Source organism: Pinus tabuliformis, chromosome 2_1 (assembly GCF_031772625.1).
Source record: "Pinus tabuliformis cultivar Carrire ecotype Pingquan chromosome 2_1, CPIR1, whole genome shotgun sequence".
Taxonomy (NCBI): Eukaryota; Viridiplantae; Streptophyta; class Pinopsida; order Pinales; family Pinaceae; genus Pinus; species Pinus tabuliformis.
The window spans coordinates 820,444,525-820,516,613 of record NC_142299.1 but is presented as its reverse complement, the minus strand read 5'-3'; the positions used below and the strand labels follow the sequence as shown (position 1 = coordinate 820,516,613).

Below are 72,089 nucleotides of genomic sequence, written 5' to 3'. Positions count from 1 at the left end.
ATCTTCAAGTGTCATCACGTATCATGCCTGATCATCTATGTCATGTAGTCATCATGCCATGACCACCTCAAGTATCTCATCATCACAAATCATCAATGTACATCTTTATCTATCCCTTGCTTATTCTTTCTTATCTCTTGATTGTTCCTGCTCGTATGCTGAACATTCTCGAATCTAGAAGAAGAAGAATTTGTTAACAAAGGGGAGCTTAAGCTACCACCCTCTATCCATCAAGCTGCGACCTAGAATCTTTGCCAGCGGGATAGTACCCGAAAAATCATCATCAATCGTCATTAAAGAGCATATCATCAAGGAGCACATCTCAACCTGGAACCATATTAGGGAACACATATCGACCTAGAATCTCATGGGGGGGCTATGCATCTACAACCAAATATTGAGAAATAGGATATCCAAACACATAGGGGAGCACATCTCAACCCTGGGATCTCATCAGGGAGCTCAATATCAACCTGGAATCACATAGGGTTATCTCAACCCATCCTATTGCCTACTAATCTTCCCATTGATGATCCTGAATAGTCATGTGGTAGAACACCTGCATCATAATCGACTTGGCTTGTACACCCCAAGTACACTCTCAAATCGTTGGCCAAAGGAGGAGTGGTATTCCCGAAATGCCCTGCTTATGGGTATGATGCCAACTGGGGTATACTCTATAAAGACCAAACAGGGGCACAACATTCTCCGACCCTATGAAGATAGGGGAGCAACATCTTCAACAATATGTAACTGATAGGGGTCATACCCTATTGTCCAGAGTTACCTCAACCCCAGTAGCCCTCCATCTCAATTCCTCACCCTGGGATCTCAGATAAGGAGGAAGAGTTGGCTTAGTGTGCTCGATCAATGCTGCTCTCATCATACTCAAATTTGGCGTCAACTTGTTTCAATAACAGTCATTTCTTGTTCATACATGACATCAAATAAAATATCATGTCAAAACATAAATAATCATATAAATCACAAAAGGATACCATAATCATCCTCCCTCTTAAGGAGGTGAAAACCACAAGCTTGAGCTTCTTTCAAAAATCTGCACTGTCTCAATATATGAGAGCATCCATTATAGAATAACACCTTTTAACGAAAAATATGAGCGAGAAGCTTCGAAAAAACTAGTGTTTCCTGAACTTTATAAAGCTAGTGAGAAAATTGCTAATCCATGGGTATTCGACCCAGATCATCCTGGAAAACATAGATTAATTGATGGAAGAACATGAGATGTTTTTGAACAACCTGTTACAATAGGAAAATAATATATGTTGAAATTGAGTCATCAAGTTGATGAGAAAATACATGCACGTTGAAGTGGACCTTATGCACGGGTTACACAACAACCTCTTAGAGGAAAATCCAAATGAGGGGGGAAACAAATAGGAGAAATGGAAGTTTGGGCTCTAGAAGGTTTTGGTGTTGCTTATATCTGATTGCTCATTCGAGAATTATGATATTTATCTCTAGAATTGAATCAGCTATTAAATCTGAGAAATACTTTTAGATAGATAGAGAGGAAGTTTGATCACTATAAATTCAGTCTCAAATGTCATATCTAGATCATTCTCAAATAGGTCTCTAAGGAGCTTCTTCATCCTGCCTCAAAGCTAGCCATGCTAGCAACATCATACTCCTCCTCAATCGTACTATGGACCACTCATCCAAGATATCATGGAAATTCTCATACTAAAGCAACATCCAAATGGGATCAACAACAATGCATCCATGTAGTCACATATCATAGGAGAAATATCTCAACCTCAAAAATAGAATATTTCATGCGGATATTTCAAAGGATGCTTGGTGGAAACTCTATGTGAATGAAGCATCTCACTCATGTTATATGCACATCATATATATACAGATGGATGTTAAAAACAGAACATCAATGCTTTAATCAACAGTCAGATTCCATGTCAAGTTCAACATCTTTGAACTTCAACTCAGAGTGTCCAAGGATTTTCATTTCCATTATTAAAAAATACATTTTCCAATAGTTTTGTAATATAGAATTTCTTTTCCAAATTCCAGAAATCAATTCATCATGCCATGATACGTCATTTCGAGCTTATGAAGATATCTCCCTCTAATTTAGATCATTAGAGGCTCATCACTTGTCAAGAGAAGACCATTAGCATATAAAACTAAAACCATAGTCAAAATCAAAGCTATACCTTGGAACTAGTCATCCTGACTTCATCAGATAACAACCAAATATAGACATATTTGGATCAGGGAGCTTGCTTCATGTAATTCTCTAAGCATATTGCCTAACAAATTTAGCATGATCAGTGTTACATAAATCAATGGTGTATCATCATATCAACAAAGTCACCTCACCAAAGTTTAGAATCCATATCACAACTATTATCAAAGTCATAAATATCACAGTATCAGTTCTTTCAACTAGGTGACAGGTAGAACACATATCAAGTCTTGACTTCATCTATTATCATGAAAAGAAGTTTTCATCAACCATGCAATATCAATCTGAACTTTATCAAGTCATTCTCATAATCATAATACAAGTCATTCTGTCACTATGTGCAAATGCATACACCAAGGATGAGTCATGCAAGTTTCAGTTTCATGCTGAATCATGACTATCAGTACCTCAACCTTGTGTTAGGAACGAGGAGGCCAATACAAAATCATTTTTTCAAATACCCACATAAATCTTTATGCCCACATAACATTGACATTACGACAGATCAACAATCTCCAGATCAAATCATTAGACATCATGTCAAGTCCAAATTTTCTATCGTAGAGAGATCTATACTCAAAGCATATCTCAAACATTAATTCAAAGTTATATGTCAAGCATCATGACATAAAATTGTTTATATATATCAGTAAGTCAAATCATGCCAACCTCTTCTAGCAAAAACATAGTGAGATATCTATATGTATGTCTCGGTCATCTGCAAACACAAGTTCAGTCTTCATGCTCATGTTATGGAAAACATTCAAGTTTTTCCTACTTCCAGATCTTGTTATTTACAACACATCCGAAGAATTGACATCTTCCAGCTGACCATCCAATTTCATGCACAATAATTCATTTTTATGTGATCAACAATTTAACCCAACAACTTTAGAAATAAAATTATAGTGGCAGAATATGTCAGAGACACCTTGATTCAGTGTTCAGACAACTTCAAAAAAGCTTTAGATGATGGTCAACTATAGTCAAACCCATGGATGATCCCTTCAGGTTAGCATGGGAGCATATTTAGTTCCCTGGATGCTCTCTGGGTCTTATCATGCGTGCGTCCAGGGACGAGATCTCCCAGTTCTTTGACTGTGTCTAGAGAAAAAACCCTAATTTTTGTAATCACTTCAGATCTGAGACTTTGCTGCAGATTAATACTGTTAGATGCACATAAATCATACTTCAGTAAACAAAATGCAAAGAGTAATATGAGTATGAGTCTTGAGAAGAGATTCTCCCTCTGACTGGGGTTCTACTTCAGTCATCTTCATTCATGTCATCAACTTGTCCCTACTATATTTAAGCAATAACATATATGTTAGAACATATATCTATCATGGCTATCAACACCATGACATCATTCTTTCATCAAAGGTTGGATTCAAAGTAGCAGATAGATGCAACAATAACACTTTCTATCAAGTCACTTCATCAATTTAGGGCATCCACTTTTACCATATGCCATCAAGACATGACCATAATGAGTAAGAGATCTAGAATATCAATCTCATAGTTATACCTTTAACATCAAGGTTACCATGCTTATCATGCTTAATAAGATCAAGTAAGGTCATTCAATAAAACTTTACCAAAACAATGAGAGTGTCAATCTCTCTTTCCATATGACTTCATCATGCTTATCATAAGCATTATCAACATACTCAAGTATAGGAGTCAATGAGATATCCTTCTATATGAAATCATCATGACAACTATCAAGAGTATCATTTACTAGAGTCAAGGATCTAGCCTTCTTTATAGGATCAAGATATCCATCATATAGATGTTAGCCAAACATCAAGTATATCAATGTCTCAACATTAGATAGCCTCATAAAATTAGAGGAGATCAAAATTTTCAACACTAGGTGAATCATTTTATCATAAGAAACATAGATCCAAGTCACTTTCATATGCACGTATGATCCATCAAAGAAAGAGACATTCTCATCATACCTTAGGGATTCCGGGCCAATAGATGAAACATACCATGCATACCTTATGGTATTACTTGTGCACTTTTTTCATTAGACATCCGCTTGAAGCACTTTGACATCTTTTCATATAGTGCCTTTTAACCTTTTCTAGCCCTAGCCATCCTTCCTACATTTCAAATGATCCTCAAGAAGGATTCACTCATCACATCTCATCAAGGAGGTTAGAAACATCCATATACTCAAATACATATGCAGGAAATATAAACAATAAACATAATCATCAGATCCATAGGTCTAAACAAAAGTAAGAGGCATCATAATTCAAGAAATACTTATCTTCAATGAGAGGTGATCCTCTCCCTCTTGAACCAATCTTCAAGAGCCATCAATGTCTATGGTCCATATACCAATGTTGCATTTTGTCGTCCTACCAGGTCTGCTAGGGATTATCCCAACTAGGGCTTCATCAATCTCCCATAGGTGCTTGAGCATCTTCACATTAACCACACTAGGTTTCATATCTCATATCATTTCCATAAACTAGGGTTTATTTCAAACCTTAACCTCATAGAATCCATCAAACCCTAATAATAAAGTTTCCTCAGGTTTTCTTCAAACCCTAGAATTCTTTTAGGTCTCTACCATCCTCTTCTTGCTTCCATCAAAGGTGTCATCATCAGGGTGATCTCCATGGATTTTCTTCAACCTAGCTTCGATACCATGTTATTTTTCATAGGGCTACATTGTTCTTTTCTTTGATAATTTCATTTCTTCATAAATACATTAATTTCACCCCATATCATCGCTACATTGTTCAGATCCACAACATTATTCATCAACATATGTGATTATATAGAATTAATAATATCATCATCATCAATGCAATGGAATATAAAGGAACAATAGAAGAAAAGCATGCACACACATAGAGACACCAGGATTAGTCTGAGACCAGGGAAAAACCCACTATGGGTAAAACCCTTGCAAATCTTCTTCTTCTTCTTAGATCGTCATAAAATGATTCAACAAAAGAGAGTACAATGATCCATAACTTTATCTATGCAACATAACAACTATGATATCCATGAAACAAATCTAATCATGCTTGAAAGCAAAACCTTGATTCTGATGACTATAATATGTTGCCACTGAATATAGACAACTGCTCGGTACTACTGTCATTGTGCTGAACACTACCGAAAACTGTTGAACACTGTGCATAATCTTCAAAATACTAAAATATCATCTTTGAGTCCTGGACGCAGGTAGGAGGAGTAGTGCGAGCGTCTATAACAAATCTGAACGCTCTCTGTGAACTGTATGACAACGTCTATGGAAGCCTTGACACTTCTAGACCGTTTTGTGCATGCGCTCGAGGTCAAACTCATTAGATCCGCTGCAAAACCCTCATACGCTCTCTTCCATTTTCTATGCATGCATTCGGGACGACTTGGACCCTCTCAGGATCACTCTGTGTGAGCGTCTGGGGACCGATACCTTCAGATTTGCCTTTGAAATCCTGGACGTTCTCATAAGATTTTGTGCCAGTATCTATGGGTCTCTGGATGCTGTCTTGACCACTGTGTGCTATTGTCCAGGGACTAAAATGCCCAGTTCTGTGCCCGTGTCTAGGAACTAGAAATCCATAGATCAGTGCGAGCTTCGACCCTAAGATTTTATACCCTTGCGTTAACTATCCTTCGAGAGAACTGTACGAAACAAGACAATAATAGAAGAGAAGATGGCTTGATCAATGTGTCCAAATGAGCTTGAGGTCTCTTCTATCTATAGGATTTCATGAGGGTCCACTTGGGGTTGAGGCCAACCTAAGCAGTTACACATGTGGTTAGGGCCAACCCATTCCATAATACATGTATGAATAAAATAATTCAAAACACAACTTCCCCTTGTCCAAATAAGGTGATCTTTAGGTCGATTTTGGTCCTCTCAAAAAGAAGAATATAATGCAATCATTATCTCTATCATATGAGTTGTCCAAGGTGGAATTTGATTGTAGTTTCAAAACTTAACAGAAGTTATGCTTGGAAAAGGTAACACAAGTGAATGGGTTGACATAGAGCATTACAATGCAGGTAAGAGCCTTTGTAGGGTGCGTTACAATGCACTTCTTGAATGTAGAAGGTGTGTTAAACCCTGTAGGTGGAGTTTCCCAAATTATGTGTGCACTCCAATAAATTCCAGGGGTAATTTACTATTGTTTTTGCACATGGCATTTGGTGGTTAGAGTCAACTTAAGTTGGTCTTCATTCTAAAAGGTGATTAAGTCAAGGATAAGTCTCTAATTGAATGAAGATGATGCCATGGATCAAGTCAAGGAGAAAATTCCTAGAGTATGAATAGGAGTGTTTGTCTCTCCATATCTGTAAGTCATTATTGTTTGATCATTTTAGAGATTTTATTTATAGGAGATAGCTTCATGTTTAGGAGGTTGGTTCCTTTGTGAGAGAAAGTCATTGGATAGCATTGAGAACATTGAAATCCAATGGTGAGAGGAGAGACATAACTGTAACAGATTGATGAAGGAGATCAATTCTATTAAAGAGTTTTGTGTTCATGCTTTAACAAATGCTTTATGAAAGTTTATGAAGGCATTTGATGGAGGATATTTTTGCTACCTTGGAGATTGGATGTTAGCCTGTTTTATATGGCACAATTATATTGCTAACATTATGTATGCAAGGGATCATAGCTGAGAAAATCATGTTTTATTATTGCATAAATTTATATGGCTATAACATTATAGTTCATGTCTTATATGATTACTATTGTTGAGATATGGTTGAGTATATGTGATCAGATTTGTTATGTTGTTGTTGTGTTGAGAGTGTGCATGTTGGATATTTGATATGTGGTACTTTTTATATCATATTTTTTGTGGTATTACATATTTTATATGTATGCTGTTGGTTGTGCTAATGAGTAGATTAGTTGTTGCAAAGAGAGTGTTATATGTGAAATTGTTGTAGGTTTTAACCCCGTACAAAAATTATCTACATACGAATTCTAAAAATAGAAAATAAACAACGTCGAGAGCATAAAACATAAAACAAATATACACATAGATTTTCCCCTCGATCCCAAAACCGAGACTACCATATTGATTTTTCATTATGTTCCTTTCAATGTTACAATACATACATATACATGTCGAAGCATCCATAAACCCCAATCCATAAACCTTGGATTAGAACATAACTGTAGTTCCCTTGACTGAATCTACAAAATACCATGGACCGAAAACCATCGCACCCAAAACTATGTGCGAAATCCATGCACAAAACCATAGGTAGGTCTGCATACCTAATATAGGGTCCAATTTTTTTTTTCCCGAGGCACTGCTCCAAACCCCATGCAGGGGGGCTACCTCCCCCTGCTTACCCCTCTATAGGGGGGATAACTACCCCCCCTGTGACTCCTTGGTAGCGCCTTGTGCAACGTACAGGGGGGCGCCTCGCACATGGGCTAGTCGTGGAAAGAATATAACATAACCCAACAATTGTTTTATTGTGAGTCCAATATGAAAATAGGATGAAATGAGGCTGATGTTTGTTTTATGTAGAGTTCATGGGCTACAATTTGAAAATAGATGAAAAATAAGCCAATGTGTATTTGAAGGTTGGGGCCTTCAATGTTGTAGGTAGAGACTTGCAAGCAAGTGGTAGCTTTCCAAGGGAGTTGTGGCTTCCTTCAGGTAGAGGTCGGAGAACTTGCTCAGGGAGTAGAGGCTTCCTTCTAGTGGTGGATAGAAAAGTTGTGAAGGTGGCACCCTGTGTAGTTTTGGGAGTGGTGGCTCACATTGTTTGCGAGTAGAGGCTTGCACATTGGTGGTGGCCAGTGCATGTATATGTAAAGAATAATACCATTAATAATAAAGAAGGAGAATAAAACAACATCAATGGTGGTTTTTCCCAGTTGGGTTTTCCACCTAACATCCAGTGTCCCTATCTGATGATTATTTGTGTGGTTGTGCTTTTATGCTTATATGTTGCTTATTAGTTGTGCATGTTGTTCATATGGTTTATATGATTATGTTATGATATGTAAATGTAAATTGTGTTTCTAGTTAAATGATGCATATTCAGTAATGGTTAAAAAGGGAAAAACATTTTAATAATTGATTTATTCAACACACTACTAATTCACACCCCCCCCCGAGTAGTGATTTACATTTCCCACAAGTGGAATTAGAGTGGGGCTCTTAGTAGTAGCTTAATCAATGGAGAGTAGATCTGGGTAGATCAGGTAAAAAAATGATTTTTTTTAAGAATGAATGCTCAAGGAGTGTCTCTGCTCACAACGACAAAGTTCAAGGTGATGAGCCCCAATATTGCAGCAAGGATGCTACAACTCCTAGGGTGACCAACTTTACTTTATCAACCTGGGGTTCATACAAACTTGGAGGTGATAGTGCTATATGCACAACAAATGCAACAATCTACTCTTGTCACTTCTAAACTAGGGCGATAGACCACTAATATTTTTCAAACCAGTCTTCTATTGACTAGAAGGACGCTGACTACTGACAGTGAATGTAAAGCTATTTTTAGTGCAGAAAGTAAATGCTTACCTATATTAAGGAAATGAAAGCGCTGAATAGAAATTGCTATGAAATGACATGAAATTACCTAGCTAAGAATTAACACACATGTAGAAGAGACCTAATTTAACCTTTCATTCTATCATTTAGCTATATGGACTAAGTAGGCATGGAAATGATCCTAACATTTCAATGAGTGATGTATGCATGCACTAGCTAAATATTGTAGAAAAGATTCTTTTGGTTTTCAATTTAGAAATGTAAATGCTAAGCTAACAATCCAATATTTTGCAGGGGAGGAAGGTATGGAAAAGCTGGTCCAAAATGGAATTGAGGGATATGGAAGTCAATTTGAAGGCCTACCCTAGGCCGTGATCATCTTTTTTGCCCAAAATAGTCAAAAACAGGTTGCTACAGTGTTTCCTGTAGTTGCTATAGGATTTCTTGTAGTTATTACAAGATGTCCTGATTTACTACAGGAAACTTAGCTGAAGGCTATAGGAAGGTAGGGAAGGTGAAATAAAGTGATAGGAAGCTATATGATGGTGGAATAAGGTATGGGGAAGGTGCACACTACCTAAGGATCAACTCAACTCTTCAGGATGGTTGGATTTTCTCAAGGTGGCTGTCCACGGTGGCTACAAAACAGAAATATGAATTAGTGGTTGGTAGGATTGGGCGAGAGGTGGAGAAGACTTAGATGAGGTTGGTGGAATGAGTTCCTCCCTGCAGATCAACAACTCCTACAACAACACATATTATTTTCTTCATTCATGCACAACTTTATGTAAATGTGGAAAAGATGAGTTGAATTTGAGAAACTAATTTATTGATGGCTAATGGCTTAAATCTATGGAATGGAATGCTTTCTAATCTACAACAAACTCAAGAAACCAAAATAACAATTGCAAGTGCTTCTAAGAAATCATAAAAAATGATCTACTCAACAAGAAATCCTAAGCTATGAAATGATCAAAAGATAAATCTTTTTTTGGGGCTATGAGAGTGGGGCCCTCGAACCATGACCCCATGAGGGAGATGAGGAAGAGGCCAATGTCACAAGATTTTCTGAAGTATTTTCTTTCACTACTGTAACACCGATATACTTCTCCAACTAATAGAAGAAAAACTAACCAATCATTTAAAGACTTGTAAATTAAACAAAGGAGGGATAACTTCAACAACTAATCTATAATTCTAACCTAAGAATACATGTAAAAAAAGACAAACCTATGCTACTAGGGTTGGGACCTAACCCAAGAGCTTCAGCCATCTTAGTCAACTCAATGTTGGATCAAAGAAACCCTTTTCATTATCATCAAAATGTCAAGAATAACATGAGAATAACAGTCACAATGTCTTAGCTCGAAATTTCATCTTGTCTACAATAAAAATTCCAATCCTAATGAGGGCCTAGGCCTTCTTATTTATACAACTGAAGCTACCAAAAACTTCCTAAAAATTAGGGAGGCTTGGCTCCCAAACTTGAGATTGACTTGTCTTCAACTATCACTGGCTTGGCTGCCAATGAACTTGGTTGGCTTGGCTGCTTGTAACTCTGAGCTAATGAGATGTAGTGGAGGAATCTTTGAGTGATTGAGGAGTTAAGGAGGGAGACCAAATCTCCAGGAATCCCTCTTTCTTGTCTACTTCGAGTTCCTGCACTTAAATTAGCCCAAAAATGCTCCAAATCCTGCAGTTAATGCACATTAGGCCACATGACATAACATCTCACCTTTACCCTTCTCACCAAACAAAATATAATAAAAAATGTAAGAAAATTTGGAGAGTGGCAATAAGGCTCATATTATTTACCTATTGATGAGCCTCATCATCACCCCTACTAAAAGTGTTGCTCATCCTCTGAGAAAGTTAGTCTATGTCCATATCTTTCATAACTCTTGTGGCCTCTCTGACATCCTAGGCCTCTGTTGATGGAATTTCCTCTTGTGGATAAAACCCTGCATATTTCTCTATTTCCTCCCACTGCTTTCTTTCCTCTTCCTCCTTTCTATCTTCTAGCATACCCAATAGCAAGAGTGGAATGAGTTTCAAACCAATCCAATTATTTTGAGTATCTGCATTGCATTCTTATATAATGGGGTATTTTCTAGTGCATTTCTCATCCTCTTAGGGGAATGCTACTCTCTTATCCTTAGGCTGTATGGTAGGGTGTTCCATCTTCTCTGACATGCTTGCTCGCTTTCATTCCCTAGAAATCTCAAGGTGTCCTCAAAATGTGTGATTTCTTGTTCTTGTGTAGCTAGGTATCTTGGTGAAAGCCGTTGATCATTGGAGATGATGTTATGGGTGCTAATGACAAACATTGAATTTATTTGTTTTACTCTGATGTAAAGGGGCTCCCTTTCTTCTCTTTCCAACACCCTCTTCACCTCCTTAGTCCTGGCCTCCTCATGACTCATCCATGATGCAAGGGCCATTAGCTGTAAGTCCCCCAACTTTGCATTGGAGTCCCACACATTCAAGTCTGTTAAGGCTAAGTTGTGCAAGAAGAATTCAGATATCTTGGCCTTATCCTCTAGGGTGCTCTTGTCACGTAGTTCAATGAACTTCCTATAGTCTTGGGAAGGAATAGTACTCTGTTGTGCTAGTGTCTTGATATGAAATATCAACCATTGATCTTTGAGGTACAAGGCATATGATTTTGGTGGAATCTTGCACTGGAGTGCCTCCATGGAGAGGCTTTCCATGGTGGCCAATTGACTCTCTTTTTCATGTAACTACCTCCTTAGCCATGTGTTTTCTGCCTCTAGTTGAGATCTCATAATTTATTCCCTGTCTCTTATCTTACTCAACTCTCTACCCATATCTAGTAGTTTCTCTTCCATATGGCCCACATCCTCTACCTTCTTTGATTTGAAAATTTGCATCCAGCGATGTGACCTTCCTCTCTCTTTCTCAAGCTCAAAGAAGAGAGGGATGACAAATTTCTGTGGTATTACTCTGCCTCCCTCAATGAATTTGTAACAAGAGCTCAGATTGGGATGTGGGCTAGGCTCCTGTACCTCTTGGAACTCTCCCTCAGATGTCTTTGGAGAAGCTGCCCCCTCTTGCACTTGGGTTGCTACTTCCTTGCCTTACCTCTGTCCATGCTGTCCTTCCTGTAGCTTTTTTGTGTTTCCTGTAGTGCTAACAGAATTTCCTGTAGGAGTGTCTAAGGATCCTGTAGAAGGATTTTTCCTCTCTGTAATGGGGTCACAGGTGCCTTGTCTTTCTTTGCTGATGTTGACATGGTGACAGGTTTCCTAACATAGGTGATAGGAGAATTTTGGGAAGCTTATTTTGATGTGCCCTCTTCACCTTTTATTTTTAGGGAAACTAGCTTTTCTTGCTCTTTTGGTGACTCCTCAATTATGACTGTAGTTTTGGTGGGTGTTTGTGGTTTCCCTTGTTTGATACTGGTGCTCCTCCTTGTTTTGAAATAGAGGGCAGTCTGCCTCTGTATTTTCCCTTTTGACTTGACAAGTGTGCTTAGGGCAGTCAAGGCAACAATTGCCTCCTTCTCAGTGGGTTCAGGAGACAACCTTGGAGATTCCTCCCCTTCCTTGGTATGTTCCTCAGGGATTTCTTCCTCCTTTTGTTCTTCCTCCTCACTCTCTTCTCCTTCTTCTTCTTTTGTTTCTTCCTTCTATGTTTTATCTATTTTTTCCTCCTCTTCTTCCTATGGTTCTTCTTCTTCCTCTTCAGGTTCTTCTTCATCTTCTTCTGCCTCCTCTTCACCACTAGAGTTATTTTCCCTATCATATTCAAGGGTTTGTATTTCAATCACAACCTCTCTATCCATGTCTCTAAATGTGGACCATTGAATAGGGATTCTTAGCTAGCTCAAGGCATCCTCTAGTATTAGCTTAATAAGTCCATGGTGTGCCAATTGCTGACGTTTTCCCTCTTGGACCTTTAGGCTCATGTATACTATTGATAGAAACAACAAGTAGGGTACACCGAGTCTTCTTTCAATGGGTATCTCCTCTCCAAATCTCAACTCATGGAGGAGTCTAAATTGATAGCCATAAATTATACTGAGCCTCCCTTCACAAGAGATATATTTGAGAATATGATAGCTCACCTCATTCCAAGGATAGGGAAGGCTTTCCCTTCTTATCCCATTTTTTTCCTCAATTGGCTCTTCATCCCTTAAGAAGAATTTTTCTTTGCAAAAGTGCTTGCAGCCTTATCCTCTTTCTCCATTGCATTCCTTGAGGAAGTGTAGTGATTCTGCTAATTACCTCAGGAGTAATTGTAATTGACAGTCGCTTACCACAGTAGTAACACTAGTTCTAGCCTGAGGGTTGAGTGCCATGGAAAATTATTGAGCTACATCATCATCATACCCTCTGAGAAACTCAAATAATCCCAACCAATTATGCCTTCTAAATATTTCTACCATAGGGGATGGAGGTGTATCGTGGATGTCTTTGTGGGTTCCCTTCTATTAAATCCTCCTGTCATGTCTCTTCTCTAGTTAGTTGACTATAGGGATGTTGGTAGGCTAGCCTTAGTGTTTCTAGGGTGACTAAGAGTTTAGAATATTGGTGGATGGCTGCAATTTCTTTCTATCTCCACACAATGTTTAAAATTCACATAATTCTGTCTAAAACCCAGGGCCTAATGTAATTACTTAGAAAACTCAGATTTTTATTTTCCTATCTATCAATTCAAAACATAGGACATATGGGCCACCTACCTTTCACCGTGATGCTTTGGATGAGGAGAATTGTTGAACAACTGGACCCTAGGCACGCCCTTGTACATTTATATGTGAATTTCCAATGCTTCCTGTATCTCCCTGTGTTTCCTGTAGTTCTGTTTCTTGTAGGGTGGCTAACAAAAGTTTGCTTCCTTGATGGCTCTCCAAGGTGGTCCCTGTCTTCTTTGATATAGAAATGAACAAATGGTGCATGAGAGTTTGGGAATGTTTGCTATTTATGGTCGATTCCTTGGAGCGTTGCATTGGCTGTCAGTATACGAGATTTCCTCTTTGGGACTGTTGGCCCACCGTTGGTTATCATGCAGCCTCCCCTCGTAATCATCACCCACTCTCACACAAATTAAATTGACCAACTTTTAAACTCATTCTCCTTGATGTGACATTGCAATGTTTCATGCTAACTAGGAGTTCACTTTTTGTTTTTGAGCTGAGGGTGGCCAAGTTAACTGGCCACCTCCATCTTATAAAATCAAACTTTTTCATACTCTTACACTTTCATCATATCGTGCTTAGGGAAAAATTTAGATGAGTTTCCATATCTGTGCCTTCCTTCACTTGGTGGATGCATGTTGGAGGGTGAATTTTTTGTGCTTCTTTTTGTTCTGGTACGTTCTTTTGTTTGGTCACTTTTCTGTTGATTTTTTCGAGCTGATGTAGTTGTCTTATTTTTTGTTGTGTGCATGTGCTTAGTCTTTGTTTTTGTTGTTGCTAAGCTCTGGATAAGAGTCATAATGTCTACAGGTTTTCTGGAGCTCTTTACTTGCATGGATGGTGAAGGATAATGCATGGAGAAACTACTATTGTGATAACATAGGCTGCTTCAAGGTTTCCTATAATTACTACAGGAAATCCTGTAGTTGCCTTTTTCATCATTTTTTTTGTTTTCTTTCACTTGGAGGAGGGATGGGTAGTGATGTAGGTGTGGAAGGATGGAAATGGATGAAATGGAGTGGTAGGTGAGTGAGGCCAATGATGGCATGTCCCTTGGACTCTCTTTTTTTTGTATTTTTTTTTTTCATTTTTTTGAGTGGTTTTTGATGGACACAGAGGTTGGTATGGTCATGAGATGGTGTTGGGTGAGAGGTGGTGAGGTGTATGGTCCCTTATTTGAACCTAAAACAATAATTCATCATCATTTTCCAATCGAGAATTCATTCCTATAGTGTTTCAGGACATCTTGCAGTACTATAGGAAACCTTGTAGAAGTCAGAAAACTGCATAAAAACTGGTTTTTGATGCCTACAAGTGAGGATGGATGATGGAGACATAGTAGGAATGGGAGATATGAAGTGAATGGAGGAAGAATGGGGTGATTTTGGCTTGCTGTCCCTTGAACTCTAAGTCCTTTTGTTTCCCTTAAAAACCTGCAAAATTCACATAATTTTATTAGTGGGTGGGTTTGACCTCCTTGCCATGGCATTTTGTTTTTTTCTTATTTTCTCTTTTTTTCTTGAAAGATGCACAGGTTGCCTGAAAGGAGGTTTTCAACCTGTTTTCCTGCCCTGGGTGCCTCAAGGGAGGTTTTGACCCAGGGATATTTTTATTTTCCTTTTTCACTCTTGGGTTTCCTCAAGGAGGTTTTAAACCCAAAAGATGGCCTTAGGTGCCTCATAGAGGTTTTCACTTATGTCCCTTATTGTTTTTTTTTTTTAAATAAAAAAGTCTTCAATAATTTGGTGAGTTGGAAGCTGAGACACTTCCAAGCACATTCACTTCCTTTTTGATGAGACTGATGGACTCTTCCCTTTACAGAGGCCTTTTATAGGCTTTCAATCTGTATCCATTGACAATAAAGGGGATACCTTCTTCATCAATGGTCCTTATTTGCACAACCTAATTGTCATGGAACTTTTATATTAGATATGGGCCCAACCACATGGTCATCAATTTTCCTTTGAATTCCTTAAACCTGGAGTCATATAGTAGAGCCCAATCACCTTCTTGAAAAGCTGTCTTTGATGTTTTTGTCATGCCAAACCTTTCTTTGTACTTGAATAACTTATGTGTGTAGGAGGCCTTGTATCCTGAATTCATCTAAACCATTGAGCTGGAGTAGCCTCTCTTACTGTGCCTTTGTAACATCCAAATCTAATTGTACTGCCATTCTCAAAGTATTGTACTCAAACTCAATGGAGAGTAGAGCCTTCTTCCCATAGACCAAGTCATAATGGGTGAAGCCAGTGGTTGCCTTCCAGGTTGTATTATAGGCCCAAGTGGCCTCCACTAGTCTGTCAGCCCAATATTTTTTGTTTCTTCTCACAAACTTGGTGAAAATGCCTTTCAATGCTCTGTTAGTAACCTCTACTTTTCCATTGGCCTGAGGATGATAAGCAGTTGACTTCCTGTGTTTGATCTTATGCTACCTCAACAAATTCTCAATCAAGTGTGATGTGAATTGAGTTCCCTGATCAGTGACTAGCTCTCTAGGGTACCCAAACTTGTAAAATACATTCTCCCTTAAGAACTCAACCACTTTCTCTTCTGTTGCTACCTTGACAGCCTTGGTTTCAGCCCACTTTGTCAAATAATCAGTGCATACAATTATGTACTTTTTCTACCCTAATGGTGGATCAATGGGCCCAATGAAATCCATGTCCCACTTGTCAAATGGCTCAAGAGTCACTTAAGGTTGCAAAGGAATTTAATCCCTCGGAGTAGGTTTCCCCATTATTTGGCATTGGTCACATCACCTGGTGTATCTTCATGCATCTTGGTGGATAGTGGGCCAATAGTAGCCAACTTGCAATACCTTGAAGGCTGTCCTCTTGGGTGCAAAGCGACATCCATAAGGCCCATCATGATAGGCTACAAGGATGTCAAATACTTCCTCCTCCCTGACACATATACTCAAAATTTGATCTAGGCCTAGCTTGAAGAGATTGCCCCCAATCCAAGTGAATGAGGCGCTCTTTCTTATAGTTATGCATTTTTCCTTGGAGGACAGATTTGGAGGGAACTATGCAGCCAATAAGTAGTTGGTTATGTCAACAAACCATGGATAGAGAATTGAAATAGAAAATAAATGCTTATCTAGCAGCTGATCATCAACCATTCCTTCGTTTGACAATGCAAAACCATCTAATCTACACCTTATCAACCTCTGTAGGTTCTACAGCTTCAACCGACGAGTCATATTCATTTTTGTCCACTAGCACAACCAAATATACATCTCAAGAATCGGCCCATTCCCAGTCAACCTTGGATAATATTTGCCATTTAGATGAAGATATTCTAAGGCCATCATCGTTTGTTTTTCTTACCCAAAGAAACATTTTCCCCTAGCAGTAAGAAAACCCACAACATTTATGCCATTGAAACAAAAGAATTTCTCCCCCCAAGAAAAGTGGATTGGTTCAAAAACCCCATCCCAACACGCGATGCATTTGAGGAAGGGAACATGTCCAATATCTCACCCACCATAAAAGTGAATATTGCAAAAGATCTTGGCAAAACCGAGGAAATCTCCCTGGGGGCAGCATGCTCCGCCAAAGAAACAATTGTATACACATCCCTATTCCAAGAATATAGAGATATTTTTGCATGGGACTACTTAGAGATGCCAAGCCTTAGTCCCACAATAGTGGAACATCATATTGACACATGGCCAGATGCCCACCCTGTCCACCAAAAACAACACCAATTGCATCCTTCTAAGGTAGCAACAATTAAGCAAGAAATCGATAAGCTTCACAAAGCTGGATTTATCTACCCAATTGATTACACATCTTGGGTTTCCAACCCTGTACCCGTCATGAAAAAACAGGGCACCATTCACGTTTGTACTAATTTTAGGGACCTAAACAAAGCATGCCCTAAAGATAATTACCCAACACCATTCATCGATCAAGTCATCGATGCTTGCACCAATCATGAGGCCTTATCGTTTATGGATGGGTTTTTAGGGTACAACCAAATTTAGATCCGTCATACAGATCAGTACAAAACAACATTCACTACCCCTTGGGGGACATTCGCATACCAAGTCATGCCCTTTGGTCTTAAAAACATCAGTGCCACTTTCTAGTGGGCCATGAACTACATCTTCCACGATCTAGCTCACCTCATTCTTACATATTTGGATGATCTCATGGTACGGTCCAAGAACCGCACCAACCATTTAGAAGACCTTCACCTAGTGCTCCAAATATGTCGCCAATATAACCTACGTTTGAACCCTCTCAAATGTGTGTTTTGCATCAATGTTGGGAGACTCCTAGGATTCATTGTTTCCCAGCAAGGGATCAGAGTAGATCCCCTAAAATTCCAGGCCATCAAAGAGGTACCTCCCCCAAAAACTTTAAAGAAGTTACAAAGCTTACAAGGTAAAGCCAACTTCTTACACCATTTTGTACCAGATTACGCCACATGCACGCAAGGTTTTCTACGTCTCCTTCGTCAAGACATCCATTTCCAATGAGTTAATCAAGCTCAAAAATCATTCAACGCCCTGAAAGATACCTTATCCCAAGCGCTGTTGATTAGCCCCCATAAGCATAACAAATATTATACCCTTTACTTATCAGCTTCTGAACGAGCTATAGCTGGGGTATTAGTCCAAGATGGACCAGACAATAAGGAGCACGTAATTTACTATGTGAGAAAGAATTTATTTGAACCCACATTGAATTATGAGCCTGGAGAAAAAAAAACCCTAGCACTTATACACGTTGTCCAAAAAATTTGGCATTACATCATCCTTAGGACCACTACGGTGGTAGAAGCCATCAACCCCATGCGATACCTACTTATTGGTCGCATGATGAACCACTAATACGCCTGATGGGTGGTGATTCTACAAGAATTTGACCTTCCATTTACCACCCCCAAGAGCCAGAAAGCACTCATATTAGCCGAATTCATCACAGATCTCCCAACAGATAATCATGGATCCTTGGTTAATGAGGCCCTTCCCGACGAACATCTATTTTTGGTGTCCACATACGACCCCTGATACGGCGATATCATTCTCTTTTTACGAACTCAAAAGTTTAGATCAAAGCTTACGTGTGACGATCAAAGACGCATACGCCAACAAACCCCTCGTTACCTCCTATTAGGAGGTGTCCTTTATCGACGAGGAATCGACACCATCCTATGCCAATGTCTCAATCACCAACAAAATAAGCAAACCTTAAATGAATGTCATAGAGGGGCATGCAGCAGCCATCTATTCGGGATGGACTCCGCCTAAAAGATACTCCACATTGGTTATTTCTGGCCCACCCTCTTCCATGATTGTATACAAGTAATCAAAAGATGTGAGCGATGACAAAAATACACTCATAAAGCACGTGCACCACCCACCCCCTTAAATCGAGTTATAGTGGCCGATCCATCCTGAAAATGGGGTATCAACTTTATGACTTGTAACCCTCCATCGTCTGGTAACCGCAAGTACATGCAGTAGCAGTAGAATATTTTACCAAATAGTCAGAAGCAATGCCCACATATAATAACACTGCTGAAACCGCCTTACGGTTTTTATTTAACCATGTCATAACGTGGTTCGGTGTTCCCAAAGAGTTGGTGTCAGATCATGGTAAATATTTCGAAAACAAAATCTTTCAAGAGCTATTGCAACTCCTTGGTTTCTCCCACGAGTTTGTATTTCCATACTACCTCCAATCTAACGGGAAAATGGAAGTTGTCAACAAATTCCTCAAAACCATGTTACAACATATGGTAAACAATTACAAAACTAACTGGCACCACATGGTGTTCTCAACCCTCTAGGCATACCACACCACCGTAAAAGCATCCAAAGGATTCACACCCTTCCAACTTGTATATGGTATAGAAGCCATACTTCTTATTGAGTGTGAAATCCCCATGCTATACTCAGCCATAGAGCTTCTAGAAGACACCAAACCACTGGAACAAATATTAGTCTAGCTAAATCTCATCAGCGAGAATCCCTTCAACACAACGAATCCCATAAGAAAAGAGTCAAAGCCTCATTCAACCGCAATATCACCCCCCTGAAATTCATCGAGGGAGAGTTAGTCCTTCGCTATGATGTTTCCCAAGAAGCAATAGGACCCGAGAAGTTTGAAACCCTTTGGAAGGGCCCATACATAATCAAACATTGCCTCTGAAAGGGGGCATACACACTATTAGAGCCCATCGGGACTTGTCTAAAAAACCCCGTCAATGGTCTCTACCTCAAAAAAATTCACTCATAAAATGTTAAAGTAAGCATGTATGTACAATGAATTATTGTTTATGATGATCACCTCATCATAGAATTTTTCTAAAAATCGCTCTCTCCTCTCATGTAAACAGATGGATCTTCTGTTGAGAAATGGCAACAAGAGAGTCCAGTTTAATTTTTCCTTAAATTAAATTCGAATTCTATTCTCATAGAAACTTAAAAATAGTTAATTAAGTTTATTAAACTTACTTAACTTAGGAAATTCGACTTGGAAGTATTTTTTTGTCATGTGTATGTTCTCCCTACTTTGTAGGAGTCCAGTATGAGTTAATTGTGAGTTGTAAAATATAAGACTCAATTTCATGAGTCAGTTCAGTTAAATTAGTTCTCAAATTGATTGAGAGAACTAATAGTGAGTTAACAGTTAGTGGTGTCACTAATGAACTCCATTAGTGCTATTCTATTTAACTAAATATTTACTCATCAGAAACTCATGCATGTCAAACCAGAGAAAGACCCAGTTGCGACTAGAGTGCAGGGGCAATGTACTATTTGTTTTATAATTTTTTGAGTTGCATCAACAATGCATGCATTTAGGAACTCATCCTTAAGGGATTGCACAATTTATAGAGGCTTTATTTCCCTTTAAATACAATATATTCTCCATAGGAATTACGCATTGGAATAGAGACTTGGAGAGCTTGTGAAGAAGCTAAGCTTTGGCCTTGAGCTTTCTTATGAGTTGGAGATTGAATTTGCCGAGTGCTAGGATTGTTTTAGAGAGAACAAGCATTGTAATTTCATCTTGATTTTCTGAATTAATACAAAACAGATAGTGGGGTTTTGAGCTATGGCTTTCCCCAGATATTGATTGTGTTATGTGCCTTTGATTCTCTTCATTTATTGTTTATTGTTTGCTCAATGTTTATGGGCTTCTGCTGTAAAGAGTAGAAGTAGATTATTGTCTCTTGCTTTAGAAAATTGCATTAGATTGTGAATCTACAAGATTTTCTACATGGTATTGGAGCTAAGAACAATATACTAGAGGAGATTTTGAAGTTTTGAGTTTTTGGGTTATAGGTGAAAGTTGAATTTGCAATACATACTTCAAGATCAAAAGATGGCATTCCATGGGTTGAGGGTTGAGTATGCCTTGGAAGGAAGGTCAAATTTCATATCTTGGAGGGACAGGATGGAGGTTGTGCTAGAGTACAATGGCTTGAAGGAATTTGTTGAAAAAATAATTCCTAATCCAACAACTACTGATGCACAAAACTTGGGCGAGTGGAATAAGTGTGTGGTGAAGGAAAGGCGGATAATCCTTGAGGGAGTTTGAGATCATATTGTTTCTAGTCTCCATGGAAAGGAAACCATGCATGCTATGTGGAAAACATTGACGGACTTGTATCAAAATATCAGTGATCAAAGGAAGTTGGAACTGAAGGATAAACTTCATAAATCCAATATGGAGAAAGGCGAGACAATTCCAAAGTACTTGACCAAGTTCACTCAATGTTAGGATGAACTTGGAAGTGTTGGAATCACGGTTACCGAGGAGGATATGGTGAGCCTTGCTCTTCTTAGACTCCCAAAGAGTTGGCATAGTATCAGGACTTTGTCAATGGCCGAGAGAAGCTGCTATATTGGGAATGACTATGGTTGGATTTGATGTAGGATGAGATCAGGAGGAACACCAGGGATGGCTCTTCATCAAATATTGATGATGAAGAGAACTATGACTTAGAGATTAAGGCAAGGAAGGGGAAAGGTAAACTTTCCCATTCCAAATCAGATTCTTATCATGGAGGTAAGAAGAAGGACATAACAAAAGTTAGATGCTTTCATTGTCACAAGATGGGACACTTTGCTACAAATTGTCCATTGAAGAAGTCCAAGGAGAAGTCCTTGGGAGGAGCAGAGGGTGAGGATTTGGCCTCCCAATTCGAATTGGAATTTTCCCTCATTTCATGCATGGTGTCTTCAATGATGGGAAGTGTTTGGTACTTAGACAATGGAGCTTCTTTCCACATGACTAGCGACAAAGATTTATTCAATGAACTAGAGGAGAAAGATCTCAAGATGCATATCGAGATGGGTCATGATGGTAAGTACAATGTTACTAGTGTGGGCACTATTACTTTTCAGAGGGAGCATGCAGATCCACTCACATTGAAGAATGTTATGCATGTACTCGGATTGACAAAGAACTTGGTATCCATTACCATGCTTGAGGATAGAGGCTATGATGTGATGTTTTCAAAAGGAAAGGTGTTCCTTCAACACATAACCACGAGCCAAGTAAAGAAGATATCGATTCGAGTTCAGAATCTCTATAAGATAGAGGTAGAGGATTGCGCTGCTTTGAGTTCAAAAGTGGAAAAGATGTTGAGTCGAGACGTCGGTGAGTTGTGGCACAGGTGATTGGGCCACTTGCATCATGGGGCTTTGAAGATATTGCATCAAATCTCTATCGGTCTTCCCAAAGGTACGATTGAGCAAGTTGATACATGAAAGGGATGTACTTTGGGAAAATACATCGAGTCTTCCTTTGGAGATAGAGACAGTCGATTAGAGTCTATTCGGGAGAGGGTCCATTCAGATGTGTGTGGACCATTCTCTACAGAATCCGTGACCAAACATAGGTATTATGTTATATTTGTTGATGACTATTCTCGTAAATGCTGGGTATTTTTTATGCAAAAAAAGGATCAAACTTTCACAAAGTTTTGTGAGTTCAAAGCATTGGTAGAGAAAGATTCTGGAAAAAAGGTTAAAGCTCTACGAAGTGATAATGGTGGTGAGTAAGCCTCCAATGAGTTTAAGAACTTCTGTGCAACAGAAGGGATTAAACGAGAGTTGATGGCACCCGATAACCCTCAACAGAAGGGGGTTGCCGAGAGGAAGAATAGGAGCATAGTAGGGGTATCAAGGGTGATGTTACATGATTAGGGCCTACCACTACACTTATGGGTTGAGGCATGCAACAAAATGGTTTATGTTTAGAACCATAGCCCACATCAGATACTTGAGATGAAGACACCGGAGGAGGCTTATTACAGTAAGAGGCTAGATGTTGGTCACTTCAGGATTTTTGGGTCATCATTTTATTTCCATATGACCAAAGATGCATGGAAGAAGCTTGAGCCAACAAGAGAGTTGGGGATATTTGTGGGGTACACTAATACACCCCACAATTATCGGGTGTAGATGCCAACCAATTGGATGATAGTGGTTCGTAGGGATATCAGATTTGATGAGCAGAAGGCCATGCGAGTAACCCTTGAGAGGGAGATTGAGCTACATGTGGATGAGAAGATTTTAGCTCCTAAGGTTGAGGGGCCTCAGATTGATGTGGAGCATCCACACATAGAGGTTCAGAGAGTGGAGACATCCACTAAGGAAGAGTCTTCCAGAGAGGGAAGAAAGCGCACTAGAGAGGCAGTCAAATTGTTGGATGATGCACATGAGAATGTGGGAGCACTCTCTTCTCAGCGCAGACAGAGGAGGTCACCAAAGAGGTACACTGGATACATGGCACTTATGGCTGCATGTGTTATGATAGAGACATCTTCCTTTCAGGAAGTAATGCAACATTCGGTTTTGGTTGATGTAATGGTGGAGGAGTATGACTCCATAGTTCAAAACAGTGTTTGGGATGTGGTCCCGAGACCGGAGGACAAGTCAGTTGTGAGCTCCCGTTGGCTTTACAAGGTAAAGCAAGCTGAAAATGGTAATGTGGAGAAGAATAAGGCCATATTTGTGGCCCGTGGCTTTTCACAGGTAGAGGGGATTGACTATGATGAGACCTTTTCTCCTGTTGCAATGTACTCGTCATTTGGATCTATTTTGGCACTATCAACACACATGGGTTGGAAGATCCATCAGATGGATGTGAAGATTTCCTTCCTTAATGTCATGATTAAGGAAGATGTGTACATAGAGTAGCTCAAATGTTTTGAAACCTTGAACCATGAATCTCATGTGTTCTAACTCAAGAGAGAATTGTATGCGCTGAAGCAAACACCCCGTGCTTGGTACACCAGGATATATATCTACTTCACTGGGTTGGGCTTCATGAAGAGTGAAGCAGATGTGAACTTGTATCACATAGTGGTCGAAGGTAAGATGTTGATCATTGTACTTTATGTAGATGATGTTATACTGACAGGTGATGAGAAGCTTATCAAATATTGCAAGGAGAACCTTGCAAGAGAGTTTGAGATGGACATGGGGCTCATGCATTACTTTTTTCGCATGGAGGTATGGTAGGGAGATGGGGAGTTGTTTGTATCTCAGGGAAAGTATGCCAACACGATACTCAAGATATTTCACATGGAGAGCAGTAAAGCCATGGAGATTCCTCTAGTTGGTAAACGGAGGAAGGAGGATGACACTTTAGGGTAAGTAGTGGAAGCTGCAATTTATAAGCAGCTTGTGGGTGAAGTGATGGTTAGGCCTACCAAGATGTATTGGAAGGCAACAGAGCATGTATTGAGATACCTCATAGGCACTACTCAGTTTGGGTTATGGTACAAACAGACAGAGGGAGTGAAGCTTCAAGGCTTCACTGATGAAGATTGGGCAGGGAGTCCATCTGTTAGGAAGAGCATATCAGGAGAGATCTTCAGTATTAGTTCAACGGCCATTTCTTGGTACAACAGGAAATAAATATTGATTGCACTAAGTTTGGTAGAGGCAGTGTACTTGTAAGTAACATGTGAGGCTATCTGGATGAGGAAGATCCTGATTGGTTTGTTTGGTCATCATATGCATCTGACAGTGATTTACTATGATAATCAAAGTTGTATCAAAGTCTCTAAAAATATAGTTTTTCATGATCGGTCCAATAATATTGATATTTGGTGTCATCATCTCAAAGATTGTGTATTAAGGTGGATCATGTTGTTAGATTACATTCCCATGAAGGAGCAAGATACTAAAATCTTAACAAAGACATTGTCAAGATGTAAATTCGAGTTTCATAGAGATAGGATCGGGGCAGTTAATAATCCATTTCTTGTTGAGAGGGAGTGTTGAGAAATGGAAACAAGAGAGTCTAGTTTAATTTGTCCTTGAATTAAACTGTGAATTAAATTCGAATTCTATTCTCATAGCAACTTAAAAATAGTTAATTAAGTTTATTAAACTTACTTAACTTAGGAAATTTGAGTTGGAAGTCTTTCTGTCGTCATGTGTATGTTATCCCTACTTTGTAGGAGTCCAGTATGAGTTAATTGTGAGTTGTAAAATAGAAGACACAGTTTCATGAGTCAGTTCAGTTAAATTAGTTCTCAAACTGATTGAGAGAACTAATAGTGATTTAACAGCCAGTGGTGTTACTAACGAACTCCACCAATGCTACTCTATTTAACTGAATATTGACTCATCAGAAACTCATGCATGTCGAATCAGAGAAATACCCAGTTGAGACTAGATTGCAGGGACTATTTTTTTTAGATTTTTTTGAGTTGCACTGACAGTGCATGCACTCAAGAACTGATCCTTAAGGGGTTGCACAGTTTTTAGAGGCGTTATTTCCCTTTAAATACAAGCTATTCTCCATAGGAATTATGCATTGGAATAAAGACTTAGAGAGCTTGTGAAGAGGCTAAGCATTGGCCTTGAGATTTCTTATGAGTTGTGTTAGACTCCGTCTTGTATGTCAAATGTGAGATTAATTCTTCTTTAAAACCCTGTTTTGAAGAAGAAATCATTAAATGTGTTTTTAGAATATGTATCAAATTCTCAAGCTCTTCAAAAGGCAGTAGCTTCCCCAGCTCCTATCTCTGCAAAAAACACAAACAGAAGAAAACAAAACATCATCAGCAATCAGCTTGTCAGTGTTCCATCAAAGTCAAATTCATCAAAATTTATCTCTCGTCAACTGCTAAAGGAAAAACCTGTCAAAGCAGTTGGCAGTCACCTACTCTGCTCTTCCATTGAAGGAAATTTTCCAACAGGCGCATGGCCTCTGGTCAGCACCTCTACTTATTGTTGTTGCTATTGTTTTTCTATATAAACAACTTGGCGTGGCATCACTGTTTGGTGCATCAGTCTTTGTGCTTCTGTTCCCATTACAAATATTTATTATTAGTAGGACAAAGAAAATATCGAAGGAAGCATTACAGCATACAGACAAGAGGATTGGTCTCATGAATGAAATTCTGGCTGCAATGGACACGGTCAAATGCTATGCATGGGAAAATAGTTTTCGGTCGAAGGTCCAGACTATTAGGAATGATGAGCTCAACTGGTTGAGGAAGGCTCAACTATTGGGATCGTGCAACAACTTCATTCTGAGTAGTATTCAAATCATTTGTTATTGTGCTTTCTTTTTGGCTGTATACTTTGCTTGGTGGTGAATTGACACCCGCAAAAGCCTTTTCATCTATTTCCTTCTTTGCAGTATTGAGAGGTCCACTCTATATGTTCCCAGTCTTGATAATTAAGGTTGTTAATGCTAATGTATCTTTGAAAAGACTAGAGGATCTGTTTTTGGCAGAAGAAAGAATATTGCAACCAAACCCACCCATTCAGTCAGGCCTACCTGCTATATCGATTAAAAATGGAGCTTTTTCTTGGGACACAAAGGCAGAAAAAACTACACTATCCAACATTCATCTCGATATCCCGGTTGGGAGTCTTGTTGCTGTTGTTGGTAATACGGGCAGGGTAAAAATTCTTTGATCTCAGCAATACTTGGAGAGATATCTGCAGTTGCAGACACGGAGGTAGTTGTCAGGGGAAGTGTTGCCTATCTTCCACAAGTCTCATGGATCTTCAATGCAACAGTTCGTGACAATATCTTGTTTGGGTCTCCTTATGATCCATTACGTTATGAAAAAGCAATCCATGTCAGTGGATTGGAACATGATCTTCAGCTATTGCCAGGTGGTGATCTCACGGAAATTGGTGAGAGAGGAGTGAACATTAGTGGTGGCCAAAAGCAAAGAGTTTCTATTGCCAGGGCCGTATATGCTAACGCAGATGTTTATATATTTGATGATCCTCTAAGTGCACTCGCTACCCATGTTGGCCATCAGGCATTTGAGAAATGCCTCAAGGATGAACGCAGGGGGAAAACACAAGTTTTGGTTACCAATCAACTACATTTTCTTCCACAAGTGGATAGAATTGTGGATAATGACCCTTCAGTGACTATATGTGAATGAAACGAATAGTGGGAGCAGTAAAGCAGTAACTAGTGCTGTGCATGGCATTGCAAGACTCCAGTCTCTCCACTCCATGCAAGGAAAAAACATTGAAGATCCAATTAAGAATGCACAATTTTCTTATTTGCATAATGTTCCTAGTGGGGATCTAGTCTACCAAGCCCTTGCAGTTGAATTTTGGGGTGGATTTCTAGAGAACAAATCTAAAAATATTGTTGAGGAATTCGAGAGAAATGGATGTTCAACACAAAATGATTTTAGAGTTGGTCCTCATGCAGTTGGTTCAGATGGAAGCATATACCTCCGTACGTGGATGATATCTACATCATGGGGAACTGGGGATTCTATTACATTTTGGAAACAAAATTCAGGGGGGCAAGCACTGATCATTGCGAGAAACCTTGTTGTGGGAGATGCGAATCTGGTGGAAAGGGCTGTACTGAATTGCAAAAAGAAAAACCAGATGTTTGAAAAGACACAAGCCACAATTAATGCCGCACTGTTAAAAGGAATTCCAAGCAATATTGACCTTTTCAAGGAGCTTGTTCTACCATTTGCAGTCATTGCTATCAATTTCAGAAAGCTTATATGTTGGGAGAAACCGTTGTTAACAATTTCATTTCTTGGAGTTGCATATACACTCATTTACCAGAATATGGCCAAATGATATGATAACAATTTGCAGCGACATCTCGGCTTCACAGAAATCGTGCGCTTCAACTAGCGACTGGCCTCATTACCCCGTACAGGATTTTGTTCCATGATTTCCGCCAGCGATTGATCCTTTGGAGATTTTGTGGGATTACGGGCGATGTGGCTCTTAGAAGGCGGATTGTGAGCTATTGCTGATGCTACCATATTGAATATGGTTGGACGTGTTGGAGTTCGATGAGTGGCATATTATAACTCTGGCTATTGGGTCGTTCCTGCAAATAAATATGAATTAAACGTTGAGTGCAACCATGCAAACCGCTCTCAGTACAGTTGTCACCATGAGCTGAATCGACAGAATTTTAGTTTAAAGGTTGTTTTATTAAAATGGCAAATGTAACGTGGCAAGCTGAAAATAAGTCAAGACTATCTATCATAGCCAAAGAATGGGATTCGATTTAAGACTTCAGTCCTGATCCTATGGAGATCTGCGCTCCAGTTTTGTCTCTTAATTAGCCAATTATCAAAATATTTAAAGGAACGATGTTCTATGTTTAGAATAGATGAAACGCCCTTTCCTAATTTTTGTAATTGCAGTTGAAACAACACCTTTGTTGTTGGGTCGATTTGTTTTTCCTTAGCAGCATGTATTTATTATATTAAAAATTCATTTGTTAGGAGAGGGAGGAGAGAGTTCTGAGAGCTGGTGGAGAACAGAGAGCTCCCATTATACAGTTTTGACAGAGATTTTAATGAATACACAGCTCTGGCTTTTGAGATTCCTGTGGTATGAAATTTAGCATAAGTTTTCCTTCTGTTTCATATGTAGCCTGTTATGTTTTCATTTCATTTCATGATCGTTTCCATTTGAACAAATGAAGTGTTAAGGTAGAATTCATAATTTTTATGCTCTGCCTTTAAGTTTGTTCATATTCAATGTTTTCTTCTGTTTGACAAGGATTCATCTTCTATGCCCTTGTCAGCTCCTCAGTAGTCTTGCCAGTCCATTTAATCTCAATTTGATGTTAAATTTCTTGCCTACCTTGCCTCAGAAGATAATCTGTGTTTTTTATTATATTTCTATGTTTCAAGCTGTTGTTTGCCCCATGCAGCCCAGAAAAACCCCATCATTTTATTAAAAACCCCTTTTTATCAATTTACTAGCCTAAAATCAGTTTCTTTTAAAATCATCTCAGCCCCTTTTGAAATTTTTTTGCTGAGATAGACTGGAGAGAGCCCTCTCCTGCCCCGTAGGGCTAGCTACGAGGCTAAGTGGTTTGATGTTGCCTTGGAGTTTGCCTTTCTCAGCCTAAGGTGAAATTTCAAGCGCTAACATATTGGCGACCATACTGGGGAGAACATTCGACTTGTTGATTGTCTTGTCCCAGTACATGAAATCAAATTGCAGTTTTGATGCTGATGGTGGACATCAGTCAGATACATATGCAGGCTGAACCATTCCCCTGGCGACTCCAATTCGATCCAGACATTCCAACGCATGCTGATCCGTTCATGCAATGGTAGGGTATGTGGCAAACCTTACCCTGTGTGAAGCTGTAGAAGAAATAAGAAAGGAGTTAGCCGATACTGAATTTGATGAAGATGTCTTCAGTGCCTTGCTTCATTGGTTGAAATCTCCAAAGTTCCCTTGGTTCAAAACTAGATTTTGTGAGTTAATTGTTGAAAGAATCGAAAAGGAGATTCAAGAATTAGATGAGCAAATCCAGTCATATGATTTCCAAGACCCTAAAAAGTTTTTGGAAATCCTTCCTCCTTCACAACAAGAACTCATAGAATTACCTACAGATGTTTACATTGACAGTGTGCAGCTGGCAGTGTGTATTGCAGAGTTGGGGCAGCCAACAGAGTCCGGCTTCCACGATCCAATGGCAACATACATGGACATGTTTTTTAGTTTGATTGATAGATCAGGCTGTCTTGTACGTGACCAGGCTCATTATGTGCATGAAGGGCTGCCAGCAATCACATCTGTGTCCTGGTGGAAGCATTCTCGAGCGGCATCATTCTCAGGTTTACTTGAATGGTTAATCTGGCATTTTAGTATTACCTGATCTATTGTTTGTACAACAGATTAGGGTAGATGTTGTAAATAAATAAGCAGCCAAAAGGCAGCATCTTGTTCCAGTTTCATTACAGTTTAGTTTGAAGTTTGCCGAATTAGTCAATTCAGTCAGTTTCCAGTTAATAAGTTGAGTCTTTAGTTGTGTTGATTTGTTGAAATAATGGACTCCATTGCCCAATGGATGGAGGCACTGTCTACTCTCCCAAAGTTCTGCGGTTCTTGGCACCTCCATGAAGCGGCAGCTGCCATCCCAAGTGGAGCCGATGTTAGACTCCGTCTTGTATGTCAAATGTGAGATTAATTCTTCTTCAAAACCCTGTTTTGAAGAAGAAATCATTAAATGTGTTTTTAGAATATGTATCAAATTCTCCAGCTCTTCAAAAGGCAGTAGCTTCCCCAACTCCTATCTCTGCAAAAAACACAAACAGAAGAAAACAAAACATCATCAGCAATCAGCTTGTCAGTCTTCCATCAAAGTCAAATTCATCAAAATTTATCTCTCGTCAACTGCTAAAGGAAAAACCTGTCAAAGCAGTTGGCAGTCACCTACTCTGCTCTTCCATTGAAGGAAATTTGCCAACAGGCGCATGGCCTCTGGTCAACACCTCTACTTATTGTTGTTGCTATTGTTTTTCTATATAAACAACTTGGCGTGGCATCACTGTTTGGTGCATCAGTCTTTGTGCTTCTGTTCCCATTACAGATATTTATTATTAGTAGGACAAAGAAAATATCGAAGGAAGCATTGCAGCATATAGACAAGAGGATTGGTCTCATGAATGAAATTCTGGCTGCAATGGACACGGTCAAATGCTATGCATGGGAAAATAGTTTTCGGTCAAAGGTCCAGACTATTAGGAATGATGAGCTCAGCTGGTTGAGGAAGGCTCAACTATTGGGATCGTGCAACAACTTCATTCTGAGTAGTATTCAAATCATTTGTTATTGTGCTTTCTTTTTGGCTGTATACTTTGCTTGGTGGTGAATTGACACCCGCAAAAGCCTTTTCATCTATTTCCTTCTTTGTAGTATTGAGAGGTCCACTCTATATGTTCCCAGTCTTGATAATTAAGGTTGTTAATGCTAATGTATCTTTGAAAAGACTAGAGGATCTGTTTTTGGCAGAAGAAAGAATATTGCAACCAAACCCACCCATTCAGTCAGGCCTACCTGCTATATCGATTAAAAATGGAGCTTTTTCTTGGGACACAAAGGCAGAAAAAACTACACTATCCAACATTCATCTCGATATCCCGGTTGGGAGTCTTGTTGCTGTTGTTGGTAATACGGGCCAGGGTAAAACTTCTTTGATCTCAGCAATACTTGGAGAGATATCTGCAGTTGCAGACATGGAGGTAGTTGTCAGGGGAAGTGTTGCCTATCTTCCACAAGTCTCATGGATCTTCAATGCAACAGTTCGTGACAATATCTTGTTTGGGTCTCCTTATGATCCATTACGTTATGAAAAAGCAATCCATATCAGTGCATTGGAACATGATCTTCAGTTATTGCCAGGTGGTGATCTCACGGAAATTGGTGAGAGAGGAGTGAACATTAGTGGTGGCCAAAAGCAAAGAGTTTCTATTGCCAGGGCCGTATATGCTAACGCAGATGTTTATATATTTGATGATCCTCTAAGTGCACTCGCTGTCCATGTTGGCCATCAGGCATTTGAGAAATGCCTCAAGGATGAACGCAGGGGGAAAACACAAGTTTTGGTTACCAATCAACTACATTTTCTTCCACAAGTGGATAGAATTGCGGATAATGACCCTTCAGTGACTATATGTGAATGAAACGAACAGTGGGAGTAGTAAAGCAGTAACTAGTGCTGTGCATGGCATTGCAAGACTCCAGTCTCTCCACTCCATGCAAGGAAAAACCATTGAAGATCCAATTAAGAATGCACAATTTTCTTATTTGCATAATGTTCCTAGTGGGGATCTAGTCTACCAAGCCCTTGCAGTTGAATTTTGGGGTGGCTTTCTAGAGAACAAATCTAAAAATATTATTGAGGAATTCGAGAGAAATGGATGTTCAACACAAAATGATTTTAGAGTTGGTCCTCATGCAGTTGGTTCAGATGGAAGCATATACCTCCGTATGTGGATGAGATCTACATCATGGGGAACTGGGGATTCTATTGCATTTTGGAAACAAAATTCAGGGAGGCAAGCACTGATCATTGCGAGAAACCTTGTTGTGGGAGATGCGAATCTGGTGGAAAGGGCTGTACTGAATTGCAAAAAGAAAAACCAGATGTTTGAAAAGACACAAGCCACAATCAATGCCGCACTGTTAAAAGGAATTCCAAGCAATATTGACCTTTTCAAAGAGCTTGTTCTACCATTTGCAGTCATTGCTATCAATTTCAGAAAGCTTATATGTTGGGAGAAACCGCTGTTAACAATTTCATTTCTTGGAGTTGCATATACACTCATTTACCAGAATATGGCCAAATGATATGATAACAATTTGCAGCGACATCTCGGCTTCACAGAAATCGTGCGCTTCAACTAGCGACTGGCCTCATTACCCCGTACAGGATTTTGTTCCATGATTTCCGCCAGCGATTGATCCTTTGGAGATTTTGTGGGATTACAGGCGATGTGGCTCTTAGAAGGCGGATTGTGAGCTATTGCTGAATCTACCATATTGCATATGGTTGGACGTGTTGGAGTTCGATGAGTGGCATATTATAACTCTGGCTATTGGGTCGTTCCTGCAAATAAATCTAAATTAAACGTTGAGTGCAACCATGCAAACCGCTCTCAGTACAGTTGTCACCATGAGCTGAATCGGCAAAATTTTAGTTTAAAGGTTGTTTTATTAAAATGGCAAATGTAACGTGGCAAGCTGAAAATAAGTCAAGACTATCTATCACAGCCAAAGAATGGGATTCGATTTAAGACTTCAGTCCTGATCCTATGGAGATCTGCGCTCCAGTTTTGTCTCTTAATTAGCCAATTATCAAAAGATTTAGAGGAACGCTGTTCTATGTTTAGAATAGATGAAACGCCCTTTCCAAATTTTTGTAATTGCAATTGAAACAACACCTTTGTTGTTGGGTCGATTTGTTTTTCCTTAGCAGCATGTATTTATTATATTAAAAATTCATTTGTAAGGAGAGGGAGGAGAGAGTTCTGAGAGCTGGTGGAGAACAGAGAGCTCCCATTGTACAGTTTTGACAGAGATTTTAATGAAAATACACAGCTCTGGCTTTTGAGATTCCTGTGGTATGAAATTTAGCATAAGTTTTCCTTCTGTTTCATATGTAGCCTGTTATGTTTTCATTTCATTTCATGATCGTTTCCATTTGAACAAATGAAGTGTTAAGGTAGAATTCATAATTTTTATGCTCTGCCTTTAAGTTTGTTCATATTCAATGTTTTCTTCTGTTTGACAAGGATTCATCTTCTATGCCCTTGTCAGCTGCTCAACAGTCTTGCCAGTCCATTTAATCTCAATTTGATGTTAAATTTCTTGTCTACCTTGCCTCAGGAGATAATATGTGTTTTTGATTATATTTCTCTATTTCAAGCTGTTGTTTGCCCCATGCAGCCCAGAAAAACCCCATCATTTTATTAAAAACCCCTTTTTATCAATTTACTAGCCTAAAATCAGTTTCTTTTAAAATCATCTCAGCCCCTTTTGAAAACTTTTTGCTGAGATAGACTGGAGAGAGCCCTCTCCTGCCCCGTAGGGCTAGCTACGAGGCTAAGTGGTTTGATGTTGCCTTGGAGTTTGCCTTTCTCAGCATGAGGTGAAATTTCAAGCGCTAACAAGTTGGATATTGAATTTGTTGAGTGCTGGGATTGTTCTAGAGAGAACTAACATTGTAATTTCATCTTGATTTTCTGGATTAATACAAAACATATAGTGGGGTTTTGAGATGTGGCTTTCCCCGTATATTTATTGTGTTATGTGCCTTTGATTCTCTTCCTGTATTGTTTATTTTTTGCTCGATGTTTATGGGCTTTCACTATAAAAAGTAGAAGTAGATTCTTGTCTCTAGCTTTAGCAAATTGCATTAGTTTGTGAATCTACAATATTTTCTACATCTTCCACCATCTTATCACCACAGGTTCACTAATGACGCATCTCGATGGCCACAAAATCTCATTGCCGCAGCATGGGCCATATACTCTCCTGACTGAGCACCTTGTCTCTTTAATGGGATATGTATCAGGTCAGCCACCAATAATCAAGTAGAATATGATGTCGTCAGCCTCCTAGACGATGCCCACCACCTAGGCATCTGTCACCTAGATGTATTCCTTGATTCCCAAATTATCGTGTCACAGTTAAATAGGACATTCCAAGTCTGTGATTCATGCCTTTTTCTCAAGAATCCACATGCACAAAGGTTAGCTAGACATTTTGATCAAATCACATTTACACATATATGTAGAGATAAAAATCATGTAGCTGATCGCATCACTAATCAAATCCTAGATTGGCATGCATCACACATATATAACCATCAAGATATGTAAAAACATCAAACACAAGATACATCTATAAACATAAATTCAAAAATACACCAACAAGTATGGATGCACATATCACACCATGAGAGCCGCCAAAAAATGCCTCGTATATACATAATATATATATATATATATATATATATATATATATATATATATATATATATATAGAACAAAAAATCACTGGCCCAAGACCAAGAATGATAAGTCATCAAAAGTACAAGGGAGCATCTGTATAAATGGGTGCTTTCCCTAGTACATACATCATCTCAACCAAAAAAATAAAATACATAACCAACCTCCCTAAGGCCCTGGTGGCGCCATTTATGCATCGGGAGCCAAAATGGTAGTAGTTGTAGCCGCCGCCATAAAAATACGGCACAAAGTCATCCGATGCTCTCGCTCCTTGGACATCATTATCTCAACCACAGGCTGTTGAAGGTGAGCCCATCCCTTGAGGGTAACACCTCCAATCAAGGTCTCCACTCATCTCTAGGAGTCACGATACCATTGTAACTCCTCCTTTGCAGCATCTCGTTTCGCCTCAGCCTCCTCAGCTCGCATGACCAGATGATCTGTAACCACAACCCCCTCTCCGCAGGGCCCACCAATCTCCATCCAACACCATTGTATCGATTGCTCTCGAGGAGCAACCAGAAGCCTTGTTACCCAAGGTCTTTGAGGAACAGGTGCATCCCCCGTAAATCCCATGTGTCTCGGGTCATGGCCAACCAAGAAGGCCAAGGGATACCCTCACGGTCTCACATCTGCAAGTAAACAAATCATAGGGTCAGTATCATCATAAATCATAAATACATGAAAAAACACATGTGTATACAAATGCAGAAATAACAATCATATACTTGATTGACCCCAGGAAACACCTGGCGGGAGCCCCATCTCAATATCTCCTCAGAAGTCAACCCCATGGTACGGATAGTCCAAAATGAGCTGGGGGTTCAACTTGAACCAATTCCGTACCACGTCGGTCCAATACCAACCCACCTCTCCTCTGCCCTCGTGAGGCATCACCAGTGCCCAACGGTGCATGCGAGTACCCAAGGTGGCCCAACTGGTACTGCAAGTATTGGGTGAAGCATCACCACCCTCTCATAGAGTATGCTACATAACACACTCACATAACTAAAACTCTTCAGCGTTAAGCGCTAAAATTGGGTAGGTTGTGACACTATCCCTTGTCGCACTAGTCAGGCCCAGTCAAAAAATGTCCCCATTTGAAGTCACTGCAAAAAAGAGATATCCTGCCCCAAGCACCGGTTCGGGGACACGACCCCACCAATTTAATAATCATAGCCAACGCTTCTCGCTTGGCTAGATCCTCCACTGCTGGGATCCTCACACAACCATTTGAGATAGGGTCTAGACCGCAGTGCTGCTCAACCCAAACCCTCATGGCCGCATCACTTCCTGGAAGGGGATAAGGAAGCACCTCCCCTCATGGCATCAAACCGTTCACAAAGTAGATGTCAACGTTCGCTAGGATCGTGAGGTCTGTATGACGGATGACCATCAAATAGTGATTCGCATCCTAGAAACTGACCAAATATCGCAAGAACCTGTCTTGCGACATCATAAATGGGTTCTGAAGAAACTTCAGTAACACCCACTATAGGAGCTGCTGCCTCAACCAGCATCTTGCTTCACAACGTTCCCAAGAGGAGTCTAGTCTTGCTTTCTCTAGATCATCCTGCCATAAAGGATGCCACAATTTAGGAATGAGAACCCCTCAAGTCCTCAAAAAACTAGAATGGGGGAAAAAACCCATTTTTCCCCCCACCGCGTGCCTGTTTCCTAAACAGGTGCACGGTGTGCATACCCGTTCTCCAGAACAATGAATGGTGCGCATGCCTATATCCCATACAGGTGCACATTCGGTGCACATTCGATTTAAAAAGATGTGATGAACCCTGAAAAAGTCTTGTCATGTAATGTATTAACTTAGACACGTGGAATGCATTTATGAGTATTCATTATACGCGAGGTATTCGTGCATAAACCCAGTTATGCACGAAGACCGTGCGACTCAAGCAGAGTCGCCAGTGCTGTCCTAAAAATTGGACTCAAAAATCCATACAGGGGACCCCTCTACGACCTACCTAATCTATTGGACTGAAAATTACATAGGTATGGGCTCAGGCTCCTACCTGTCTCTGACGATGCAAATCTTAGTTATATAGGCTGATCACAACGACAATAAATGCTCCAAGAAATCTCTCTGACCTCCACAACTCAATAATGCAAATGATTGACATTTGGGCCCCACAACCCTATCTATCATGTTGTTTTCCAATTGTGGGGGAACATTGCAGAAGCCTGGGATCTCCATTGACAAAACCAAAAGAGACATGAGGATAAATCCCACAACATCTTCATCATGGAACCCTCCATTCCTGAAAACACCAAAAATCATTTTTTAGACCTACCGCACATGTCAAGTACTTCTCCAAGTATCTAAGTCCATAACATTCATTACATAGTTATGTATTGAATGATGCCTTCACTTCGGGTTTTGGTTGTGTCCATTGCAGGAATATCACACATGGTCAATTTCAACCAGCGCCTCAAGGACCGAAATAGAGCAAGTATCATTCTCTACTCAGCATGACGGGCTTCCCCCTATAAAGCTTTGCATATCCTGACATCACTTCTCCAAAATTCACCATAAGGTCCAACATCTTGACCATGTTTATCACCACCTCACACTTGTACATGATAAGCATTCACGTTGATTGATAGAACCCCCCCCCCCCCCCCCCCATGGCTCCCTTCATCATTGTCGATCCTTCTTCACACAAAAGAGCCATGACCACTCACTTCAGCCGAGGATCAATCTCACATACATATTTGAATGTTTGGACTCATTACGCTACATTCATTTATGCATTCACCCCATTCTCCCGCCCCCCCCATACAAATACTATAGGATGCACCTCTGTGTCATACATTTGGCCTATCGTTCATTTGCATCACATAGCCCATTTGTACCACCTCACCCACCCACGCAACAAAAAGACTAAACAATGGGCCCCCCAACCTCTGGAGATACATTACACCTTCTTCTAGGATACTATCATCATGGGGCACTCGTCTCCGTGGCTGTACATCTAAACCAACACCTATTCTTTTGGCAAGTGTACAAATATTATTTCAAAAAAAAAATAATCTCCCATCCATATTTGATTTTTGCAGTCTAGGGTCCTCACTCACCTTCAGTATCTAATCATATTTGGTCACAACTCATCATAAAACCACCCCCAGTTTTCATGTTTGTTAAAAATCACTTACACCCATCCTGGAAAATCCTACTGAATCCAGGATCATTAGAAAGCATGTTTTGACTGCCGTCATTTGCATCTGAAGCTCTGACCTCAGAATATCTATCTGTATCCTCTAATATTGATAGCCCTCACTATCATGACTATCTGACCCAAGTTATTACAATATGTTCATATCTATTTCCCAACTCCCCACGTTGGGCAGATGACACCCCTTTCGTGTCGACTTCAGCAAATGTATTCCAGGAAAGAGGTAGTACCTTGGATACTCCCTCCCTTAATAGGGGTATCCTCGGGTGACACAGTGGGAACCATTATTGCCCAACGATGTCATCGGTTCCCTTGAAATTAAACATCAACTCAAAAATTTCATGTCACGCTGGTGTCGTACCTAGTTACTATTGCAGCCCATTCACATAGTCGAAGACCCCTGCTTCACTAAGCATCTCATTCAACATTGCTTATGTTATGGGGTGGGGGGAGGTACCAACCGCAAAATATCTATGCATACCATGACACCCATCCAAATTGCTTCACCAAGATATGCCTAGGAAAATAATATTTTGCCTATTTAACCATAAAGTGCCCCTGCGGGCATCAACAATAATCATCATCAACTATCAACAGGTCAACAACAAAAAAATTGACTGGACACAAATCAGTTGTTGTGCAATTGTGATCAGTTCCGATTAGCCATGATAATGAGCATGGGACAAACCCGCCTTGTATAGAACACACCATTATTGACGTTTTTCCTCCAGAGAATGTGCATTAGTTATACTCATTTTCTCTACTCATCTTCGAAACAAGCTATCCTCTCTCTCAAAAGGATAATTAAACTCTCCAAAGAAAGTGAAAATATGATGCATTTTTTTCTATACACCTGCTCCTAACCTCATACATCAGGGGGCAACTGTTAACACCAGAAAATCACACACCTGCTAGTACAATCTAGAAGACATTAAAAGTGTCTAGCAGAATGCATAGGTGGGTAATTTTCCATCTGAACAACTACAGACATTAAAAAATCAAAGGTTCTCCTAAGGTCCAAAGTTTATAAAGGAAATCAATTAAGGTCATGCGTATATTTCTTTGATAAATGCACGTGCGTGACATATCATCAAAAAAGTCGCGTGGTTGTAGAAAATATGACTGAGCAGTTTGAGACCACTCCACACACTTGGAGCCGATTTCTTGATATCAGGTTGGCCTAGTACACCCGAATTCGAGTCGCCTTGGAGAAGTGCAGCCCTCAATGGAATCATCTTGTCATACTTATGTGTATTTATCATACATGTACCAAGAGAGGGAAGAGGGATTCAAAAAATCTATATAAATAGGCCATGGAAGAGCCAAAAGAAGAGACATTATTATGTTGGCGAAATTTCTTGTAAGAAAACCACCATTTCATTATTGAACCAAGGAAGTGAAGAGCACTAGCATTGTTGGACAAATTTCTTCTAAGCAACCCAATATCTTAGTGAGTGAAGAAAAATCCACCCTTTGGAGAGTCTTCACACTTCTTTGAGAGAGAGGAGAAACTTGCAAAGGGATTAATGAAAAGAAACATCCTTGTTGAGGATTATTGAGCTTCCTAGCTCACGGAATTCTCTTCAAGTGCTCTAGTATTCTGATTGTATTCAATCTCTACCACCAACAATCAATAAAGGGAGATTTTCCATATATTATTGATGTGTTTGATCCATTTCAGCATTGTTATGTTCATGCTCCTCTTTGTTTAAGTTTATGTTTTTTGTATGCATTGTATCCATTATTTACAATTTGTGTTTATTTAAGTCTGTTCACTAACAACACAAAATTTGACTGTGATCCTTTGTAGGTAACAATCCACTGCTAAGGAAGTGTTTTTTGGTACACTTGTGCTCCAAAAATACTACAACAAAATAAAAATGTTTTGAGACATTTGATGTGGAGTCTCATGTGTGCAAATTCAAGTGAGAATGATATAGTCTCAAAAAGGCACCCCGAGCTTGGTACACCATGATCCAAAATTATTTCATTGGTTTTGGATTCACCAAAAGTGAAGCAGATGAAAACCTCTATCATCTTTTGGTAGAAGTTAAATTGTTTATCATTTTTTTATGTTGATGATTTAATAATGACAGGTGATGAGCAATTGATTAACTCTTGCAAGGAAGATCTTGTAAGGGAATTTGAGATGAAGGACAAGGGTCTCATGCACTACTTCCTCAGGCTGGAAGTATGGCAAGGTGATGGGGAATTATTTATGTCTCAAGGAAAGTATTCCACCGAGATACTGTAGATATTTCACATGGAAAGTTTTAATCCCATGGAGACTCATCCAACGACCAACTAGAGGAAGGAGAATGCCACTTCAGGTGAAGATATTGATGCTACCATTCACTGGTAGCTAGTGATTTCACTGATGTATCCTATGAACACATGACTAGATATGTACTATGCAGTCAACCAACCAATCCAAGATATGGTTAATAGGCTGACCAAATTTTATTGGAAGGGAGCAAAGCATTTATTACAATACCTCAGAGGCAATACCCAATATGGATTATGGTACAAAAAGACAAAGGGAGTGAAGATGTGTGACTTCATAGATGCAGATTGGGCAGGGAGTCCATATGAACGAAAGAGTACATTAGGTGGAATTTCTAGCGTTGGGTCTGCAACAATTTTTTGGTATAGTAGGAAACAGAGATCTGTGGCACTCAACTCTGCATAAGCTGAATACATGGCTGCAATTCAAGCAACATGTGAGGCGATCTGGATGAGAAATATACTTGTGGTACTGTTTGGTCAGATGATGGTTCCAACTGTGATCTATTATCATAATCAGAGTTGCATCAATCTCTCTAAGAATCCGATATTTTACAATTGATCCAAGCATAGAGATATGTGGTATTATCATTTACGGCACTGTGTGTAGAGGCAGATAATGTTTTTGCAATACATTTGGACAAAGGAACAAGATGATGACATCTTGAAAAAGTATTTGTCAAGAGGGAAGTTTAAATTCCATAGGTACAGGATAGGGGTGGTTGATAATCCCTTTCTTTATAAGAGGGATTGTTGAGAAGTGTAGCAAGAAAGTCTCAATTTGACTTGCTTTGATTAAATTGATCAAATTCGAATTTCCACATCATCAGACAACTTGGAGGTAGTTAACTTGTGTGACATGACTCTTGTCACTCAGTTAGCTAAGTAAATTCAATTTATAGGGCTTGGAGTTTAGTTAAGCATGTGTGATTGCTAAATTTTAGTAATCCAATTCAGTTATATCCAGTTGTGTTTAGTTAAACTAGTTCTAACAGCTAATGGAACTAGTGGAAGATTAGTTGTGCAGTGGGACAATAATATAACATAATGATAATCTAGTTAACTAATCAATCAAATCAAAATAGATAGTGCATGCAAGGAATTTTAGTTCCTTAGTTGTGGTGGAGATTCCAAGTTAGTGTAACAAGCAGTTGTAAACTAGTTTGAGTGTACATGTGTTGCATGCAGTGAGATGATGAATCCTTGGGAATTACTCAATCAATTGGAGGAAAATTCCTAACAAATAAGGGCTAATTCCTTAGGATTTGTACAAGGAAATAGGGGCTCATGTAGAAGCATAAGTTGACTAAGTATAGTTTAGAGCTTCTCATTGAGTAGATAGAATGGTTATTCACTTGAAGGTTGTGCTCAGAGTGGGAAATAAATTGTAATACATCTCTATTCATCTGATTAATGCAAAGTGGTTTGAGGGGTTTTTCCTAGTTGGGTTCCCTTAGAAAAAATACCATGCATGTGTGGTTTTTCATACTGCATGTTTGAAAATGTATAGTAGATCAATAGATTAGAATTAAATTCCCCATATCAGTAGAATAGAATTAAATTCCCCATATTAGTAGAATAAAATTGTGTCTCTTGATTCCAGATTAAATTTCTTGAGCGGTTGCAATTCTATCACCATATTTCTACAAAATTGGTCCGTATGAAGGTGAAATTATAGGTTCCAAAGCTCACATTTACGTTTTATGGTTTTGAGTCTCAACCACAAGTTTTCCACAGATAAATCTTAAGTTTAGCCGCACACAGGCTAGCTCATCCATGCAGATGAATCCTTTCAGCCACACGCACATCACATCTTCCCTGCGATTGGAAAGTAGGGTTTGTTTTTTTGTCAATTGTTGCAATTGACCACATATGTTTGAAGTTGACTACTATCTGGTGAAGTGATATTTTATCAATACTTTTGCTGGAAACATCTTCTAGATCTTGTTTTGCTTATTTGTTGTGTTCATCTCATGGATATTTTTTAGTTGATTTTGCTGGATAGGATTATGGTTGAAGATATGAATCATTGTAATCTCTTTTTCTAAATAATTCAATGACAATCTAATAAGAATAATAATTTTAAAGGGTTTTTCCCATAGTAGGTTTTTCCCTAGTCTCCGACCAATCCTCGTGTCTCTATGTGTGAATGCTTTTCTTCTATTGTTCCTTTATGTTCCACTACATTGATGATGATGGTTTTATTTCTATATATTTGAATATGTTTTTGAATAAATTTGTAAATCTGAATAATGATATGATGCTATGGGGTGAATTTAATGTGTAAATTAAGAAATGAAATTATCTAAAGCAAAGAACAATATAGCCCTAAGAAAATTTAACAAACCTAACTGATAGAGAAACCTAAACTGATAGGCTTAGATAACACTGAGTCTCCCCTCATAGGATATGTATTTTAGAATGTGGTAGGATACCTCATCCTAAGGATAGGGTAGACTCTCTCTTCTAACCCCATTTTTGTCTTCAATTTTCTATTCCTTAGGGAGGAAAAAGTTTTAATTAGTTGTGATAGCCTCTCTTATCTCTTCCTTGATCCATCTTACTCCTAAGGGAAATGTGGCTAGTCTTCTAATATTTTCTTCATTCAGATGGATGATGAGACCCCTTACAATGGTAGTAGCACTATCTTTTCCGTAAGGCTAGAGACCTACAACAAAATCATGAGTAATCTCATCATCAAACCCCTTGAACTTCTCAAAGAATACAAACCATTGGTGATTTGAAAATGTATCTTTGATAAGAGGGTGTTAGTGAATCCTTAACGAGTTTTTGGGCTATATTTTATCAAAATCACCCCCCATGACTTTCACTATAATTTTCCAAAGTTTTACAAGGCAATTCTTCTATCAATTACCAGGTTTAGAGGTTTTATGAGAAATTTAGGGTTTCAGAACATGAGTAAAAGGGAGTAGTTCACTTTTTCTGGTTAGGGGAAGGAAAAATTGCATGCTAAACTAAAAAATAAGTCCATTTCCTTTCTGTCATGCTCAATTTACAAGAAATATGAAAAATTCAATTTCTTTTCATTCTCTGAGATTTGCTATAGAATGTACTATGATAATATTGAACAATTGTGCAGGCTTCTTGTCCATAGGTGGTGAGGAAAAATAGGTACTTACCCTTACCTTGGAGGCTCCTCTTTGAATATAGGGTTTTTTGGATAATATTTCTCAAAATAGGTCTCTTTTTGCACCTATCTAGACTTTCCTGTAATACCTGAGAATGATAATGTAGCACACAATTTTAATCTTGTAGCAGGTTATCTCAATCTTGTAGCAATTATATTTTGGTCCTATAACCTCCTTTTTAGTGGTATATATGGTCTCTAGTATAGGTATCTCCACTCCCAACAATTATAATGGGCCTCCTTTCATATTTTAGAATGTAACTTTTATGCTAATTGAAGCTTGATCAAAATTTTATGCTATAGGTAGATGGGTGGTTGGCTCAGCACACTGTATGAGCTTTACCCCACCTACCACCTTCACAAAAAAAGTATATGATGTTGGCCTACCCCTTATAGTTATCACTTTTTTTTGATTTGGTCTGTGGCTACCTGGTGATGCTTGCTAATGTGCTGATTACTCAATGCTTGCATGGGATTACTTAACATGGGTGAGGCTTCTTTGAATTTCTTTTAAGATGTAATTTCATTGTCTTCATTGCTCCATGCATTTTCTTGAAAAATATTTTTTTTAAGTATCCTTTGTTGAATGAGGTTTGATGATGCAGGTCCTTAAGAATGCAAACACCATTGTGGATTGAATACTGCTGCTCTCTATTGAACATGGATCCTATAACAACTTGTAGAGGATCCTATAACTGTTGATGATTAGGGCTATAACCTTTTAATTCTCCATGGCGATTGAATTTTTTGGATATGGTGCCTTGATTGTGGTCCTGCAGGGTATGTGTAGACTACTACAAGACTATGTTTCTTCCTATAGCATTCGCATAGACCCTACTAGGACCTCTAGTTCCTCAAATTATTGCTTCAATTTTTTTGATAATTCATAAGGAAGCTAATGATCAGTGTTAGAGAGATTTGTTGTTATAAGAGAGGGGAATGAAGGGGTAAAAGGAAATGATTTTGATGGAAAAATATGGGAATGAAGGTGGGAAGGATGTTAGTTGGTGTTGTGGGTGGATGATAAGGATATTGTGGGCCCCCTTCCCTATTTCTGAGTGAAAACAAACAAACTACTTCTTCTTTTCATACTGATGAATATCTTGTAGTAGCTCTAGGACAATCCTGTATCAATTCAGGACTTTGGCAGAATTAGGTGGGGAAGGCCATTTGATGATGGGGAAATATTGGGGAAAAACAATGGAGGGATGGAGTGCATCCAGGAGCTAATTTGGAGGGTGTGAAGGTGAATTTTTTGAAGCTTCCTGTCTGTCTACGGACCTCCATTGAATTTCAATGGAACCCTAAAGAAATGTTGGAAAAATAATGTAAGGGTTGCTCTTCTTACTATTTTTTTCTTTTTCTTTTTTCTCTCTTTTTTTTGAGAACTGTAGGTTTTCTTAAAGGAGGTTTTCAACCTACAAGACTACCATAGGTGCCTTCAAGGAGGTTTTCACTTGGGTATCTTTTATTTATTTTTCATCATTTTTTTCTTCAAATTCTTGGATTGCCTCATGGAGGTTTTAAGTCCAAGATCTTGCCTTGGGTGCCTCATGGAGGTTTTCACCCAACCTTTTTATCATTTCTTTTTCTCTTTTTTTCTTTGCTGATAAAAATATGGATGGATTGGGAGCTTTCTCCCAATCACATTCAATTATGTGCTTATTAAACTAGTTAACTCCTCCTTTGACAAAATTTTGTTGTAGAGATTCAACTAATAATCATTGACTAAAAGTGGAATATGTTCCTCATGAATTGTTCTAATCTGGGCATATCCATTTTCATAAAACGTTTCCACCAGGGAGGGACCTAGCAATCTTGTCATCATTTTTCCCTTGAAGTCCTTGAATTTGGAGTCATACAATAGGGCTCAATCACCCTCCTAGAAGGTCATTTCCTTGATGTGTTTGTCATGCCAAATATTCCTATGCAATTAGACCACATCAATATGCATGAGAGACTGCAACCAAAGTTCATCAAGGGCATTGAGCTACTGCAACCTTTCCTACTGAGCATTGGTAACATTTAGGTCTAATTGTTCTGCCATTTTCAGGGTGTTGTACTCAAATTTAATGGACAAAAATGCCTTTTTTCCATAAACCATCTCAAAGGGAGTGAACCCAATGGTGGTCTTCCATGTGCTATTATAGGCCCAGGTGGCCTCCACAAGACTGGCTACCCAATCCTTTTTGCTGTTGTTGAAAACCTCAGTCAAGATGCTTTCCAAAGCTTTGTTTTTCACCTCCACCTACCAATTTTTTGAGGATGATAGGGAGTGGAATTTTTATGCCTGATGTGATTTTTCTCCATGATCCCTTCAATCCAATTAGAGGTGAATTGAGCCCCTTGGTTAGTGACCATCTCCCTTGGGAAATCAAACTTATAGAAGATGTTCTCCCTCAAGAAATATGCCACCTTTTTCTTTGTGGCTAATTTGGCTTCCTTCACTTCAACCCATTTTGTCAAATAATCAGTGCATACAATGATGCACCTCTTTTTTACAGATGGGGGGTCAATTGGTCCAATGAAATCCATTCTCAACTTCTCAAATGGCTTAAGAGTCACTTGAGGTTGAAGTGGAATTTTATCTTTTGGTGTAGACTTTCCCATCCTTTGGGACTCATCACATGGAGTTGTATATCTCCTAGCATCTTGATGTAGGGTAGGCCAATAGTATCATGCTTGGAGAATTTTGAAGGTTGTCCTCTTGGTAGAAAAATGCCCCCCACAGGGTCCATCATAGCATGTTGAGAGGATATCAAATAACTCATCTTCCCTTACACACCTCCTAAAAATTTGATCTAGTCCCAATATGAAAAGGTTCCCCCCAATCCAAGTGAAAGGGGCACATTTTTTGACAATTTTGTTCTTTTCCTTGGAGGATAGATTGGGAGGAAAATTCCCAGCAGCCAAGTTTTGCTTTGTTAGCAAACCAAGCTGAAAATAATGAAATGGTGAAGAGGTGATCATCGGGGAGTTGATCATCTATCATCTCTTCATTCTGTGCAGACAATGTTAGTCTAGAAAAAAAATATGTAATTACATTTTCCTTTCTTAGCTCATCAACAATTGTTAGATCAAACTTTTGCAATAACAATAACCATCTAATGACATAAAGTTTTTTAATTAAGTACTTAATGGTTGCATGATCAGTATGCACAAAGAGTTGGTACCTTATAATGTAATGTCTAAACTTGTTCAAGGAGTGTGCAACAAATAAGAACTCTTTTTTAGTAACTTTGTAGTTGAGTTCAACCTTGGACATATTCTTACCGATAAAATAGATGGCATAAGGAAAATTACCTTCCATTTGTACCAAGGATTCCCCTACAACTCTGTCAAATGCATCTATGTGAATGTGAAAAGGCAAGGCCCAATTTGGGCCCCTCAGAACTGGTTCAATTGTCAGTTTCTCCTTCAGCTCTTCAAATGCTTCTTAACACTTGTTTTTCCAACAAAAAATTGAATCTTTAGTTATCAATCCAAACAAAGGTTAGGTCATCTTACTAAAATCCTTGATAAATATCCTATAATATCCAACTAGTCCTAAGAAACTCCTAACATCCATTTTTTTTTTAGGGTTAGGGACCCTTTTGATAATGGAAATATTGTTAGGGTCTACTTGGATCCATTCCTTAAAGAGGAAGTGGCCTTGGAAAAACCCTTCATTCATTAAAAAAATCACATTTTTATGGAATTATAGAGAGATACATTTAAATACACTTTCTAAAAAATTTACATAGGTTAGAGAGGGCTTCTTGGAAATCATCCCCATAAGGAGTGAATTCATCCATATACATTTGAAATATATCTTGAACAAGATCAATAAAAATACTCAACACTGCCTTTTGGAAGTAAGTAGGGGAATTACACAAGCCAAAGGGAAGGACCTTGTAGGAAAAGGTCCTCCATGGACATGTGAAGATGGACTTATCCTAATCCTTAGGGTTGATCAGGATTTGATTGTATGCAATGAAACCATACAAGAAGGAAAATAAATTCTTCCTGTTAACAGTGCTAGAAATTTGTCAGCCAAGGGGGTCTCCCTAATGTGAAATCCAATTATACCTCATACTGTTTGGAGTAGGAGCCCAATCTGGAGTATCAAACCAACTGCCATATATCCTTGTAGGTTTTCCTTGGCTGCAATGTTCATCATAAGAGAGTAAGACATAGGTATTTTCAGATCAACAATTGAGTATGCCTTGTGAAATGTTCAGTTGCGGAAAGTATCAAGGTCCTTCTATCGAAAGGGAAGGGAAAAATGGGCTCTTTAAAGACAAGTAATAGTACTAATCTAGAAAAGGCACACAAGAACATAGATAAGAATGAATTGTTTATCAACCAATGAAATAGTTCACAAGGAAGCAACAATTGTTAAAAAAATTACAACACACCTTTAACAAGTTATGTACCAAAGCCAACGAAATAGTTCAATTTCCTTAGTACAAATGAAAACATTATACATCACAAACATTCAAAGAACAATCTTACATTATTCATGACATATGCATGAAAGTGTGTCGGCTCAACGAGCTTCGAGATTAAGTAAATGTTCCAAGAGACATCAAGACAATGAACACCACTAGCCGCAATAGTGGAGCATTAGAGAAGTCACTTGCTCCTCTAAAACAACTATCTTCCTCTCCAATTCCTGGTAGGAGGAGCCAAGGTGAAAATTCTTTTGCATGTATGATGAGGGTGTATATATAACAAATGGGGTGATCATTCACCTCCCATGTGACTCTTGGGTTACCCTCATGACTTTTTTACTTCTCTATGACCTTTTGACTCCCACATGACTTTTCATATTACATTGATGACTCTTGGACATCCACTTTAAATTACACTTTCCAATATAGAATTTACATAATCCACAAATGATGTGGCACATGATGACTCGTGACATGACATGACATTGATGACATGGATTGCATGATGACATGGCAATTTCAAGCCACTCTTTGCTGCTGATTTGTCTTCAATAAGAGATGTGAAATGCTTCATCTTCATGAGAGATACACTTTGTTCTTCATATCCACCCTCCAAAGGGTTGTGAATTAGATGGATCCTTCATGCAGAACCAATATTTGATCTTTTGTTGTAATCTAGTGTTTCTTTGTCTTCTCGCCTGATGATCATCTTATCCCTTCAGCTTCATATGTGTCTTCTAGCATGGTCCCCTTATCCTTTTCCTCCATCATCATCCTATGATGATAAGATAGAGTACCTGCAACTGAAAAGCATTTAGTGCAAGTCGAAATTAGTCCAAAAACCCCTAACCTAACATATATCATGAACTCACCTGTTAGGGATGGCACTGGTGACTAGTTGAATGACTAGCTAAGGGATTGCATAGTTGAGGGACTTAAGGACTCAGTCTATAGGCTTGAGCCTTGAGACTATGCAATGCGCAGTTTTGGAGGCTTGGGTAGAGGGACTATGCAGTTGAGAGACTCAAGGACTTAGGTTGGAGTTGAGTTTTTCAACTGTGCAGTTCTGGGAGGCAGAGAGGTTAGATGATTATGCAATTGTGTAGTTCGGGAGATTAGGGCTGAGGCATGAGCCTTGGGACTACACAATCTGCAGTACTAACTGGGTATGAGAGAGAATTTGTGCAGTTTTAGAGGTCGAAGGCTGCATTTGAGCATTGTGATTCGGTAATGTGCAGTCCTGGAAGGTAGAGACTACGCATTGCGTAATGCCAAGGGACAAGGATTCTGCTAGAGGGTTGAGACAATGTAGTGCACAGTTCAAGCTGTGAAGAATGAGGCTATGTGGCCCGGTCGGGGAGTTTTCCTAGTTGGACTAAGTGTTGGATCAATGAGATGAAGATGAGAAAAAGGGAGACTCCAAGCATGATAACACACTTATATCACTTGAAGACATAATAAGGAACACTCAAAACATATGAACACCATGCCTTCCTCAATGCAACAACTTTGCAACTAGTCCTACCAAGTGTGACACAAAATATATACTTTGCGACGAAAGTGGCAACACTTATGCGATAGTGCTTGAAACTTTGGAAGTGAGTGAAAAACATGTCTACATGATAGGAACAACTCATTATCAGAAATATTTCCCCTTGAAACAATCCAAAACTTTGGTTTATGCGATAAATGACACATGTGATATAGAAAGAAAGAGCGAACAAGACTTGCAATATGTGACTTCCCTTGAAATTGACACATGTTAGAGTGAAGATAACATGAAAATTCCACTAATTATAGTGAAAGAAAGCAAAAGCGTCAATTGAAAACATGAAAATGACACTCACAAGAGAGAAGGTGCGTAAAAGTGCTAGTTTGAAAAACTCAACAAAATAGAAGTACGAACAGAGCTGAAATTGAGAGACTTTCAATGAACATGCACACTAACTATCGACATGGGTTAAGCATAGAGAAAACAATGTCTTGACGGAATGTGTTAGGCCTATTCAAGCTTGTGTGAAAGAATGCAGTCATGAATTAATTACGGATTAAGCATGTGTAAGCAGGTGACTTCGACACTTGAAATTCAGGAAGGGAGCTCAATATATTAACAAAGCATTACTAGAAAAGAAGTGAGTATGGAAAAACTAATCGCAAGATCCACAATAGGCTCCAAAATTCAAGTTTAGAAAATTTTTGGAGGGTGTTTGTCGCAGTGAAAACACTTGGCAACACACTGGTAGAACTCCAACTTCTCTACCTCAGTAAACTCTTTGTGTAGGGCTAGTTCTTTAGGAAGTATTTATTCATTGTTCAAATTACCCCGACTTCCCCACTTACCCCACAAACAAACATAGTCCCCTTTGTCATTTCTCGGTTGAACACAAACATAAGATCAATGATATCACATTTTTTTGAATTAGGAAAGGGTAGTGTAGTTCATGAAATTTATATATTCAGAGTATAGTTTTTCATCTCTAGTGTTGGTCCCCTACCAATAAGCCTGGATAGTACCCTGATGGAGTCACTAGATGAACGCAAACATTGATCCGCTGCCACTGAGCCTGGAAAGTACCTGGGTGGAGTTTCTTGCTTCACCTCTCTGCGCAATAATCCTTTCTCTTATTTTTCCTTTATTTATATATTTAAATAGGACTATTCATAGGCACTTATTCATTTCATGGGAAAAAGATGGATCCTGACTTATTGAGAGTAGAAGAGTTTGTTCCTTCAAAGAAGCATATAAATACCTCTAATTTAAGTATGCTCATTTATATTTTTCCCCTTTACCTCTTATAATGGATTGTATCAAAGTGAAAACACTGAAACATAGAGTCATGTGAAATCATAAGGTTTCCAAAATAGACACATATATCATGGTTCAACTCAAAGCTTTCCTTATGCAAGGATAATATTTTCCGTCAAAACATCATCGACCAAAAGGTGTAACCAAGATTGAGAAGAAGGACTAAAGGGAAACTAAATGTTGTAGTGTCACAAAGCCCCTTTCTTATTTTGCCACATTGTTTTCGAGCCAAAGTGGTATCCATCATGTGAAGTCTTATTCAAAAAAACACGAAAGAGAGAAGACACAACAAGAAATCCAAAATCAAAAGAACAAAACATATGGAGGCTAACTGAAAAGAGGATGCAAGAAAAATGCTATATAGCAAATAAAAGAGTACAAAAAATGGAGTGTAGGATGCATGTGCAAAGAAAACTAATATGAAGTTAGAATTACTGCTAACCTAACTAGCTAGAAGGTTAGGGTTACGTATAATGGAATTTCCAATGTAGGCACTATAGTTGCTCCTAACCTGCATACACAAAGATATGATCGATCAAAACTGATATAAATCAATGTGCAACAGAAAAGATAAGAACTTGAATAACTTGCACTAAAATTTTAAGGTCACTTTTAATTAACCAGCTCACATTCTTACCATTTCGATGAAAACCATAATTAAACAAACCTCAGAAGCTTATTGAGAATGTGTCTCCATATACACTGAACTCCTTAGAAAGCATGAGGAAAGATCGAAACTTTCTATTTGCGACAAATATTTTCTGGTAATTTTTCTTCAACCATTCAACGATTGGATTGTAAAATGCATGACAATCCTATTGAAAACCCTGAAATATTTGAAAAGATGAATTTTCAATTAGAGGCATGGGATTACGATGAGAATATTGTGAGGGAAAATATATATGATGATAATTGGCAGGTGTGTCAAGGCAGTGACGAATTTCCATAACCATCAGCGAGTGTGTAAGTGCCTCAATTTCTTTGCAAGTACCCGGATAATGAGATGTTAAACCATACAGATCAAAGGATGTAAAACAACTGTCATTGGATATGCTGATGGGAAAATAGTAAGTTGAATTACATTCATCATAGACAAACTCATGATCAGATGGGTTGATTAAGGCACCATATTCCCAGTTTGTAATTAACAAGGATAAATAAATTTGGATAGTTTCACAAATAATCTACATAATAGAATCATCTTCCTCGCGTGATGAGTGTAGAAAACCAGTTTCTTGTAACTAGTTACAGAATGCAATAACATTGTAATCGTCGAAAGAAGTAGAAAGGAATGCTGGTATAACAAACACATGAAATCATTCAGGGTAAAATGAGTGAAGAAGAATTTGATTCATTAGATGATCCATGTATTGACTAGCGCTCAAGAGGATTTCAGGTGTGACGAAGAAAAAGATTAGCATCAAAATATTCACAAAAAGGATCGGGAACTAATTTTTTGAAAAATATTGTGACACGTATGACTCTTTTGGCCAAAGATCATATTAGAATAATGATATTCACAATTCCATGATTCTTTGAGTGATACAATCTCCAAACCTAAGTTAAGAGTAAGATTTTTTCATGGAGATGAATCAAGTGAAATAGAAACTTGAATCCAATCAGAAATTAAATCTTTAAAGTTAGAAAGATTATATCCACAATACCAAACATACTTCAAGAAAGAATTTACATTGAGTGAAACCATGTAGAAAGAAGAGTTTTTCGAGGAAAACTAGACCTGACTCAGTTCATGGATCTTACCAGAGTTGTGAGATCTTGACAAGTCCCAAAACTTTCAAGGATTGTAAAATTGCATTTTGAAGATTGAACTAGATCATGCATGGTTTAAAGATGGTTACTTTCACTGCTTTCAATGAGACCACTAATGACTAGATGGAAACCATCTCTGTTGTTGATTTGATCATATTTTACAACTACGACAATCACATTACTCAAGTCGAAGGATTCTTCTGATCGCAAATCGAAGGATGAATGAATCGGGGAAATTTCATGAGCAAGTTGATTTTAATAATTGTCTTCATGCAAAATAAGAGATGATGAAGGATGGAAAGAATACTAAATATCATGTATATCCTCACTATCTTGTGCCAATGGATAAGTTAACTCATGAGATGAAGAACTTGAAGAGCATGGAGTATCTTCATTGTAGGTTGATTCATCGCAAACTGTGGGACACAAGGGATAGTGAGATAAAGAGGAAGTTTCCATAAGAACATATTCTTCGACCGAAATAAATTCTAGATCTAAATATTTCAAATTAAAATCTTCATGAGAAACTGAAAGATCAACTGGTGCACTTGGGAATTCATCATCAACAGATCTAAACAAACTGATTTCATTTGATTTATTACTGAGATTAACAGATTCAATATCAGCCAAGAATGAGGAAACACCATCTTCACACGAAGGACTTTGAAAAAGAGAAGAAATATGGAAATAATCTTCACCTTCCTGCTCCTATACTTGTGAAATGTGACTACCTTGTACATGATCACAATTTGAACCAACAACATCGAAATCAAAAGAGTGTGAAGAACTATTTGGTGGAGCAGATTGATCAAGAAGATCATGATACAAAGAGTCATTGCACATATATGATTAAGGATAACAAATTTTCTTTGCAAAAATAAAAATTTCAGTGGAACCATATTCAAAATTGAGGTTAAGAGTGCTAATGTCATCTTGAGGAATGAAAGGAATAATCTTCACCATAGGCTTCATGATCCATTCCGAGATTTCCTCTGCTGTAACTCTTGAAGACAGTTCTTGGTTGTGGGGGAACCAATGCCCGAGACATTTTAAGATTGAAGGGAATTATTAAAATCAATGGCTGGAGAGACAAACCACGAGGGTTTACAACCAAAATTTCTAATCCTAAAAACCTAACTTTCTAGAACAAAATGGCCAGAAAAATTTGAGAGTTGCAGAGTCTTAGACTAAAGAAGTGATTTGAAGAAAAATAGAAGACAAAGTTTAAATTAGGCACTCAAGAATCTGAATCTAAAATTTTGTAGAAAGATCCATGGAAGAGTGAGTAAGTATGGATGAATTTATAACATAGTGGAGTGCCTTATAAGGCTTCCTTAAATAAGTTTTGCAGGTACTCTTTGCTGAGAAAACAACATGAATAAATCTACTAAATAAAATAAGCCAACAACTCCATTACACTCATGCCGACAGAGGAAAAACATTCATGATAAAAATAAAAAAACATAAGAAAGGAAACTTGGCTGCAATTTCCCAAAACTAGAAACAAACTACAATGTATTTTATGATTTCAAAGAGAATTTCTAGTTAAAATGTCAGTCATAGAGAATTGGACCTTGAACCCCAACAAAATTTGATTTTTAAAATTTTATTTCCCCTCCCAACCTAATTGACTAACCATCGAAACTGAATTAGTTTTAGAACTGAATCTTTAGCTGGTTTAACAAACCCTGTTTTTAAATAGTTATAAAAACTATTTATTTTTAAAATTTTCTTTTTATAATAAAATTACAAATTATAAAATATTATACATGTAAAAGCACACAATGTTTTATTTTACAAAACACATCCCAATTATTCGTCATAAAACAACATATAAGTTTAAATATTTGGTGTTTGGAACTCATTGAAAATATGAATGCTGATTAGGAAAAAGAACCACATATAGTTATTGAAAACCAATTACTACCCACAGGATCACTTGTGGTGGTTTCTGGAAGTACGAAGAAGTGTTGCGAGAATGAATTATAGCCATTGATCTGCTCGATGGGCGGTTTGAGAAAACTACTTCTCAGGGGCTTGTATTGGCATAACTCCGTGCATATTCTGGTGTCTGGTGTCGGGGTTCCATTGGATCTTGGCATAACTTCTATTGGCCATCGATTGAAAATGACACATTATCAACCATTTAACTGCCAATAAATATCTTGCTGATGTAGAAAACGTTGACTGCAAAGAAATCATGGAGCCTTTATCACGAAGCAAATCATTTCCACCTACTTGTGCAATGTATTTATCCAAGTAAAGTTTGAGAAATTTAACAAGATCCTCTTCTCCAGGAAGCAGAAAATCAAGAACCTCATCAATACGATCAACAATAACTAAACCAAGATCTCCGGGATGATTTGTTGCAAGGGCAAGAGCTATGTCTATGGATTGGTCTCCAGCACGATACAAAAGTGCATTGAGTTAAATGTCCACCCGTTTGGTGGTTTTTTTTATGCTTCTAGCATTTTGATCTCCATCCTGGCGTTGCTCCATTTTGCCAACTTTTGAACGAGCGATGGTGGCAAACTTGTATACCAGATCCCTCTCATCGAATTTTATTCTTGCAAAATACCTTCTTGTGATTCTTCTGCCTGATAGCATTAATTTCACCCTTGAATTTTAGTGAACTCCTAGTCTCTTGTAGGGAGGAAATTTGGGTCCTTCTGCAAAAAGCCCAGATGGCGGATTTTTAAAATTTTGTTCTGTTTGTCCGGAATAGGAAACCGAAATTCACTTCCCCGGGCCACTGGGAAAATTAATTTGCACAATGATTGATTTCTTCATTTCCCTGGCTTTTGTATGCTTCTACCTCGGTGCCTTGTGAGTGAGTTGGCTTTTTATATCACTGGTTTTCGCAAATGCCCACCAATCCCCACAATCCCCACAACATATTCTTGCCTACGCTCTCCTTAACCGAGTGTTTTAATACACCATTTGCAATGCTGCAATAATTCTATCAATGCTTTGTATTAGCACAATGTTTGATAGATTTTAGTGCTTAGTTTGTAGCTTGAAGGAGTCAAGATGTAACTATTCTCGTAGACTCAACGACAAAGCACAATCATAGAATAATAATTTTTTTTTTCAGAAAGAAAAAACATTATATTATATTATATGTTAAAAAATATACAGGAAAAGTTCATCGACATCCACATCATTACATAAATCATGGCATGTAGGTGAGCATATCATGCATCCCTACCAGAAAATCAGGTCTAATAAACTATACAAAATACTCAGGCCATGTGCCCAATACATTTCATCAAAAATAAAAAGTATGCAAGGATATATTTATCAAAATAGGGTCCAATAATGTATCCATACCTTCTGTCCAGGCAATTTAGTGCCAGTATTCCTATCATCTATTTTGGTTGGACAGCTGTTGTAGATAAGCAAATACATTATACAAAATTTTACAAAAAAATAGTTGGAGTAGAAAAGAAGTTACCTTGGTAATGGAAATTCACCAACTTCAAAAACATTTTGTTCCCATGTTACCTCCATGTGCATATTGTCGATCTTACCGTGCAGTCCCTTTTTCGATAGTCCATCAGCTTCCTTGTTCTGTTCTCTGCCAATATGATATATTGTGGAGTCGCTGTGTTGTTGCCATAGTAGATCAATTCTCCCCAGCCAACCAAGTAACATGGGGTTGTTTATGGATGCTTTTCCCATGACCTGATCTATGATGATCTTGGAATCTCCATATAGATGAATGTGAGGAATACCAAGGAAATTATGGAACCAAAGGAGGCCCCATAGTGCCATGGCTTCCGCCCTGGTGTTGGTGCCGCTACCTCCATTCCAGTAAACCCTGTAGGACAAATCAGTTGTAATTGCTATCCAAAAACCACAACCACAGGTGTTCCTTTGTGCAGCCCCATCAAAGAAACCCATTGGATATTTGAACTGCATGTCGATTTGCTTGTGTTGTCTGATTTTGGAGCATGTGGTTTGTGTGGAGTGTATGGAAATATTTGTGATGGTTCTTTCAAAAACCATGTAGAATTCTTCTAAGGAATTCTGGAAAATATACTTATTTCTCCAATTCCAAATCGCCCAGAAAAGGAAAAGTGGGATGACTCTCCATGTAGATTTTTGAGTACTCCACCATTTTAGAGATTCCACAATGCAGTCTTGTTGAATATAAGGAAAACCAATGAGGGTTGAAAGTTTTTTCCATACCTGTACAATATACGGACATTGGAGAAAAATATGGTTATTGTTCTCGACATCCCTTTTGCATATGGAGCATATTCCAGGTCCATGCCATTGCCTCTTCTGCAAATTCTCCCATATAATATTTTTGTTGTGGTAGACCAGCCATGTGAAGATGATAATTTTATATGGGATTTTGGTTTTCCAGAAGGCATATAAGACTTGATGCTCTCCCTGTCTAGCATCCAAGTTGCACAATGTTAAGTATGTGTCAGCAACAATTATATTATCCGATGCCATCTTCCCGGTCCATATGATTTTATCTTGTGTTCCTGTATGACAAATACCGAGTTGCTTCATGCCAGCAATGATCTGGTTCCACTCCATTCCCTTTTGCCCAAACAATCCTATCTCCTGTGCACTTTTCCATATGGGGCATGGGCCCTGCCAATGTTCAATGACTTGGAACCAAAAGTATATGCCACGTCCATTTAAGAAATGAATAAGTCTCTCAGAAATGTTACATTCAATGCCAACACCTAGAATTGGATCAATACCGATAAGGATTTTGTTGCCAGATTGCATCTTCCATGCAAGATGTTGGATAAAGATTTTTGCAATTTTAAGAAAACTAAGCCAGATAGCCGATCCTTGTCTGGTTCCAATGGTGCCTTTGTGATACCAAAACAAGAAATCTTGGTCCTTAAGGTATTTGTGCCGGATGACCCTACTCCAAGTGCCAGACCCAAATATACCCCTCCAAAGGGATTTGATCAATAGTGACCCCCCAAAATGACGCAGGTCCATGACTCCCCATCCTCCCATTCCCTTTGGGTAAGTGATGTTGGATAGTTTGACCAGGTGGTATTTTTTTTGGCCATGGCTCCCCCCAGATGAAATTAGCCATTATGCGATTTAGACAGTTGATAATAGAGGCAGGGATATAAAAAAGATGTGCCTAGTAAACCCCCAATTGAGTAAGGACTGCTTGGGTGAGTATGACCCGACCCCCCAAAGACAGGCACCTAAATTCCCACCCAGATCGATCTACAAGCCATTAGCAATCAATTCTGTAACTACAAGGTTTAATACGATATCCAAGGTATTTCATACCATTTTGGATCCTCACTGCCTCGATGCCGAAAAGGTTTTTGATATATGCAATAGAATCCATGTCACATTGTCCATGATACAAAATAGATTTATGAACATTCATATGCAAGCCAGTGGCATTTGCAAATCTTCTGAAAATATGAAAAAGACATAACCATGCAAGTCGACATAACATACCCATGATGAGTACATCGTCGACGAAGAATCCATGTGATATGTTGATGTTGTTTCCCATCTTCAGAGCCTGGAATTGTTCCTATGCGACTGCCTTTTTTATGTGCAAACTCAATCCATCCATCGCCAAAATGAAAAGTAGAGGTGAAAGGGAGCATCCCTGGTGGAGACCCCGGCTAGCCCGGAAGAACTTAGATGGATATCCATTTATGATAACAACATAATTGACATTATCTACACACGCCATGATCCAATCTACACATCTGGGTTGTAATCCAATTTTGATGAGAACAAGTCTGAGGAAACCCCAATCCAGATAGTCATAGGCCTTCTGTAAGTCAACTTGCATAATTGCAGCATTTACTTGTTTGGAATGAATCGTATGCATGCATTCCTGAGCATTTGCAACAATGTCATGAATAAGCTTGTCCTGGAGGAAACCATGTTGTTCAGGTGAAATATGGCAAGACAGGGTGCAACACATACGACCAGCAATGGTCTTTGAAATGATTTTGTATATGAGATTGCAGAGTGATATAGGTCTGAAGTCTGTAAAGCTATTAGATGGACAATGCTTCGGGATGAGTGCAATATATGTGGAGGTGATATGGTTATGAATATTACCAGTGATCCTCGACTCCTCCACCATGCCCAGTAGGTCTTCTTTGAATAGATCAAAAAAATGGGTGAAGAGTTCTATCGTCCATCCATCCAGACCTGGACTTTTATCACCCTTGAATGATTTTAGAATGCCAATTAATTCTCCTTCTGTGACCTCCTTAAAAAATTCATCATTTGACTCCTCATCATACATAATCAGGTATGGTTCAATCCCCCATATGAGGTCCTCTGCAACAATATCTTCATTATGGCCATATGCACTTTGGAAATGTGCAATGACGACATTACTAATCTCCTCCTGTGTCTAGATATATTGTCCATTAGCTCTTTTTATCTCCCATATAGTGTTGATGTTGCGCCAGTGATTTGCATAGCGGTGGAAGAATTTGGTGTTGCGATCACCCTCCTTTATCCATAATGCCCGACTTTTCAACTGCCATGTGGATTCCTCTATAGAGAGGAGTTGTTTCTTCTTTAGCTCAAGGGCTTGTATACGGGACCGAGTAGAAGCAGAAAGACAGTTGGAGGACATCATAGAGAGAATAGAATCTAATTCCCGTTGAATGTCAAGGAGATCCTTTTGTAGGTCCCTATATTTTTGTTTCTGCCAAGATTTGACTTCCCCACGAAGGATGTCTAGTTTGTCAAGAATGTTAACCATAGGGGAAGGGTCGTTTACACAAACACGACTCCATGTATCCAACACCAACTTATTAAAGTCTGGATCCTCCAGCCAGGTCCTATTGAATTTGAAGGGTATGCCCATGCGAATATCCATTCGCCTCCATTGCAATGTGATGGGTCTATGGTCGGATATAAAATTGCTGATGATATCAGCGTGGACATCACCAAGTCGGCCCAGCAGCTGTTCATGGACCAAAAAATGATCTAGTCTCTTAGCAACATATGCCTCGCCAGTGCAACCATTGTCCCATGTGGGAGCCATTTTCACGGGGCAGATATCCACAAAGTTGTGCATCAGAATGGCATCTCAAATCATCCCAACTAGGGGATCGATCTTCCTGGTGCGTCCCCACACTTCGTCCAGTCCGATAGTGCAGTTGAGGTCCCCAATGATGATGAGCGAGGCCAGCTCCATCATACCAGAAGTTATCAACCTGTCCCAGAAAACAGACCTGTCTTTGTATGGAGCATAAATGTTCAGAATATGAACACGACCACCCAGGCTGCGAATGTTTCCCTCAAGCAAAATGCCCGCAAAGCACTTGTAGGCTTTAATCTTGACCCATCTAGGGTCCCATAAGGCCACCAAACCACCAGAGAGACCCGCAACAACAGTGGCAGAAATATACCAATTCAGAAACATTTTCTGAAAATAAAGAACAACTTGTGGAACAGAACGCATGGTTTCTTGTATAAGAATGATGTAAGGATGCAGAGAGGAGAGGAGATGTTTGAGAGCCAGGTATTTTAGGGCAGCCCCTAGACCCCTGATGTTAAGTGAAATGATAAAAGTCATGAGAGTTTGTTTTCGGGCATCCGTGCTCTAAGGGCTCATGAGGGGGGGATGTCAGCAATAGGTACATCGGCCCAAAAGTGATCCATGGGGGAGGAAAATGGGTTAGGCTTGGGTCATCCACAAAAATGACGGCTACCACAATTTTGTTTTCATTGGACTGTAATGTTTCCAGCTGAGGATGGGCTGATGTGAGGTGAAGTGGAACCCGACGGTTTATGAATGGTGAGAGTGCATAAATCCAGCGTCTTCCTTTGTAAAAGGAAGTCCAGGTCACTACCGACAGAGTTAGTGGGAGAGGCTAGTGGCGAATTAGGTGGCGTGACACTATTCCTAGGACCCTTATCCCTATTATGGAAGCGGGAGGGTGATGGTGAGGGAATGTACGAGATATGTGAGGTGGATGGAATGTTGTGGTATAGATGAGGTGCCAAAAACGGAGCAGGTATTTCCTAACAGGGGTAAGGTCCTGGAGAAGGTTGACAAATGCATGGGACAGGACTAACAGGAACTGAAAAATTAGATTTGGCAGAGGTTATCGGGGAAGACAGAACTGAAATGGGAGAAGAGCCATATATAGAAGAGCCAAAAGCATGAGGTCAGTTAGAATTAGGGCCACGTAGCATACCTGTCTGTTGCCAATGTGGAGCACCATGTTGCCCTTTGAAACCAGGATGATCCTTGTTAGAGTGTGATAATGATGACCTGCCGTAACATTTCCAACCATGCAAATGACCTCCTGGTCAATGAGGGCACTATGCCATCAGATGTCCAGTATGGTGGCAAAACGAGCACCTGAAGGGTACCCCCAGTAGTCCAGCCTCTGAGATAATTGGGTGTCACCCCAGTGTAGTTCAATGTGGTCTGGAAAACCCCCCAATACTCTTTCTCAATAAGTATCCAGGCGACTCTTTTTTCTGGTGCCCCCAGACAACGCAGGTCAACATATACAAATTTTCCAATTGCATTGCCAATATCCATTAAAGCCTGCTTAGTCCATAACTCAATTGGCAAGCCAGGAAATTTTACCCAAATCAACTTGTTCTGCGGTGTGTTATGAAGTGGATTATACCCGATATACCATGAATGGAGAGCTAGGAAGCTCTTTCCATTAATCCACGGGATAGCTTTGATTTTCTCCAAGTCCTCCTGACTGAGAAAATGAAAGCTATACCAGCCTTTCAATAGGCGAACAACAGTCAGCAAGTACCCAAGCATCGATTTCCATTTCTTTTTGACCCAATTACGCATCTCAAAATCACCCATTTCAGAAAAGTACCACCTGCCGACGAGAGCCTATTTCGGATGCTAGTAATACGATCAAACAAAGCAGCATTATCCAAAGCCAGTGCTGGAGGAGGAGTGATTGTTTTGATAGATTGATGCTTGGAACGTCGCCCATGAATTGCATGTGCGCCACCCTGTGGAATAGGAAGCGCATGAGAACCATCTGGCACCCGGTCATCCCTTAGGATAGTGTGTCATGCATCGAGGGAGTGTGGGCCACAACGACATTCGAGGGATGTGTTTTTCCAAAGAGACTCAGCATCCAAGGTGGCTCGGATGAGAGCCTCGTTGGATAACACATTAGAATCCAGACCCTCCATAATCCAAGTTGTAAAGGGAATGAACAGTGATAGTACCCGTAGGCCCCTCTGACAGAGTAAATGAGAAGTGCAGGAAAGTAGATGGGAAAATTAGGAAAGAATGTCCCGAATTAATCACTCCGTACCTTGGGATCAGGAAAGCATCATTCATGAGGGAGAGAGAGCATGTGGGGATTAAATCATCCAGCCTGCGAAGGATCAGGACGTCGTCAGAAGGTCATCCAAAATGGGAAAATGTGAAGGATACTGACATAAGGAATAATCTGCTAGATTTGGAGTGATGAGCAGGCATGAGATCACATGGGAAGGTGTTCGGATGACGTGTGGCCATAAATGTGATGTGTTGTAAGGTGGTACATGCCACCAACCCGCCGAGAATTTTGACAACCGCCAGAAAAAGCAGAGTTCTAGCAGTCGGAAAATAACCAGAGGGAGCCCAGCACCGATGGCCTGTCGAAACCAGTAATACCAAAGAGGAAGCAAGGTAAAAATAGTAAATGGAGAGCCCACAGTCCTCCACAATACTGTGAATTAAGACAGATGTCAGTAAAAGCAGAAACCTAACAATCAGAAATTAACCAAGGAGAGCCCAACACCAATGGATCGATGAATCCAATGGAAAAGCCAGAGAGATGGCAAGAAAATAATAGTAAATGGAAGACCTACATTCCCTCACAGCAACAACAATAGTAACACCCAACACATGTCATCCAATAGTTACAAATGCGAAAAACAAAATTCTTACAGGGTCTAGAAATAACGATGGAGTTGGTCCATTGGTGCCAATGCGGGATGAAAGTGTTTAAATTCAAGAAGGAGCACAACCCAGAAGAATTTGTAGCTAAAAATTCCCAAATAGGGTCAAAGTCGAACGGCATATGGTCGAAAGAAAGGAGGTTGAAAGTGGGTAATGAATATGCAATATAGGATGTAAATAGCGAGAGAAAATATCAATAGAATCTGGCAGAATTCCGACAACACAAGTTCAAGAGTTATCATGCTAATACCCCTGTAAGACCATAGAAGAATGCCTAAACAGATATGTGCAGGCAGAGAATGGTGAAAAAAACCCAAAAACAGCGTGTCTATATGCCAATAAAGCCCCCTATATTGGTCTCCAGAAAATCCTATTGATATTAGAAGAAGCAATTCAGCCCATGGACCAGTGTGACATACAAGGCCTTAATTGAAAGAAGATAATAATAACACATTTTGGAGTTGTGTTTGAAGCTGGTGCAAATACAGGAGTATCAAGAGCAATTTATGCGAAATCCATGAGAAATGTTAAGCCTCTCACTATAAATCAAATCATAAAATGCAAGTTCTACCAAATCGGTTATAATGAGCCAAGGAAGATGATTTATTGTGTTATTTGGACAAAAATTAATATGTTTCATGTTTCCAAGGAATCACTGAAATTTAATCATCGCCCTCCCCAAGTATATTGTGTATAAGATGTCTAGAACTACATTATCTTCGCCTTTATATGAATCATGGGAAATTGAGACTCAAATAAAGTGTATAACTGTTGGTTTAAACAATCAAACTGCATTATAAGCGCATATCTCTACCATCTAGGTGACATTATAGGAAATTCAAAAGGGAAAAATTACTTTAAAACATGTTATGCCACCTACGTGAAATATCCCATATTGATTAGGGGCATCACTAAAATGGAATCCATGTATGCTCACATTCCCACCATAATTTGATATATTGATATGTATATTAGACTAGACAAACTACTGCTTCTTGTGCCTTGAACAGATGCCAATTTGGGTGTGGTGGACTTTTGACTACTGATTAATGGAACTAATTTTCCAGTTATCACTGAATGGTGATTTTTAAGCCTGAATTCAAAATAAGGTTTCAATCCTTTAATTTCAAATGAAAATATCACTTCCATGCATAAAAGGATGAGAATTTAATGATGGCCATAGAATTCAACTACCCTCACACTTCTTTTTTTAAAATTAAACATAAAAATATAAGCATGGAGGTTTCAATCCTTTAATTTCAAATGAAAATATCACTTCCATGCATAAAAGGATGAGAATTTAATGATGGCCATAGAATTCAACTACCCTCACACTTCTTTTTTTAAAATTAAACATAAAAATATAAGCATGGGGCTTTAGAACCTGACTCCATAACAACATTGAAACAAGTTTCTTGCGTCACTTCTTAGTCAGAATTTAAATTTTGACTATGGAAAAATTGAACTACAACATCTTGGCTCCATATGGGGACATCACTTTGTGTGCAAAGCACTGAGAAGTGTAGATCAGTGGCCTTGGTTGGGCATACAGTCTCAAATTCTGAAAATTGAAATCCGACTTCCCTCAAAACTGATTTCAACAAGGTCTTCTTCATTTATTCACGAACTGAAAAACTAAACTGCAAACTGCAACTGAAAATAAATGTTCAACAACTGAGCTTATTTATGTATAGGTCCTAATTATATACAAGGTTGAATTTATTCAAGTTAAATCCACTTTCTAGTGGTACCAGACTAGCATTTGAGTGTTAGATCTTACACCATCTCCCTGAACTTCAAGAATAAAAATGAGCAGAACCAAAAGTAGTAAAAATTAGTCCACAGGAGAAAGTACATACCTAGCAAAAGAGATTGGTTGCCAAGAAAAAAAAAAGTTTCCATATAGTTTGCTACAGGATCATAGAATGTATAAAAGAAGAAGTCACTTTGATCAACAATTTTATTTTCACTCAAATTTGTAGCAGATGCTTGATGTATTTCATATTTTTTTTTTGGAACTGCTGCAGATGTCTTCTTTTCCAAGGCAATCATCATAATTAATCAAATATTCGAATGTGGGCTTCTGGGAAAAATATTGATTTCTTTCTAAATATTTATGTGTATGAGCAACTTTTTGAAAACCACCTTCCTTCATTTCAAAAATCCTACCCTCTTGTCTCCAAAAAAAAATATGGCTTTATTGTCTTCCTCATGAATTGTACCAAATTCCTCCTTGGAACCATACATATCATAAACCGAAATGTCTTCACCAACTTTATGACCAAATTTCTCTTCTTATGTAACTACCCATGACTCTTCTTCTGTATCATACAAATCATGGGTATGAGGACCATAAAATTTAACAAAATAAGATCTCTGAGGATTTGTTTGCAACTTAATCATTTCTCCTTCTTCTTGATTGTTGGGTATAAATTATTGATGCAGGTTTGAACTTTTCTCCATTTTAATGCTTTCTTGATTTGCTTGGAATCAACAATTTTTCTGCTTGTGGGATTATTGAAGAAGAGTCTTTTTTAAACTTTTCAGCATCATTTTTAGAAAAGGATAACTCTTTGCATTCAAAGACATATTCATAATTAATTTAGCTATAGCCCCTTTGAATGCTTGATACATTATCAATATTATCATTGGTTTCTTCACCAGGATTGTCATGAGTTTTAAAAGTTTCTTTAGAATCATAATATTCACAAAAACTTTCAAAAAGAAACTTGTGTGCATAAGAAGTTACACAAAAGAATTATTATACAAAAGAATTAAAGAGTGAATGAAAATATTTCAAAGAGGAAATGCTTGAACAAGGTGAAGACCTGTACCAAACCCTAGCTCCTTGGTTCAAAGAAAACAAAAAAAAAATCATTTTCACATGTTCATAAATAATACTCTATTTCTCCATGCATTAACGAAAATATTTAAGGTGATGGGCCATACTTTCAACTGCATCTCCACTAAATCTTGGAAGATACTCATTCCACTCATGAAATGTAGGCATATGATGAGGATAGCTAGGGATCCCATTAAAATCGAGTGGGGCAAAGTTATTAGCTAAGAATGTAGGGACAACCATTGAGGCCCAGGAAAATAAATGCTCAAGGTAAAAACACCAAGTGAAAATTTTATAGCATATCGCTGGTTTTTGTCACCTTCAAAAACCAAACAAAAATATTCAAACCCAGGGAAGATATTTTGAATTCCGTCCCTGACACCAACGCGAAAAGATGTTGTAACTCTTGGAGACAGTTTCTAGCTATGTGGGAACCAATAACCAAGACATCTTAAGATTGATGAGAATTATTAAAATCAGTGGTTGGAGAGACAAACCATGAGGGTTTGCAACCAAAACTTCTAATTCTAAATATTAACTTTCTAGAATAGAATGGCCAGAAAAATTTGAGAGTTGTAGGGTCTTGGACTGAAGAAGTGATTTGAGGAAAAATAGAAGACAAATTTTAAATCAGACACTCAAGAATCTAGATCTAAACTTCTGTAGAAAGAATGATGGAAGAGTGAGTAAGTGTGGATGAATTTATAGCATAGTGGAGCGCCCTTTAAGGCTTCCTTAAATAAGTTTTGTAAGTACTCTCGCTAAGAAAACAACATTAGTAAATATTTTAAATAAAAGAAGCCAACAACTTCATTATACTCATGCCAACAGATGAAAAACATTCATGAGAAAAATAAAGAAACATAAGAAAGGAAACATGGCTGCAATTGCCCAAAACTAAAATCAAACTACAATGTATTTCATGATTTCAGAGAGAATTTATGCTTACAACGTCAGTCATGGAGAATTGGACTCCCAACCCCAACAAAATGTCATTTTCTAAATTTTATTTCCCCTCCTAGCCTAATTGACTAATTGTCGAAACTAAATTAATTTTGGAATTAAATCTTTCACTGGTTAACAAACCCTTTTTTAAAGAGTTGTAAATTTTAAAAAATAAAAATAAAATTACAAATTATAAAATATTATATATATATGTAAAAAACAGATAATATTTTATTTTACAAAACACATCCCTATTATTTGTCATAAAACAACATATAGGTTTAAATCTTTGGTGTTGGGAACTCATTGAAAATATGAATGTCGATGTGGATCCCCGTGTTGTACTTGTGCATGAATTAGGAAAAAAAAACCACATATAGTTATTGAAAACCAAATACTTCCCGCGGGAAGTACGAGGAAGTGTTGGAATTATGAAGAAGTGTTGCTGGAATGAACTATAGCCATTGATATGCTCGATAGGCAGTTTGAGAAAGCTACTTCCCCGGGGCTTGGCTTGGCATAAACTCTGTGCATATTCTGGTGTCAGGGTTCCGTTGGATCTTGGCATAACTTCGATGGCCATCGATTTAAAATGACAAAGTCTCAACCATTTAACTGCCTCTAAAGATCTTGCTGATGTAGCAAACTTTGACTGGAGAGAAATCATGGAGCCTTTGTCACGAAGAAAATCATTTCCACCTGCTTGTGCGATGGTATAGTTTGAAAAATTTAATAGCATCCTCTTCTCCAGGAAGAAAAAACTCAAGAACGTCATCAATACGATCAACAATAGCTAAACCAAGATCACCAGGCCGATTCGTTACAAGGGCAAGAGCTATGTCTCTGGATTGGTCTTCAACACGATACAAAATTGCAATGACTTACATGTCTACCCATTTGGTGGTTTTTTACGCTTCTAGCAGTTCGATCTCCATCCTGGTGCTGCTCCCTTTTTCTAACTTTTGAACGAGCGATGGTGGCAAACTTGTATACCAGACCCCTCTCATCGAATTTTATTCTTGTAAACTACCTTCTCATGATTCTTCTGCCTGATAGCATTAATGTCGCCCTTGAATTTTAGTGAATTCCGAGTCTCTTCCACGGAGGACGTTGTATAAATACAAATCGAATTCCAGCATAAATGAGTCATTTGCAGGGAGTTTTTACCAAAACTGGTGTTTGAAGGAACCCACAAAATCTCTAAAATTGCTCTAAATTTTTGGAAACTTCTCATGCAAAATTCAATTAGGGTCCTTCTGCAAAAAATCCAGATCACAAATTTTTAAAATTTTGCTCTGTTTGTTCAGAATAGGAAACCGAAATTCACTTCCTGGGGCCACATGTGTAAATCAGTTTGGAAAGTGAATGATTTCTTCAGTTCATTGGATTTTGTATGCTTCTGCCTGGGTGCCTTGTTAGTGAGATGGATTCTTACATCACTGGTTTTCACAAATGCCCACCAATCCCCACAAAATATTCTTTCTGCGCTCTCTTTATCCGAGTGTTTTAATACACTCTTTGCAATGCTGCAATACTTCTCTCAATGCTTTGTATGAGCGCATGATTTGATAGATTTTATTGCTCAGTTTGTAGCTTGAACATGTAACTGTAGATTCAACATGTAACTATTCTCGTAGATCCTATAACTCAACAACAAAACACAATCATAGCAGAATGTCTTGTAACTTGCAACATAATTAATTTTAAATTGATTGTGCCTTTCACAATAAATCAAATCATAAAATGCAAGTTCTGCCAAATCGGTTATAATGAGCCAAGGAAGATGATTTATGGTGTTCTTTGCACAAAAATGAATATTTTTCATGTTTCCAAGGCATCACTAAATTTAATCGCCGCCCTTGCCAAGTCTATTGTGTATAAGATGTCCAAAACTACGTTATCTTCGTCTTTATCTGAATCATGGGAAACTGAGACTCAAATAAAGTATATAACTGCTACTTTAAACAATCGAACTCCATTATAAGCGCAGATATCTACCAACTAGCTGACATTGCAGGAATTTCGAAAATGGAAAATTACTTTAAATCGTGTTTTGCCACCTGTGTGAAATAATCCCATATTGATTAGGGGCATCACTAAATTGGAATCCGTGTATCTTCACATTCCCACCATGATCTGATAGGTTACATTTTACATTATACTATGTGAACTACCACTTTCGGTGCCTTGAATGGATGCCAATTTGGCTGTGTCAGAATTTTGAATAATGTTTTAAAACTCTTCTACTTCGACTCCGACTTGGTATCGACTCGGCTGGTTTGATTTCAATGACTCGGTCATCGTAAAAAATACATTAAATATTTATTTTTTATAAAAACACATAATTTTAAAGATTTTCATTCATGTTTCCAAACACACAGCGTTAGAATATAGATAGAAGACAACATATGATCAAAGTAGGTTCATGAATAAATCCATTATATCAAAATGGCACCCAATGCACTGTCCAATACATACACGATGATGATATAGAGATTAAAACAAAACACATAATGAAGGAGGCTATAAATGGCCTCTACAACAAAATCTGTGACCAGTACTATTGGCTACTGCTAGAGTTGCCAACATCATCTGGCTCAGTGTTACTTGGGAGCGGGAGTGAAAGTGGGGAGCGAGAGCAAAAACGAGAGCGAGAACGACATTTTCAAAAGCTCCTGGTTTGGGAGCGAATCCCAGAGGAGTTCGACAACCAATGTCACGAACATCAAGGTACATAGAGGGATTGGTGCTCTTGATTAAATACGAGTTCCATACCCTAATACATGACAAAATTCAATGGAAACATTGCAATCTTCCAACCCTGAAATCCTGAAAAACTGATAAGTCTGCTGGATTTTGAATGAAATCTAAAATTCTATTTCTCCATATGAAATCCAATGAGGCCATAACCCCTCTCAAACATCCTGAGTCATTTCATGGTAATGTTAAAAATTTAAGTAAAAGGATGAAAATGAAGATTAAGGAGAATGTCACTTTTACTTTAAGAATTTAACATTACCATGAAATTTGAATAGCATATCAATACTAGGAGAGGAGAATGGACTCCAAATAGCATTTAACTAATTTAGAAAACACCTTGGAGTCCCCAACACTCAGCTAATAGTTAAATTAAAAAAAAATATATGAAAAATCGCATTTTTTTGGGGCTATAAACCGCATTCATTGACTCGGCCGAGTTATTGCAGAACCGGCGAGGTTGACCAAGTCATGACTGACTCGGCTGAGTTATGCAATAATTCGGCCGAGTCAGTCATGATTTGGCCTCCCATTCCGTTTTTTTCTGCCCGGTCACAAAAAATCCCAACAACTCGATCAACTCGACCGTTTCGAATTCGATTCAGTGGTTTTTTAAAACATTGCTTTTGACTACCTATTAGCGGAACTAATTTTCCATTTATCACCGAATTATGATTTTGAAGCCCGACTTCAAGATTACGTTTCAAGCTTTAATTTCAAATGAAATTATCATGGAATTTTGACTACCGATTAGTGGAACTAATTTTCCATTTATCACCGAATTATGATTTTGAAGCCCGACTTCAACATTACGTTTCAAGTCTTTAATTTCAAATGAAAATATCACTTCCATGATAAAAGGACGAGAATATAATAACGCCCATAGAATTCAATTGCACTCTCATTTTTTTTTTCCTTAATTAAACATAAAACTCTAAGCATAATTAAACATAAAACTATAGGCATGGGGCTTCAAAACCTAGCTCCATTAACAACATCGAAACAAGTTTCTTGCATCCCTTCTTAGTCAAAATTTAAATTTTGACTATGGAAAAATTGAACTACAACATCTTCCATAGGATATAAGTCATAAAAAGCGGAAGGAGGATGAAAAGATGGATTAGGAATTTGATTTGTATATTCCCTAAATTTATTAACATCACGAGGAGGCACCCTCAATGACACTGGAAAAGGAGGAGGACAAGGAACAAAATGAATAGTATGTTTAATCTTTGGAATTAAGGGTGTCTCTTGGTTTTCAAGAATTTGGGACGAAGAAACATCAGGTGTTCTAGATTCACGATATGAACCAAACGCTCAAACTTTTGTTTAAGGGTATCCCAATTTGTATCTTCTTCAGGAAATTCATAACAAAGGTGAAGGAATTGATTAGAGAAATCCTCTACTGATTCATCAGGCTTCATTATAAGCTAGTTGATTCTTTTATAAACATCTCGATAATCATGACTATCAAATCATAAAGGAAGCTCCTCGACAAGATGGTTAAGAGAATGAATGGACGTAGGTGGTAGAGTGTGACACCATCTACTAACTTGACCTTCAAGGGTGAGGCATAAAACAATATATGCCACATCTACACAATCAATTTCATAGTATTAAGAGAACTTAAGGAAAATACATGCATGCTTGGCAAAGGATGTATTACCCTCACCGTCAAACTCGAGTTGAGACAAGTCATGGAGAGACTCATTGCAGATTGAAAGTTAACAAGGGGACAGGTTAGAAAAACACCCTGGGAGTATGATTTGAGGAAGAATCATTTCAGATAAGAGGTTCAAAACATACTCAATGGGCATAGCTTCTCATTTAGCACCATTTTTTTGACGGTGCTAGAAATCCGTCAACCAAGGGGGTCTCCCCGATGTGAAGTCCCAATTAGACCTCTCACTGTTTTGAGTAGGAGCCCCATCTGGAGTATTGGCCCAACTACCATATATCCTTGTAGATTTTCTTTGACTACAAAGTTTGGCACAAGAGAGTAACACAGGTATTTTTGGATTAGCAAGTGAGTATGCCTTGTGAAATGTTCAGTTGCAGAAAGTATCAAGGTCCTTCTACTAAAAGGGAAGGGAAAAGTGGGCCCTTTAAAGACAATTAATAGTAATAATATAGAAAAGGCGCACAAGCATATACATAAGAATGAATCGTTGATCAACCAATCAAATATTTCACAAGGAAGCAATGATTGTTAAATCAATTACAACACACCTTTAACAAGGTAAGTACCAAATCCATCGAAAAATGTTCAATTTACTTAGTATAGATGGAAAAACATACATTGTAAACATTCAAATAATAGTCTTACAATATTCACAACATATGCATGAAATTGTGAGAGCTTGACGAGCTTCTAAATTAAGTAAAAGTTCCAAGATACATCAAGATAGGGAACACCGCTAGCCCTAATAGTGGAGCACTAGAGCAGTCACTTGCTCCTCCAAAACAACTATTTTCCTCTCCTATTCTTGGTATGATCCAGGTGGATATTGGTGGCCACCCGCCAATTCCACTTGGACCCCCACCATTATTTCTTTTAGTTTTTCAGTTTCCTTAATTGTAGCACAATTTACTATTTTTAGCAGTTTTTTAGGGCCTAAACTTCTGGAGCCGTTTTGAGGCCCTCAACGACGTTTTTTTGGCAATCTGCCACCAATAATTTTTTGGTAAAATTTTCTTTTCTATCGTAGTACTCGGAGAGATCTTTCCAACCAGGTATCATGCACGTCAAATGGAGATAATATGACCAAGTCACAACCCTGGGAAGTTGGCTGTCCAACTAACCCCAATGAGGCCCATAAACTCTTGGTGTTACATCTCCTCGGGTTAGGGTTTTGGTTGTTTAAGATTTTCTCTTATTGTTCAATAATAAAAGGGCCCTTGAGCCTCATTATAATGGAGTTTAGAGGCATGTAGCTGCCACATCTCTTCTCAGAGATAAGCTACCATTGCCCGAGCTAGTTCATTTCCATTTTTGTTTGTAAGCATATTTCAGTGTTTTACATTAATGAAATGAAGTATTATTTCCGTTGCATCTCTGTATTTATGGTTATATCTGTAATTTGTTGCGTTCCTGTTTAAATCCAGATCAGCAGTATCAAAGGGGTCTGCTCTTTCTCTGTTTTTCTTTGCATATCCCCCACGAGGTTGGGATATAAAGAGTTAGGGCTTGAACTGGTCGAACCTTTGCAAGAGCAGCCTCGCAAATATCGATGGCCTCCCATGGTAGATCAAAAGAAAGACGAGGGGGCATAAGATCCTTTCAAAATCTTGCTCAAAGAGGCCCTCGAGCGACAAAGGAACGTGATGATGGACAACTTTGCCCAGATCCTTTAGCGGCTACCCAGGGGCGACACATCTACTTCCAATAGCTACTCTGGAAACGCCACACCCTTTAAGGTACAAGTTAAATTTGACATTCCCATAACTGAGGGTCAGATAGATGAAAACACTGTAGATAAATGGTTAAATCTGCTAGAAGGGTATTTTTCTATTCATGGTTTTTCCGGCTAGGAAAAGATTACATTCACTCTTCTCAAAGCTGCCTCCCATGTCAAGGACTGGTGGGAAACCTACTATGAGTAGAAAGATGAAAGTACGACCTCATTGTTTTCAACCGCAACCACTTAGAATTCATTCCAGGATGCCATCAAGGAGCAATACTACCCTGTCGGAGGCTATGAGGATAAATACATAAAGTGGACCATGCTGCAGCAGGGAAGGGACCAAGATGTGCCAGAGTTTACTTATATTTTTCATACCCTTCGCAAAAAGTTGGCTATCAAGGATTCTAAGCAACATTTGGTACTAAAATACCGTGGCTGCCTACACAAGTACATCCAGGA

General features: G+C 38.6%; 1 protein-coding gene and 2 pseudogenes across 1 annotated transcript; 2 read left to right on the top strand and 1 right to left on the bottom strand.

Annotated features, from left to right (window-relative positions):
• The first annotated feature begins 23,957 nt into the window (after positions 1 to 23,957).
• On the top strand, positions 23,958 to 26,779 carry LOC149203168 (ABC transporter C family member 2 pseudogene; annotated as a pseudogene).
• Positions 26,780 to 26,852: 73 nt separating this feature from the next.
• Positions 26,853 to 31,309, top strand: LOC149203167 (ABC transporter C family member 2 pseudogene; annotated as a pseudogene).
• Positions 31,310 to 58,145: 26,836 nt separating this feature from the next.
• On the bottom strand, positions 58,146 to 58,787 carry LOC149203166 (uncharacterized). The gene has a single exon (XM_089401786.1). The coding sequence runs from the start codon at positions 58,785 to 58,787 to the stop codon at positions 58,146 to 58,148; it is 642 nt and encodes a 213-aa protein (XP_089257912.1).
• Positions 58,788 to 72,089: the final 13,302 nt, after the last annotated feature.

Excerpts from the sequence above, each read along its gene's own strand:
- LOC149203166 (XM_089401786.1), bottom strand. The coding sequence starts at position 58,787 with ATGGCTCCCACATGGGACAATGGTTGCACTGGCGAGGCATATGTTGCT.